Consider the following 72089-nt stretch of genomic DNA (forward strand, 5'->3'; position numbering starts at 1 on the left):
ACTTTAAAAATGGTCGACATCAGAAAAAATCTTTAAAGAAAATATTCACATAAATCAGAAACAAGTGAAACATAATAAAGTCCATACATTAAAAAAATATATAGAGCATGGGTTCGGGTCACATCGCAGCTTCCCACTTACTTACAGCTGTGTAATTCTGGGCAACTCACAAAATGTCTCCTCAGACTCCTCATCTATAAACGGGGATGGTAACAGTTCCCTACCTCAGAGCGTTGCTGTAGTCCATAAACACAGTAAGTGCCTTGGTAAATGTTTGAGGCTCTCTGGTTATTGTGAATTAAAATACCTCAATGGCTTCTGGCCATGTGATTTATAATAGTTTGATGTTTAACCAAATGGTAAAACTATTCCATTTATTATTCCCATATCTTTTTAACCCTTACACCCTGCTTTGTTGTTTATGTTTTCTCCCAACACAGAGTGCTAGTTCCAGGAGAGCAAAGGCTTTATTTTGTTCACTGCTGAAAGCAATAGCACCCAGAAAAGTACTGTACATATGAAGCCCTCAGTAAACACTAGCTGAATGAATGGTGCAAAATGTCACAAGGAAAAGTACATCAAAACTTTCATTATAATAAAAAAGTATAGGTAAATCTTTCTCTAATGGCTTCCAGTCAAGTAACTGAAACCACCATAAGCTATAATAAAAACATAAGTAATTTATTAAAATTTGAAGGCAAAAACATAATTTTAAATGATTTAGACCTATGTTAGGCGTGATAGAGTATGGATGCTTTCTTGAAATTCACAATCAGATCCAGGAGTATCACTTTCAGAATGTTCTAGCAGATTGAGTTTACTTTTAGTTATCTTTTGGGCCTCTCACTGTCGTGGCCTCTCCCGTTGCGGAGCACAGGCTCCGGACGCGCAGGCTCAGCGGCCATGGCTCACGGGCCCAGCCGCTCCGCGGCATGTGGGATCTTCCCAGACCGGGGGCATGAACCCGTGTCCCCTGCATCGGCAGGCGGACTCTCAACCACTGCGCCACCAGGGAAGCCCTACTTTTAGTCGTCTTTGATGAAACAGTCACTATTCTACTCTCTTTAACAGAAATGTATTTTTTTGAAGACTCACTTTTAATTGGTTTATTAACCAAAGAATTATTTTGCCCAATTCCTTTGCTTTTACGCTTTACAGGTGAGTCAGAGCAGGAATGCAGGTCCTTCCCAGGTTGTTTCCTAGCAGAGAATTTTTTGGTATATTCATCTGCTTTGCTCATTTTCTCTGAAGAAGACCTATTTCTAGATAATTCCTCTTCTTTTCTTTGACTTCCAGTTCCAGAAATGATGTCTGCTGAGGGGAGAACATGTTCTAGCAATGAACTCTTCAAAAGACTCCTGCTGCTGCTCTGTGACTGGGACCCCCAGGTTGTCTTTGGAAGTTTCTAAGGCCTCCTGAGTAGACACTGGGACATGGAAGGAGTCGAGAGGCAAAGGAATCCTAGCATCACCTGTAATTTTCTGAAACTGGACGGAAAGACAAGACAAAAATTCAGTGATGAACAAAGCCAACCATTAAAAAGTAGAGTTCAAAACTTCAGTGTTACTCTGTGACCTTATTATTAACACAGTCAATATTCAGAAGATTTCAGAGCCAGTTTTTTTCTAATTATATCTTGCCAAGTGATTCTCAGCTTAACATAGCTATATCCAAGGCTATGTCTGCTACATTTTCAGACTTTGGTGACTGGGGTAGTTATTACCCATTTCCTTTCCCTCACTAAAAATAAAACCCTATTCTGTAAGATAATTAATTTCTTTCCTATCCTCCAGGCACATGCAAACAGTATATAGTTTGTGACCAAACCGTGTTCTCAAGCTGTCAGTTCCCAGACCAGTCTGAGATTGGTTGATGGGGGCTCCAAGTAAGGCTAGAGGAAAAGCTGACAGGTTTTCCCCTCCCATTCCCATAACCAGTGATTCACTGTAATATGTTACCTATTAGCTATGTCTGGATTACTTATTTAAAAATTATATCAGTATGTGTACCTTCATTAGTGTTCCTTCATTGTAAGCTGACTGCATACAAATAGAAACCTAGATAAAATATGAATAGACATTTATACAATTTAAAATCTGGAATATTTTCTCTAATGTTTTCTTTCTTCATTAAGGATAGTTTGCTTTAACTCATAAATTTTCTAAAGAACTTCCAGCCTCCTTATTTACAATAATACAGTATCATGAAATGGGCACACATTTACTAATCTCAGATTTGGAAAGGATTCCAGAATCTTATAGGTTCTGAGCATGTGAACTATTAGAGACTGATTATTATTGTTTTCTCCCTGACTTGGTCATTTCCTTTTTGCTAATCACTCTTAGAATCATTAAGTGCTGCTCTGTCCACTTACTTGGATATTTTTCATTTGTCCTGGGGCACCCTGTTTTGATTCTGACTTTTCTTCTTCAAGTGCCTTCTTTTCTTCTTTACGTGGACTACTAACAGTAGAATTCATCTGGGGACGACCTAGTAAATGAAAACCTGACTGATCTATACCAGCCATTGTGGCCAGCTGCCCAAGCCTGGACCAGAGGAGGAAAGGAGAAAAGACAAAGGTTATTATAATCACATAAGAGCAGTTTAGATTTCCCCAGACCTACAATCATGAAATACTTCTAAAATCTTAAAAGCCAACATCCTACAGCAGACTACAAGCCTCTCTCTCCCCCAAATTCTCAGCCCTTTCCAGATTCATCCTCTAGGACACATCCCATCTCCTTACCTATTACCGCTCCATTTTAAACACTGTCTGACTAGCAGCTTCAACATCTACCACGCACCTCGTCCACTACCTCTCACACCTCTATTCCCACTCTTCTTTACCACATTTCCTCCAGTTTCCAAGAATGTGTTTGTTCCTTCCTTCCCAACACCAATTCATTCACTGACAAAACACCACTCCATCAACTATCAATCTCCACTTCCCTCTTCCAGCAAAATTGCTCCCAGTTGAGAACCACTGACCTATATCTCCCCTGCAGATTAATAATAATTTTTATGTCTAAGGCAAAAATAACTTTAATTCAGACTTATCAAACAAGCAAAATAAGTGAAAGATAGGAAAATTCTTATGCATTCCCAAATATTTTCAATGAAAACTGCCTTCAATTTAGTCTTTACAAAAAACTACACCTACTAATTACTCTATCTACAGGTTACTCTTTTATAATGAGCTCCCCACTCTACCAAAGCAGGCTTCCCTATTTGCATTTCTTAAAAAATTTAAGTCCTCATTTTAAAAAGTCAACTATATTACCTATAATTACACTAAATATGGCCACGGAAGTGATGAAAATTGCTCCAGTTCCTCAGCAAACTACAATTACAGTTGCAAAGAGAAGAACGCCATGAAGAGAAATGAACTAACCCAGCATCTTTAAGGAGATCCAAGAAAGCATGGAACTTCTGAATAGAATTCTCAATGCTGCCCAAAACACCTGCATCATCCAGGATCATGCTTGTCAATGAGTGGGCATGAAGGGCTTCAGACAAAGAGAAATTCATATTTCTTAAGTGGGCATTTTCATGTTCCAGCTATAAAAGAAGACTAAAAATGTCTGACATGATTTTTTCTCATTGTCATCAAAAGTAGTCTTGCCTATTTTCAAGGAACAAAACTAAAACACTCAAAATGTAATTAATTTGTAATTAACCTAACTCTCTACCAGTAAAGACAGAGACCATATCACATAGTAACCAAAACCCACAGGCACCCAACAAAGTTTCCTATATAACACTTAGGTGGTATATAAATAAACCAAAGTTACCGTTTTATTAATGATCTTTCACAAAAGATCACATTTCTAACTAGTTCAATTCATAATGGAGCCTTATTCCACATTAGAAAATTACCTGCTTTAAGTTTCTCTTAAATTAGAAAATGAAATATAGAATCTGATTTGAATAAAACATATTACAACTCTGCTGAATGTTAAGAATTAACTTTAGTGAGCAAAATATCTAATGCTTACGTTTAAAAGTCCTAAATCATACCCAACCCAATTTATTAAATGTACAATCACCAATATTTTCTTTGGCTTCTTGAAAATATTCCCCCCATGCACTCTTCCCCTTCCGCTCATCATCTATGCACTTAAAACCCCCTGTAAGCTCAACTCTAGTATTTCTCAGAAAGGCCATTAATGTTCATGATGCCCCTTTTGCCTTACATGAGCAGGTGCTCAACATTTATTGAATGAGTGTCCGCCAATCCAACGGATGCACTTTCAAAAATTCCTCCCTACACTCATCCTGTGATAAATTATATTTAGATAGAACTTTTTAGATTATGCCCTGCTTTCATGCACATTACCTAATGTAATTCTCATAGTATATATTTTTATCTTTCATTGCATTCTTAGAAGTTTTCCAATATCTTAAATTTATTTAAATGATTCACTTTCCTAATTCATTGCCAGGAGAGTCTCATCGTGTCTTTTATGTTACTGTATATACAGTATATGCACAAAAGTGCCTTCTTTTTTTTTTTTTAAAAGTGCCTTCTTGAATCAAAGAATCATGAAAAGGAAATAAGCTAATGTCATATAAAAGCGCGCACGCGCAAACACGCACACACACACACACACACACACATACACAAAACCAGATTTTCACATTTTTAAAAACATGCTTTCTGGAATATAGATCATATGATCACTAAATACCAGTAAATGCAAAAGTCTACATGATACAACAAATTTGCAACATATTATAGTTTTAAATCTTACAAATTATGTGTATATGGCTTAAAATCAAATCAAAATAAAACCAAAACACTCTCTAAAGCAGAAGAAGAAACTTGTTTACCTCACTGACTCATTTATCAGCCTTCAGTCTTATTACTCTTCCCTCCTTTAACTGCTTTAGGCACTCCTGCAGGTTTTCCTAAACAGAGTCAATATTATAACTAATTCATAGTATAATATCCCAAAGCCTTTCCAGCTATTGGTCTCATCAGGATTTAGGGGCAGAGCCAGAAGTGAACTCAGATTTTAGTCTGCTACTGGTAATATCATACCATGCTAGTGAAATGAATTATCAAAATCTATCAAGTTAGCATAGGTAAGATTTATTTAAATTCCACTCTTTCGAACATAAATTTGTGGTAGCCCACCATAAAAGGCATATGCATATAAATAACATAGTAAGTCAGAAATAAGAAGTTAAGACCCAGAAAGAAAAATTCTATTTTTATTTGTGGGTCTCCTTATAGTAGGAAGTCCTATTAATGAACATGCTTAACATACCTGAATTGCCTAATTGCAGATTCAAAAGCGTGTTCTTAAGTAGTACTCACTTCTAAAGCAATTCACAGTCAAGCACTGTTCCTGGAGTTCCCTGGGTATGAAATAATCTAATCATCAAAACCCTAAAAGGGGGCTTCCCTGCTGGCACAGTGGTTAAGAATCCGCCTGCCAGTGCAGGGGACACGGGTTCGAGCCCTAGTCCAGGAAGAACCCACATGCCGCGGAGCAACTAAGCCCATGCACCACGACTACTGAGCCTATGCTCTAGAACCCACATGCCACAACTACTGAAGCCTGTGCGCCTAGAGCCTGTGCCCCGCAATAAGAGAAGCCACCACACTGCAACGAAGAGTAGCCCCCCGCTCGACGCAACTGGAGAAAGCCTGCAAGCAGCAACGAAGACCCAACACAGCCAAAAATAAATAAATAAATGTATAAAAAAAAACCCTATGAGGAAAGAATGATCACTAACTCCATGGTTTTTGTTTGTTTTTTTGCGTTACGTAGGCCTCTCACTGTTGTGGCCTCTCCCATTGTGGAGCACAGGCTCCGAACAAGCAGGCTCAGCGGCCATGGCTCTCGGGCCTAGACGCTCTGCGGCATGTGGGATCCTCCCGGACTGGGGCACGAACCCGTGTCCCCTGCATCGGCAGGTGGACTCTCAACCACTGCAACACCAGGGAAGCGCTATTTTACAGATGAGGGAAACAGAGGCAGAGAAGTAGAATAAGTAGAGCAGTACAGCCAAGGTCACACCACTAAGTAGCAGAGCCACACTGTGGACTCAGGAAGCTGGGTGTCATTCCTGTTCACGGAGGTGGTAGTTCCCATTCACCAAGGTCACTGAAATAAAATGAACGCTGATAAACTCTCTTAGGAGTTTTAGGAACTAAGACACTTCGGTCCTTGAAGTGGGGACACTGCTTGCAATAGGCAGAATTCTAACAGAGGCCCCAAGATTCCTACTTACTGAAGTACACAAACCTTCCACTTATCCAATCAAACTCTAAATCTAGGTGCTGTAGTGAAGGGATTTTGCAGATGGAATTAAGGTTCAAAATCAGTTGATTTTTTAAGATAGGGAGATTATTCTAGGTGGATGTGACCTACTCAGGTACCCCATGAAAAGGACCTGAACTCTTCCTGAATTGAAGTACAAAAGGGACAAGAGGGAGACTCTCCATTGCTGGCTCTGAAGAAGTCCAATGCTGCGGCAGGGAAGGCAAGCGAGAGGCCTCTAGGACCTGAGACTGTCCCCCGACTGACAGCCAGCAAGGAAATGGGGACCTCTGTCCTGCAACTGCAGAATCTGAATTATGCCAACAAGCCGAAGAAGCTTGGAGGCATTCTTTCCCAGAGCCTCGGGATGCTAACACAGCCAGACTGAAATCTTGATTTCAGCTCTGTGACCCACACAAACTATGGTGAACATCCAACGTTTAGGACTCAATGTCTTACACTTAAATTTCACGTGCTTTAACACTCTCGGGAGAGAACCCACATGTTCCCGTGTGTATCTGAGCAGGAAACCCAGTCACGCTGTGCCTGGACTTCTGACCTACAGAACTGTGAGGTAGTCAAATAGGTACTGTTTTCAGTCAGTAAGAGTGTAGTAAAAGAATTAATATTCTACTCAACCTCCAGGCTCATGAACAAAATGAACGATTTTCATTGTTTTAAGCCACTGTTTCAGGGTGGTTTCCTATGCAGCGATAAACAATCAGAATACCTACACTTATGGAAACAGTAAGGTATATTTATACATTTTAGCTGCTTTGAACAATCACTTAAAGAATGAGGAACTCTATTATATGCCATCATTGGCAGAGGAGCTGGTAACACTTTCTGGAGAGTAGCTCTTGGTACCTAACAACAATCCTACATCAGGGGTTTACCCTAAGGAAATCAAAGATGTGGGCAAAGATTTATCTACCAACATGATGTCATAAGATTGTTTATAACCAAACCCTAGAAGAAAGCTAAGAGCCTCCAAATTGGGATTGGTTTAAACAAAAACAGATCACCGAATGAAGGAATGCGCTATGAAGCCACTAAGAAAATAATGACAACAGGTCTCAACCAGAGTTAATGAATGGGCTTCAGGAGTTCTACATTCAAAATATATCTGTGCGTTTTTCCTGGGAGATGGTGCATAAGCTTAATCAAATTCTCTGGTGTAGAAGACTATTTAGTGATAAGACAAAATATTTTTCATACTTTTTTCAGACAAAAGAGCAGATCAGGTGTGTGTACATGCAGAGGTGGCTTTTATTTCCTTCAGTGAGTTGTTCATTGTTTTCAAGAATTTACTCAATGAACATATATTTTTATATTCAGATCATGTTTAAAAAACTGACAGTCTAAGAACTTCAAATTCTTTAATGTTTCATTACTAAAGCCAGCCAAATTTTCAATGGGGAAAAAGGGGGAAAAATTGCAAACTTCCTCTACTTTCAATATAATGCTTTAATAAATCTTCTAAAACCGATTTCGAAGAATTTCTAAACAAATAAGCAAATAAACAAAAAAAATCTCACCACAGTCAGAGGAAAGTAGAGTGAAACTTCCTGACTGGTTCTAAATAGCACATCAAAGTGCAATTACATGAAATAGTTTCTTCCTCTAGTGGAGGGAATTAGAACACAGTGTTAAATTTTTGTGGAAAAGTGTACCCTCCTCCCACAAAGTATTAATAATTCATGTCCCTTACATGGAAATATGGAACCAAAAAAGTTAGAAAGTAAAATTGCTTGATATTCTATTACTTAAGTAAGACTAATGATAAGGCTTTGGAATAATTTTCCTTCCTGTCATCTGCTCTCCCTTCCTCCCTTCTGTACACTGGCTAGGGTGATTTTTCTGGGACAAAGCTCCCATCATATTGGATATCAAATTTCATGTTCACCCTTTCTCCATTTAACATTGAAATCAATCATTTCTCATATAATCAGGGGATTCATAACCTTGTTTTTTTTGTGTGGGCTACAAAATATTCCACTGACTGGGTTTACTGGTTAACCACTTTACACATTTAAATTCTTTCCAACTTTTCAATATTATAAGACAAAATAACCGTTTTTATGCTTTTTTCCATATTGAGAATAACGTTCTTGCAATAAATCCATAAAAATGAGTTTGAGGTCAAAGCAAATGAACATTTTTAAGGCTCTGAGGTACCTATCTCCAAACTTCTTTCCAAAAGATTTCTGAGATTTTATACTGCCAACAGCGATGTATCACTTGGTATATAACCTCTACTACAACTGTTGGCTTATTTCCTCACGTAGAGTGCAAGTTATTTGAAGATAGGGGGTGTATTTTATTTTATTTTATTTTATTTTTTTAAACATCTTTATTGGGGTATAATTGCTTTACAATGGTGTGTTAGTTTCTGCTTTATAACAAAGTGAATCAGCTATACATATACATATGTTCCCATATGTCTTCCCTCTTGCGTCTCCCTCCCTCCCACTCTCCCCATCCCAACCTTCCAGGCTGTCACAAAGCACCGAGCTAATATCCCTGTGCCTTGCGGCTGCTTCCCCCCAGCTATCTACCTTACTACGTTTGTTAGTGTGTATATGTCCATGACTCTCTCTCGCCCTGTCAAAACTCACCCCTCCCCCTCCCCATACCCTCAAGTCCGTTCTCCAGTAGGTCTGCGTCTTTATTCCTATCTTACCCCTAGGTTCTTCATGACATTTTTTTCCCTTAAATTCCATATATATGTGTTAGCATACGGTATTTGTCTTTTTCTTTCTGACTTACTTCACTCTGTATGACAGACTCTAGGTCTATCCATCTCATTACAAATAGCTCAATTTCATTTCTTTTTAAGGCTGAGTAATATTCCATTGTGTATATGTGCCACATCTTCTTTATCCATTCATCCGATGATGGGCGCTTAGGTTGTTTCCATGTCCTGGCTATTGTAAATAGAGCTGCAATGAACATTTTGGTACATGACTCTTTTTGAATTTTGGTTTTCTCAGGGTATATGCCAAGTAGTGGGATTGCTGGGTCATATGGTAATTCTATCTGTAGTTTTTTAAGGAACCTCCATACTGTTCTCCACAGTGGCTGAACCAATTCACATTCCCACCAGCAGTGCAAGAGTGTCCCCTTTTCTCCACACCCTCTCCAGCATTTATTGTTTCTAGATTTTTTGATGATGGCCATTCTGACTGGTGTGAGATGATATCTCATTGTAGTTTTGATTTGCATTTCTCTAATGATTAATGATGTTGAGCATTCTTTCATGTGTTTGTTGGCATTCTGTATATCTTCTTTGGAGAAATGTCTATTTAGGTCTTCTGCCCATTTTTGGATGGGGTTGTTTGTTTTTTTGTTATTGAGCTGCATGAGCTGCTTGTAAATTTTGGAGATTAATCCTTTGTCAGTTGCTTCATTTGCAAATGTTTTCTCCCATTCTGAGGGTTGTCTTTTGGTCTTGGTTATGGTTTCCTTTGCTGTGCAAAAGCTTTGAAGTTTCATTAGGTCCCATTTGTTTATTTTTGTTTTTATTTCCATTACTCTAGGAGGTGGGTCAGAAAGGATCTTGCTGGGATTTATGTCATAGAGTGTTCTTCCTATGTTTTCTTCTAAGAGTTTGATAGTTTCTGGCCTTACATTTAGGTCTTTAATCCATTTTGAGCTTATTTTTGTGTATGGTGTTAGGGAGTGATCTAATCTCATACTTTTACATGTACCTGTCCAGTTTTCCCAGCACCATTTATTGAAGAGGCTGTCCTTTCTCCACTGTACATTCCTGCCTCCTTTATCAAAGATAAGGTGTCCATATGTGCGTGGGTTTATCTCTGGGCTTTCTATCCTGTTCCACTGACCTATCTTTCTGTTTTTGTGCCAGTACCATACTGTCTTGATTACTGTTGCTTTGTAATATAGTCTGAAGTCAGGGAGCCTTATTCCTCCAGCTCCTTTTTTCGTTCTCAAGATTGCTTTGGCTATTCGGGGTCTTTTGTGTTTCCATACAAATTGCGAAATTTTTTGTTCTAGTTCTGTGAAAAATGCCAGTGGTAGTTTGATAGGGATTGCATTGAATCTGTAGATTGCTTTGGGTAGTAGAGTCATTTTCACAATGTTGATTCTTCCCATCCAAGAACATGGTATATCTCTCCATCTATTTGTATCATCTTTAATTTCTTTCATCAGTGTCTTATAATTTTCTGCATACAGGTCTTTCGTATCCTTAGGTAGGTTTATTCCTAGATATTTTATTCTTTTTGTTGCAATGGTAAATGGGAGTGTTTTCTTGATTTCACTTTCAGATTTTTCATCATTAGTATATAGGAATGCCAGAGATTTCTGTGCATTAATTTTGTATCCTGCTACTTTACCAAATTCATTGATTAGCTCTAGTAGTTTTCTGGTAGCATCTTTAGGATTCTCTATGTATAGTATCATGTCATCTGCAAACAGTGACAGCTTTACTTCTTCTTTTCCGATTTGGATTCCTTTTATTTCCTTTTCTTCTCCGATTGCTGTGGCTAAAACTTCCAAAACTATGTTGAATAAGAGTGGTGAGAGTGGGCAACCTTGTCTTGTTCCTGATCTTAGTGGAAATGCTTTCAGTTTTTCACCATTGAGGATGATGTTTGCTGTGGGCTTGTCATATATGGCTTTTATTATGTTTAGGAAAGTTCCCTCTATGCCTACTTTCTGGAGGGTTTTTATCATAAATGGGTGTTGAATTTTGTCAAAAGCTTTCTCTGCATCTATTGAGATGATCATATGGTTTTTCTCCTTCAATTTGTTAATATGGTTTATCACATTGATAGATTTGCGTATATTGAAGAATCCTTGCATTCCTGGAATAAACCCCACTTGATCATGGTGTATGATCCTTTTAATGTGCTGTTGGATTCTGTTTGCTAGTATTTTGTTGAGGATTTTTGCATCTATGTTCATCAGTCATATTGGCCTGTAGTTTTCTTTCTTTGTGGCATCCTTGTCTGGTTTTGGTATCAAGGTGATGATGGCTTCGTAGAAGGAATTTGGGAGTGTTCCTCCCTCTGCTATATTTTGGAAGAGTTTGAGAAGGATAGGTGTTAGCTCTTCTCTAAACGTTTGATAGAATTCACCTGTGAAGCCATCTGGTCCTGGGCTTTTGTTTGTTGGAAGGTTTTTAATCACAGTTTCAATTTCAGTGCTTGTGATTGGTCTGTTCATATTTTCTACTTCTTCCTGATTCAGTCTTGGCAGGTTGTGCATTTCTAAGAATTTGTCCATTTCTTCCCGATTGTCCATTTTATTGGCATAGAGTTGCTTGTAGTAATCTCTCATGATTTTTTTTATTTCTGCAGTGTCAGTTGTTACTTCTCCTTTTTCATTTCTAATTCTATTGATTTGAGTCTTCTCCCTTTTTTTCTTGATGAGTCTGGCTAGTGGTTTATCTATTTTGTTTATCTTCTCAAAGAACCAGCTTTTAGTTTTATTGATCTTTGCTATTGTTTCCTTCATTTCCTTTTCATTTATTTCTGATCTGATTTTTATGATTTCTTTCCTTCTGCTAGCTTTGGGGTTTTTTTGTTCTTCTTTCTCTAATTGCTTGAGGTGCAAGGTTAGGTTGTTTATTCGAGATGTTTCCTGCTTCTTAAGGTGGGCTTGTATTGCTATAAACTTCCCCCTTAGAACTGCTTTTGCTGCATCCCATAGGTTTTGGGTCGTTGTGTCTCCATTGTCATTTGTTTCTAGGTATTTTTTTATTTCCTCTTTGATTTCTTCAGTGATCACTTCATTATTAAGTAGTGTATTGTTTAGCCTCCATGTGTTTGTATTTTTTAAAGATCTTTTCCTGTAATTGATATCTAGTCTCATGGCGTTGTGGTCGGAAAAGATACTTGATACAATTTCAGTTTTCTTAAATTTACCAAGGCTTGATTTGTGACCCAAGATATGATCTATCCGGGAGAATGTTCCATGAGCACTTGAGAAAAATGTGTATTCTGTTGTTTTTGGATGGAGTGTCCTATAAATATCAATTAAGTCCATCTTGTTTAATGTATCATTTAAAGCTTGTGTTTCCTTATTTATTTTCATTTTGGATGATCTGTCCATGGGTGAAAGTGGGGTGTTAAAGTCCCCTACTATGAATGTGTTACTGTTGATCTCCCCTTTTATGGTTGTTAGTATTTGCCTTATGTATTGAGGTGCTCCTATGTTGGGTGCATAAATATTTACAATTGTTATATCTTCTTCTTGGATCGATCCCTTGATCATTATGTAGTGTTCTTCTTTGTCCCTTTTAATAGTCCTTATTTTAAAGTCTATTTTGTCTGATATGAGAATTGCTACTCCAGCTTTCTTTTGGTTTCCATTTGCATGGAATATCTTTTTCCATCCCCTTACTTTCAGTCTGTATGTGTCTCTAGTTCTGAAGTGGGTCTCTTGTAGACAGCATATATAAGGGTCTTGTTTTTGTATCCATTCAGCCAATCTGTGTCTTTTGGTGGGAGCATTTAGTCCATTTACATTTAAGGTAATTATCGATATGTATGTTCCTATTTCCATTTTATATATTGTTTTGGGTTCGCTACTATAGGTCATTTCCTTCTCTTGTGTTTCGTGTCTAGAGAAGTTCCTTTAGCATTTGTTGTAAAGCTGGTTTGGTGGTGCTGAACTCTCTCAGCTTTTGCTTGTCTGTAAAGGTTTTAATTTCTCCATCAAATGTGAATGAGATCCTTGCTGGGTAGAGTAGTCTTGGTTGCAGGCTATTCTCCTTCATCACTTTCAGTATGTCCTGCCACTCCCTTCTGGCTTGTAGGGTTTCTGCTGAGAGATCAGCTGTTAACCTTATGGGGATTCCCTTGTGTGTTATTTGTTGTTTTTCCCTTGCTGCTTTTAATATGCTTTCTTTGTATTTAATTTTTGACAGTTTGATTAATATGTGTCTTGGCGTGTTTCTCCTTGTATTTATCCTGTATGGGACCCTCTGTGCTTCCTGGACTTGATTAACTATTTCCTTTCCCATACTAGGGAAGTTTTCAACTATAATCTCTTCAAATATTTTCTCAGTCCCTTTCTTTCTTTCTTCTTCTTCTGGAACCCCTATAATTCGAATGTTGGTGCGTTTCATGTTGTCCCAGATGTCTCTGAGACTGTCCTCAGTTCTTTTCATTCTTTTTTCTTTATTCTGCTCTGCAGTAGTTATTTCCACTACTTTATCTTCCAGGTCACTTATCCGTTCTTCTGCCTCAGTTATTCTGCTATTGATCCTATCTAGAGTGATTTTAATTTCATTTATTGCATTGTTCATCGTTGCTTGTTTCATATTTAGTTCTTGTAGGTCCTTGTTAACTGTTTCTTGCATTTTGTCCATTCTACTTCCAAGATTTCGGATCATCCTTACTATCATTATTCTGAATTCTTTTTCAGGTAGATTGCCTATTTCCTCTTCATTTGTTAGGTCTGGTGGGTTTTTATCTTGCTCCTTCATCTGCTGTGTGTTTTTCTGTCTTCTCATTTTGCTTATCTTACTGTGTTTGGGGTCTCCTTTTTGCAGGCTGCACTTTCGTAGTTCCCGTTGTTTTTGATGTCTGTCTCCAGTGGCTAAGGCTGTTTCAGTGGGTTGTGTAGGCTTCCTGGTGGAGGGGACTAGTGCCTGTGTTGTGCTGGATGAGGCTGGATCTTGTCTCTCTAGTGGGCAGGTTCACGTCTGGTGGTGTGTTTTGGGGTGTCTGTGGCCTTATTATGATTTTAGGCAGCCTCTCTGCTAATGGGTGGGGTTGTGTTCCTGTTTTGCTAGTTGTTTGGCATAGGTTGTCCAGCACTGTGGCTTGCTGGTCGTTGAGTGAAGCTGGGTGCTGGTGTTAAGATGGAGGTCTCTGGGAGATTTCCACCGTTTAATATTATGTGGAGCTGGGAGGTCTCTTGTTGACCAGTGTCCTGAAGTTGGCTCTCCTACCTCAGAGGCAGAGCCCTGACTCCTGGCTGGAGCACCAAGAGCCTTTCATCCACACAGCTCAGAATAAAAGGGAGAAAAAGTAGGGAGAATTAGTAGAAGTATGAGTAAAGAAAGAAGGAAAGGAGGAAAGGAAGGAAGGAAGAAAGAAGCAAAGAAGGAAAGAAAGGAGGGAGGGAGGGAGGGAGGGAGGAAGGAAGGAAGGAAGGAGGGAAAGAAGGAAAAAAGACAGAAAGAAAGATGATACAGTAAAAATAAAATAAAGTATAATATAGTTATTGAATTAAAAAATATTTAGAAAAAAAAAAAAGGGACGGATAGAACCTTAGGACAAATGTTGGAAGCAAAGCTATACAGAGAAAATCTTACACAGAAGCATAAACATACACCTTCACAAAAAGAGGTAAAGGGGGAAAAATCATAAATCCTGCTCCCTGAGACCACCTCCTCAATTTGGGGTGATTCGTTGTCTAAAGGAGGGAAGGAAGGAAGGAAAGAAAGAAAGAACGAAGGTAAAGTATAATAAAGTTATTACAATTAAACTTAATTATTAAGAAAAAGAATTTAAAAAAAAAAGTCATAGACGGATAGAGCCCTAGGACAAATGGTGGAAGCAAGAGTATACAGACAGGATCTCACACAGAAGCATACACGTACACATTCACAAAAAGAGGAAAAGGGAAAAAAATCATAGATCTCGCTCCTAAATTCCACCTCTTCAATTTGGGATCATTCCTTGTCTATTCAGGTATTCCACAGATGCAGGGTATATCAAGTTGATTGTGGAGCTTTAATCCGCTGCTTCTGTGGCTGCTGGGAGAGATTTCCCTTTCTCTTCTTTGTTCTCACAGCTCACAGGAGCTCAGCTTTGGATTTGGCCCTGCCTCTGCGTGTAGGTCGCTGGAGGGCGTCTGTTTTTTCGCTCAGACAGGACGGGGTTAAAGGAGCCGCTGATTCGGGGCCTCCGGCTCACTCAGGCCGGGGGTTGGGGGATGGGGGTAGGAGGGGCACTACGTGCGGGGCGGGCCTGCGGCTGCAGAGGCAGCGTGACGTTGTGGCAGAGGCCGGCGTGATGTTGCACCAGCGTGAGACCCGCCGTGCGTACTCCCAGGGAAGTTGTCCCTGGATCCCGGGAACCTGGCAGTGGCGGGCTGCACAGGCTCCGCGGAAGAGGGGTGTGGAGAGTGACCTGTGCTCGCACACAGGCCCCTTGGTGGCGGCAGCAGCAGCCTTAGCGTCTCCCGCCCGTCTCTGGGGTCCGCGGTTTTAGCCGCAGCTCGCGCCCGTCTCGGGGGCTCGCGCCCTCAGCCGCGGCTCGCGCCCGTCTCTGGGGTTCGCGCTTTTAGCCGCGGCTCGCGCCCGTCTCTGGAGTTCCTTTAAGCAGCGCTCTTAAACCCCTCTCCTCGCGCACCAGGAAACAAAGAGGGAAGAAAAAGTCTCTTGCCTCTTCGGCCGGTGCAGGCTTTTCCCCGAACTCCCTCCCGGCTAGTCGTGGTGCACTAACCCCTTCAGGCTATGTTCAAGCCGCCAACCCCAGTTCTCTCCCTGAGCTCCGTCCAAAACCAAAACCCGAGCCTCAGCTCGCAGCCCCGCCCGCCCCGGCGGGTGAGCAGACAAGCCACTCGGGCTGGTGAGTGCCGGTCAGCACCGATCGTCTGTGCAGGAATCTTCCTGCTTTGCCCTCCGCACCCGTCGCTGTGCACTACTCCGCGGTCCCGAAGCTCCCCCCTCTGCCTCCCGCAGTCTCCGCCCGCGGAGGGGCTTCCTAGTGTGTGGAAACTTTTCCTCCTTCACAGCTCCCTCCCACTGGTGCAGGTGCCGTCCTTATTCTTTTGTCTCTGTTTTTTCTTTTGCCCTACCCAGTTACGTGGGGAGTTTCTTGCCTTTTGGGAGGTCTGAGGTCTTCTGCCAGCCTTCAGTAGGAGTTCTGTAGGAGTTGTTCCACGTGTGGATGTATTTCTGGTGTATCCGTGGGGAGGAAGGCGATCTCCGCGTCTTACTCTTCCGCCATCTTCAAGGTCCCCCCGGGTGTATTTTATTAAGTGTTTATCCCCAGCACCTGTGCCTAGCACAACATGGGCGGTCAATAAATAATTGCTTAATAAGGAAAATCCCTGCCAATACAAGATGTACGTGTGTGAAAGACAGACTGTGTGTTTTTCTCTAACTGGATAGATGAAAACTTGTCATCTTCTTTAATGTGCAATTTTTTTTCCTATAATTAGCAATTTAATTTCTCTTTTAGATTATATTGTAAAAATTCAGATTCTCTGAGGCAAATGGACCTGGCACTACCCATTAGCTATATAACCTTGGACAAGTTCTATAACTCTAGGTCTCAACTTCCTCATCTATAAAATGGAGATAAGCTCCCATATCACAGAGCTCTCGTGAAGATTACATGAGTTAAAACACATATAAAATTAGAAGAGTGCTTGGTACACAGCATATGTTCAATTAATGCTGAATGAATAACATGTGAATGCAAACAGTAGTGAAGGGCTTAAAATGAAATAGTCTCATCCCACTCCCACATTCGGCACTCATGAAGTGACCGATTCTTTACTCAGGTTTTTAATTGTAAAATACGATATGCGTACTGAGAAGTGCACAGAGCAAAACTGTCAATGTGACAAATAAAAAGAGAATACTTACATAACCAGTACTCAAATCTGAAAGTATTGATACTTGTCAGCATCTCAAAAACCCCCCCATATCCTTTTCCCATCACAATCTCCTTCCCTCTTCCCAGTTAAACACCATCCTCATTTCTTGACAATCCTTTCCTTTAACCTGCATGCATCCCTAACAAAAGAGTTTAGTTTTGTCAACATCTAACTTTATGTAGAGGATCATAGTATATGAAGTCCTTTTTATCGTATTTCTTTCACTCAACATTGGTTTAAAAAATTCATCCACATTGCAGCCTGTAGCTCTAGTTAGTTCAATTTTATTGCTTGATAGTTTTCCCACTGTACGAATACACATAATTTATTTAATTTTTGACTCCTAATGGACATTTAGTTTGTTTTCAGTTTGTGCTAATGCAAATCATGGACAGGAATCCTGCTGTACCAGTTATTCTGGTGCATTTACACAGGGCGGGGGTGAGGGCTGCTGGCTCACAGGCTATTTATATACCTTCAGTTGATGGAGAGTGCTAAATGCTTTCCAAACTAGTTGTGTCGATTTACACTCCAGTATAAGCAGGGTAGAAGATTCCCATAGTACTCCAGGTCTACAATACCTGATACTACCACACTTTATTTATGTATCTGTCAAACTGATTGGCATGTAGTTTCACTGGTTTTCACTCACTTTTATTACTTAATGAAGTCCTACACTTTTCTGTGTTTACTGGCTGTTTGGATTTCCTTTTTTATGAGGTTTACGTCAACTATTGTCATTTTTTATTATTATTATTTATTTATTTTTGGCTGAGTTGGGTCTTCGTTGCTGCGTGCAGGCTTTCTCTAGTTGTGGTGAGCGGGGGCTACTCTTCATTGCAGTGGCTTCTCTTGTCGTGGAGCACAGGATCTAGGCGGGTGGGCTTCAGTAGTTGCAGCACGTGGGCTCAGTAGTTGCAGCTCACAGGCTCTAGAGCACAGGCTCCGTAGTTGTGGTGCACAGGCTTCGTTGCTCCACGGCATGTGGGATCTTCCTGGATCAGGGCTCGAGCACGTGTCCCCTGCCTTGGCAGGCAGATTATTAACAACTGTGACACCAGGGAGGTCCAACTATTGTTATTTTGAATTCTTCTCCAAGTAATACTCTTACATGACCATTTTCTGACTAAATTGGAGGCATTATCTGTTCATTTTCTATTTTACTAAGTAAGGGTTTAGTTCCTTTACACTCTTCCTATGTCCACACTGCTCAGTAAAGTTATGTCATCATTAGTTCTTCCATTGCTCATGATCTCTTTGACTTGTAGTGATATACTTAAAAACCTACATTGTTGCTCAACTATAAACTCTCTCAACGTCACGCTTTGTAAAATGAGGACATTCATACCATCTTCCCTTTTTTCTACCTCCTGTCTCCCTTCCAGACCTAGCTTTTACATTGTCAAAGTTGAAATTTATATTCTGTTCTATGTGCAGTTAAGTCTTCTGTTATTTGAGAGTCAGTAGGGAGTAAGGTTTAAGACAACAGGCAGAGAGCCTAAACTCAAAGCTTCGATCCAACCCTAAATTAGGTACAGCCTGGGCAAGTTCCTTCCCTGTCTTAGCTTCCTTTTCACAAAAGTGGGAATGATATTAGCACCAACCTCATAAGGCTATTCAGAGGATTAAATGAGTTAATATATGCAAAAACACTTAAAGCCTAATATATACTAAGTACATACTAGTACATTTCAGTACATACCAAGTTAATGCAAATACATACTAAGTATACTTTAGGTTAGTTTTTTGTTACTACATGCAAGTTGACAATAAAAGCTGCAAACCAAGACAGTATTGCCTTTATTACAATGAAATTAATATTGCCCACTGCAGATGTACTCTGTGTATAGACTACATACACCTCGTTCCATACTGTGTCAGTGTCACTGCCCTTGTGCAGGCTGACCACATACCCCAAGCCGCCTTGGGATGTTCCAGTTTATACCTGTTGTCCTGTTGTTACAGCATTAGAGCGCCTCCTTACACTACTGAAGTGTAAGGAGTTTGGACAAGTTCTGGTTTGGACAACAAATTAGATAGGTGGTCATTACCGCCGTGTGTCGCCAAAAAGGGGGACATCTATAGTGTCAAGTTTAAGTGGATTCTTCTCTTCCTCACCAATAGTAGGTTAAAAATCAACCATAGCTTAGTTTGCTTCAGGTTTATATCAGTATAGCCTTTTTTCCTCTGGAGTTCAAGTTCCTTCTCTTCCTCTCCCTCTTCCCTTCCAACAGTGCCTAATACCTAGTAAGTACGATATGCCTCAAGGTGTTTCTAAGCTCTGAATCACACAATCAATAGAAGCCTCTTCAATCTAGACTAGCTGCTCTCTGCACTGAATCCCCTATTACCTTCCTTCTTGGTTTATTGCCTCATTTTGCTGGATTATTTCTATAAAAAGCTTAAGGTGTAGCACAGGAAGTCAATTTTTCAAATTTCTTTCTGTACAAAATATCTTCTTCAGCCTCCACTTATGACTGATAGTTTGGCTGGATACAAGCCCCTAGGGTGAAAACTATGTGCCTGAAAAACTTTGGAGGTATCTTTCTAATGCCTTCCAGGATCCATGGTGCTGATGACAGTATGATAAAAGTCAGATTTTAACTTTTTTTTTTTAGGTGACCAGTATTTTTCTCTCTGGAATGGATGTATCCTGTCAGTATTTTATTCTATGTTAATTTATTTTTTCAGTATTTTAAAGTTTCATAATGAAGGGTGCCTAGGTATAAGTCTTTTCTTGTTCATCTTGCTCAAAACTTGAGTAACTATTTTCAATCAGAGGCCTGATGTCTACTTTCAGCTGTGGGGAATTTTGTTGCCCTTTGACAGCTTCCCTCCATTTTTTTTCTGGGTCTGGAGTTTCTAATAGTTACATGTTGCATCTCCCAGATGCAGCCTCTCTAACATATTGCTATCACATTTTCCATTGTGTCTTTCTTTTTTATATAATGAGAATTTTTTTAAATTCCTACTGAAGTTATTTCAGCAACCATATTTTCATTTCCAAGAGACCTCTCTTGCTTTTTGACCATTCTCTTTTTAATTAACACCCTAGTCTTATTTTATAGTTGCTAGCCCTTTTTAAATCTCCCTCAGAATACTAATTAGGGTTTTTTCTTAAATTATTTTGTTTCCTAAATTGTCCCCGGTCCTACCAGGATATGTTTTCACACTTTGTCCCCCTCTCTCATGTTGTAAGCTTTACTCAACTATCAGGCAAATGACAGTTATTTTCTATTTAAGAATGAGTGCAGGGGCTTCCCTGGTGGCGCAGTGGTTGAGAGTCTGCCTGCCAATGCAGGGGACACGGGTTCGAGCCCTGGTCTGGGAAGACCCCACATGCCGTGGAGCAACTAGGCCCGTGTGCCAGAACTACTGAGCCTGCGCGTCTGGAGCCTGTGCTCCACAACAAGAGAGCCCGCGACAGTGAGAAGCCTGCGCACCGCGATGAAGAGTGGCCCCCGCCCACCACAACTAGAGAAAGCCCTCGCACAGTAAACGAAGACCCAACACAGCCAAAAATAAATAAATAAATAAAAACAGAAAAAGAATTCATTGCTAAAAAAAAAAAAAAAAAAAAAAAGAATGAGTGCAGAAAGCTCCCTGAAGTCAATGATTGATTGGTTTCTTATGCAGGAAGAAGCGGGGAGTAACTGTAATAGGATCCCCCGCAAACACAATTTTCTAGGGTGTGAAAACTCACACTAGCTGCCCTAGTTCTCGCCAGTTTCACTGTTTTCAAAATGAAAGCATCTCATTTCAGGAGTGTGAGGGCGGGGCTGGGAGTCCACTCCTCCAAACACAACCCTTCAATGAGCTCCCCTATTTCAGTCACACTTTTAACTAACTCCACCCTCTCTCCTACATGCGCATCTGAGCATTGGGCTACTTCTGCAGTTGGGGTCAGAATCCTCCTCAGTTGCAGGTGGTCCCTGTGCATATTCTAGTTGATGCTTTTCCTCTGTTCTACTGCCTCAGTTTCACACTCTTCCACTTGTCTTCCGTCTTTCAAAACTGTGTTGAAATCTCTTGATTGTTGTGGGCTTATATACTTATACACTTTGATACCATCCTTGTAGTGTCTTGTCAAATCGGAGAAGAGGTGAAAGGGTTCTCAGTGCATTTTGAATCTACTATTCTGTGGTCCCAGTGTGTAAACTTCTTGGTCTTCCCCAGTGTCTATCATTACTATTAGAAATACAATCTCCTGGTCTACTCATGAAGGAAATGAATACAACACACCTAAAATGACAAGGAATGCGGATCAGATGCTCTAGGGTCTTGTCGTACTCTGTCATTTACTAATAAGCCACTTACGTGCTACAAATTGTAGGTGCTCATTTATAAAATGAAAGAGGGTAACTCTACATGAACTATAGATTTCTCCTACTCTAACATTTCATAATTTTCTAAGTTTTTTTCTTAAAATTTCTCTATATTATCATTAATTTTAATTAAAAAAATAAAAATCTAACTTTCTCTTTTGAAAATCAAAGAGTTAATTCCCATAGTCCTACAATAATGGGATAATTAGTTCTGAAACCGGTCATGTTTCATACAAAAAGAAAATCATATTAAATGATTTTTAAAAATTAAACATGGACTTTGTAGCACAAAGACAAGGTCCCCCCCAAATGGTGTTCCTTTATTTACTAGAAATGTTCAGCTCTTCATTAAAGTTGAAATAAAATAAATACATTATTTTTGAGGTGCAAAAATTTCTTATGAAAATCAATTTTTCTTTTCTGTCCATACAAACAAAAGTATGGAATGACATTAGAGGTCAGGTTTATTTGGTAATAGAATGTAGCTTCTTGATATTTTTTATTTTAGGAAAGGAGAATATCAACATCAAAACTTTTTTCAACTTTATTTTTATTTAAAATGAGGCCATATTTTCCTCTTGTAAAAAGAGAGTTCAACTAGAACTGTCAATTTTCTCATCTGTAAAACAAGAGCACTGAATCAGCTGACTACATTCATTCAGAACTCAATTTCTTTATCGTATGATCACTAAGGTTCTCCCTAAATCTAATATACGAAGGTTCTAAGGAAAGGAAAATATATTACTAACGACATGTTTTGATTTTTATTTCTTAGAGTTCAAATGTCCACCATTCACCCTGGTCTAAGCTTAACCAGTCAAGGGGATACAATGCAGATGGGAGGAGAAAACAGAACCCTCACACAAGCTGTGCCATGTTGCAATCAGGCTTCCGTTTGAAAAATAATCTTCTCTATAGCTTTAAAGTGATACCTTTGTCCCGGCAATGCTTCTTGTTTCAAACTGATTTTCTCTGGCTCTTCCTGAACACTTTCTGAGGAATCATTGACCTCTTCGATTTCTGAGGAGGAAGGACTCTCTAATGTCACAGTCACAGGAAATTCTGATGGACCTGAGTGTCCCAAGAAGAAGATAGGAAACCACAGAGTTGTTAAACTACAGTGCAAAGAAAGAAGACAAGATTGTATAAAAGACAACACAAGCCAGATACCAAATATGCAAATATTAGAGGACATTTAACAAAAGTGATCTGAGGTATCATTATTTATAAACGTCTCTCCCTGCTCCTTAGTCTAAAACAGGCAATGACTAATTAAAAGTACAGTAACATATTTTTGCTATGTTACTGTACAGACCTCTGTTGTACATGGTTAGGATTAGTAATGGGAATTGCCCATATTATTTTATTAAGTTTCTTTCACAGAAGCCAAGGGAAGATCCAAGGTAACCATTTTTTCTCAGATCAACTTTAGACTGCAAATGAAAAATTTATTTTTCACTATCAGACAAAAACAGTCTGGAAGAAAATGTAGTTTTTTGGAGGAAAATACATCAGTAAAGGGACTGATAAAGAATCAGAAGAATAATCAGAAAGTCAACATATCTAAGCTGTGTATAACAGATGTTAGAATTTAAAAAAGTAAATCACTTACACATACATAACTAAAACTGACCCATCAAAAATTTCATCTTCTCATCACCCTTAAGCCAAAACTAGGGTAACAGTAATACAATTCTCCTGTCAAGCTTCACTGCCACTGCAATATTGTTCAATTGGACATTTCCAAACATTTAAAACCTGATCTGGCCACAACCCCATAAAAGTCTACAGATCATAAAGAAGTGTGCTGGGATTATGTAACTACACAGAAGACAAGTAACTAGGACATCATTTCGACAACAAGCTGCAAATCTGCAGCATAGGAAAATCCCAACAGGAGAACGAGGTGCACACCCTTCTCTCTGGGCATGCAAGGGCAGGACTGACACCCAAGATGCTCTTCTCTCAACCTCAGCAGAGGTGCCTCTCACAGAGCAACTATGCAGTCTCCCAGAACCACTGGGAAGGAGAATCTGATACGGACAGTATTAGCTTGCCATGAGGCCAGAAGCGAGGAAATGTGTGTGGCCTTGGTGAGAGAGCAGAGGTTTGGGAGATGTTGCTTTATATTGGCTTTCAGATCAGGAATTTGTACATATAGCCCACAAACAACTTTTCTTGAAAACATATGAACATTCTTGAGTATGACAGCTCCATGTGAGGGGTCAGAAATGGCAGTCAAGTTTGTTTCACTGGCTAACAGCTGATTTGCGGACTGGAGAACAGGCTTCCTTGTTTACAGACAACCACAAGGCTGCCAGTTGTGTGCCAAATCCACACAACTACACAGTTGCATTGGGAAAGCGACCAAACATGTTTTACATGGATTTATTTCAGAGAGGGAAATGCTTCTTGTAAGGCTCTGTCAGTTTAAAAAGCAAGAAGAATGACCATTCACCTTTGCCAATTCAAGCCCTATATATCATAAATATGATAGCTACACACCAGCAACTGATTACATACATCACGAGCTCTGATGAATGGAAAGCCCCTAAAAAGATATCAACAAAACGAAGTTAGATCTTGATGTAAATACATCACCAGTTAAACCCAGTTAATGCACTATTTACTATTGTGTACAATATCCATACAGAATTGTGTATAAAAATAAATAAGCTCAAAAGAAGGACCTGGAAGGCTCTGCTACGGAGAAAACTGAACAGAATTCAGCTAACTAGCTTGGTAATAACTCTCTGAACTGCTGAGAGGCCCCTTCAGTTCCTATGTTCAGGATGGTTGAGATTTCAGTCTCACTTCTGTAAATGGTGATATTAATCGTTCTCTAATTTACCACTCTGTGTGACGAGGATGGACCTGAGATTAACTGTCTCAGGAAGAAGACAGAAAACCACAGAGTTGTTAAACTCAAGTGCAAAGACTGGGGATTCAACACTATTCTTTTATGCAACAGCAATTCACATTACCATTTGGTCAGATTCTTTCAAAACAGAAGCTGCACTCACATGTATTAAAAGACAAAAATTAACTGCCATCTGTATCAGTATGTTAATGTGCTTCAATCACATGTTTTCATGAAAGTTTAAACATAAAATCACCTTTAAGCTCTAGGCCATGTGATCTGCTCCCTGCCATGTCAGATTATACCCTGTGAAGTTTACTGTTAAGAGTGACAGAGTTCTTTATACCTTGACAAATAACTAAAAGGAAAATAAAAACACACACACACAATAAGATGAAGAGCCTATACATTTGTCAATCTTGATTTATTTGCTTTTCTTCAGTCAATTGGAGGTTTATAGCCACATTCTTAAAATCATTAACTGCAATCTTCCCAAACAGGTAATTGATGAACTGATGCATTCTAAAACTTGTCAGTAACAAAGTGTTATTCCAGTTTACAGCAACAGTTTAATTCTATTTAGGTACTAAAATTGAATACACTGAATACTGCAAACTTTATTCCCAACCACTCAGTAAAGTACTACATACTTTTGAGACAAAGGGAAAAAAAAGAAAAACCTAAAAAGCATAAGACTCTTCCGATTTTCATTTCCAATGATACATGCCAATCTTGATGATCAATCAGCGACTTAAATGTCAACTATAAACCCAGTATTTTATTAGCTGTTATGCAGTATACTAGAGCAATAGAAGAGAGAGGACCTCAAACCCTCTGTTCCCTCAACAGGGGCTTCTTGACCCCTCCAGACCACTACTGGACACAGGGAACACACACTGTTTCAGGACCCCAATCAAGAGTCACCTGCTTTGTGATTACTTCCATGACACACCCTCACCAACACCACTGAATTTGCTGCTCCTACAGGACATTACATATATTTCCTATTTTAACACATACCACAGTGCATTATAATTATGATTGCAGATACATGTTCTAACAATTTAAAGATCATGATGACTTTTTTGCTCTTTACATCTTGCTATTTCCCTTCCCGTAATATTTCTTGAAGAGAAACCATAAAAATATAAACAAACACAAAAAACAGAAAATATACAAAACATGTGGTTTGTGGCTTAACACAAACTTAAGTAATATTAATTCTGACAATACCCAGCATGACATGTATCCATGGTACATGTATCCATACCAATATCCATGGTACAAATGAGAATGGACCAAGGTTTGAGCAGGTACAGGAGACAACCCAGGCATGAACAACACCAAGAAAAGGTAGACAAGAAGTAACATGGTGTGTAGGAAATCACGAGACCAGTCTGATGGGAAGAGACTTAAACAAGACTGAAACTCACTTTCTAAACCTCCATCTCCAATTGGACAATTTGCAAGACACAGGTGCCCCAAAGTGGCCGATTTATTCAATCCCTTTAACGGGGAGGAACAGTCTAAAATTTTACCCCTTTAGTTTGCCCCAAAAGCAACTATCAAATGTTGGCAGGACACAATGAAGGCTTACCTTTGTTAACATAGTTACGTCTCTCTCTCTCACAACTAGCCCACTTAGCTCCAGGTTCCTTAGCGCACCCGACGCACTTACACAGCGTCTAAGAGCTTTACACAACTGGAAGGTCACATCTTTATTTCTTATTGCAGGAACACAACTTCTGGAAACTTTATTTCTGTCAGAACCTACAGAAAAATTATTGTAAAATGAGTGATTTAAACCATACATTTATCACCGTTAAAAAGCATCTAAAAAGAAAAAAAAGCATCTGCTCTGTGCTAAGGATTAGAAACGACTCCTGCCCTTAAAGCCTCATTAAGGAGGGACATGTATAAACTCAAAATTTCAATCACATGAGATAAAGAACCATAACCTTTATGCACAGATGTTCCTACGGAGGCAAAAAGTTATGTCTAAGTGACGGTTTCATGATAACCCTGAAGTACAATCGAGAAAAGTACAATCGAGGCTATGCAGAGTTGGAGGAGGAGGTGCATTAACTGCAAAGGGAGCACCTGTGCAAAGACACTCAAGCCTGACTCCTGCTGGGCACTGTAAATACTGCAGGTGGGGATGACTAAAGGCCAGGGGTCCAAGTGTGAGAAGGGACAGAAAATAGAGATGTTGGTCGAATCAAGCCTGGGAGAGAGCATGGCTTGTATCCCACAGGTGATGAGGCCCGGGACTACCACTGGCTGAGTAAGGGTGCCTCCGCTGATTAGCAAAAGGCACCCCGCTGCTGAAGGACCAGTTCGATAAAGGGAGTGATCACAAAAATCTCCCCTTCCTCAGGGCCAAAGAGCCCCAGGAGGCTTGGTAGAGCACAGTTCAGACTACATGCATCTGGGCAGAGTACACGCTGGGCAGCTAGTATGCACTAACTCTGTGTGGGCAAGCCATTAGCAGCATTATTTTAGGCGTATCTTTTCATGTTAGAAGATCACTCAACCACAGTAGGCAGATGAATTTAGAGGAACTGAGTCCAGGGGCTGCGAAACCACCCAGGAGCTTCTGCCATAGTCTGGGCAAAATGCAATGTGGATGGAGAAGCAAATTTAGGAGCAGGCCAAAATCTACAAGCTAGCCCCCCTGGATGCAAGACATGAAGAAAGTTCAGTGAAGGAACTCTGAAGAGAATGGGCTCTGCAATAAATTTTTCTTACAATCAATGTAAAATATTAGGCAAAATTAAGTACAGTGGCCTTTAAGGTCCCTTCCAGCTCTAATTTCTTTTGATTTCTAACTTATTACTCTGGTTAAGTAAAGTCCCTTCAGAGGTACGAAACAGTTCCTACACCTGAATGGGATGCAAAGAAAAATCTGATTTCTCTTCACCAGGGGATGAGTTGAACTGTCCTTGCAGAAGAGATAACACATGGTGTGAACCCCAGATCCTAGAAAAGGGCCAGGCTCACGATAAGTATTCAGCTTTTAGAAAACAAATGAACAATCATTTCCTCTCTTAGATCTTAACATCCTTTCTCTGCTGGCTACTTTCTTTCAGCTTATAAACATCCTCAATATACCCACTTAAAAAGCCCTCAGACCTATGATTCTTTGGCTCTTCTTGTGGGTAACCTAAGTATCTCCAATGCCTGCAAATACCTGTCCTCCCAAAAAGCCCAGATCTGTACCTTGGGCCCAGACCCATCTACCAGGCCCCTCTAAAGCACTGAAGATGAAGTAAGATCCTCTCCCCAACCCCAATCCCTTCCTACTGTGCTCTGTATCTCACAAAAAGATGCAGCTGTAAACTGTCACCCACACTTGCTGCCCTTCCTTTTCTAACTGGTCACCAGGCCCCACCCATTCTCTCTCGGATCTGCAAAATCCAGTTCAAGCTTTTATAACTTAAGTGGGACCCTTAGATTACAATTCACCCTGCACCCAATCAAGTGCCTTCCACATGGAGGTCTGAGTGAGTCTCTAAGCCAGAAGTCCATCTCACTGTTCTTTAGGGTTTCCCACAGCCTTCAGGGTAAACATCTAAACTTTTGACAGGACAAACAAGGCCCCTTTCTGTTGGGCCCCACTAGGTTTCCAGTTATCAACTCTCATTTCTTTCCCAAACCCTGAGTTCCAGTCCTGTATCTTAGTTTTGCCATATTTTCTTATATTTCTCCAACTCTGACACACACTGCTCCCTCCTGCCACCCCAGGAGCTTCTACATATCCTTAGAAAGGATGGCACCTCCTCCAAGAAGCCTACCCTGAACTTTCCCTTCCAAGATTCTGTGCTCTGCAAAGGGGAAAGGTAGTGGGGAGGGATACATTAGGAGTTTGGGATTAACATATACACATGACTCTATATAAAATAAATAATCAACAAGGACCTACTGCATAGCACAAGGAACTCTACTCCATATCCTGTAACAACCTGTATGGGAAAAGAATCTGAAAAAGAATGGATATATGTATAACGGAATCACTTTGCTGTACACCTGAAACTAACACAATATTGTAAATCAACTATGCTCCAATATAAAATAAAAATTAAATTATAAAAACAAGATTCTGTGCTCTGTAGCACCAGAACCCACTTCTTCCAGAGCACGGACTACTGTGCTTATGTTTACTTGCCACCCAGTAGAAGGGGAGATTACCTAGGGCAGAAGCACCCTCTCCAGCAGCCCTTGGTTCTGACCACTCATTCAAGTGCCAGGATACTTTACACACATAACCTGCGTAATTAATTCTAAGAACCCACAGAAAGGGTGGTTTTTAATGTCATTTTATAAGTGTAGGGATTGTAGTGCAAAAGAAACCTGCCCAGGCCACAGAGAACATAAACTCTGGAATTCAAACCCTAAGCTGCCTTCACACCAGTGCTCTTTCCACTATATGATAGGACTATTGAAAAAAAATTTTTTTTTCCCTGAGCCCTGTTTTAATGAAAAGGAAATGAAGCTAGTATATATCAATTTCCTAATTGCTTTGGCGTGTACCAGGCAAAGTCATTCAACAGACCAGGTAATATCTGTGGAACAATGAACGATGCTTCAAACTGTGCTAAGTGTTCTACATTGTAGAGTCTACAAGCATTAACAGAGTGTGACCTTGTAACCGCCACAGAGAGTGAGTCCTGTTAAGCCCATGCTACAGATGAGAACAGAGACCTAGAAGCCTTAAGGCACTCGGCCGGGGTCACTGAGCTGGCAGGAGTCATAGGCCGCACGCCCCGTCTAGTGCATGCACACCTGGGCACTGGGCACCGGTTCTAGTGCCCACCCTCCACCTTGTACCATCTAAAACTCCGCTTCGCAGCGCCGACACGAGAGCCCCTGGAAGCGGAAAGTACAAACCCGTCTCGCCAAGCCATGGCTCGAAGAAGCTCTGGATACAGATCGGGGGCAGAGGGTGCTCAGGGGCGGTGCCCCGTCCACCCCGCGCAGGCGGTGGCCGTTTAAGTCCGGCAGGTCCTCCCGCAGGGAGGCGCCCACGGCAGGCAGAGGCACCGAATCCTGCAATGCACACAGGTCCTCACAGCGCCAGAAGAAAGTCAGCCGCGCTGTCGCAGTGCACCTTCACTCAGTGATGATGAGCCGAGCGAGGCCTCGGGGATGCTGGCTGCACACATGATGCCCACACACGCCTGGAAGCCCCAGCTGGCCTCCCGGCCCCTCGGGCAGCCATCACAGTCCAGGGAGTGGTAATCAGGATCAAAGTGGTAAAGGTCCTACATTCTTCTTCTTGCATTATTTCAAAACCGGCATCGCTGGCGTCAGGCAGTCTGGTAACTGGGTCCCGCGGACCGGTAATTGGGTTCATTTGCCTCTGCCTTATCTGCCTGCCATCTGCTTCCTGAAATGCAAACAGCTACACAGGGTGATTTGCTACAAGACAGTGCAGGGAGCTTAAGCACCAGATGCAGGATGTAATTTACATTGACAGCTAGGGAGTGATAGGAACAGGATGTAATTTAGCTTTGTGAAACATACATCTAGTTACAGACACTGCAGATTAGTAACAGTTTAAATAAAACTAGGATCGATTAACCCTTTCAGGCCAGTTTATGTGTCTTCTCTAGCCTGTTCACTGTCCCCTTTACTTTCCTTATTTTCAGGAGAGGAAAAACTTCATTTCTATTTTTGCTGCAACACTATTATGCTTAGTGAAATAAGTCAAACAGAGAAAGACAAATACGGTATGTTATCACTCGCATGTGGAATCTAAAAAATAAACAATAAATGTAACAGAAAGGAAATGAACGCACAGATGTAGACATCAAAGCAGTGGTTACCAGTGGGTAGAGGGAAGGGGGGAGGGGCAAGATAGGGGGAGGGGAGGGGATGAAGAGGCACAAACTACTATGCATAAAATAAGCTATAAGGATAGGCAATGTTTTATAATAACTTTAAATGGAGTATAATCTATAAAAATATGGAATCATTGGCTTCTAATATATTATTACAATGTAATACTGTAAATCAACTATACTTCAATTTAAAAAATGATCACCACAGTACGTCTAGTTAACATCCATTACCATACATGGTAGAAATCTTTTTTTCTTATGAGGACTTTTAAGATCTACTCTCTTAGCAAATTTTAAATATGCAATACGGTATTATTAACTATAGTCACATCCCCAGGACTTATTTATCACTGGCAGTTTGTACATATTGACCACCTTTACCCATTTCAACCACCCTCCACGCCCTGCCTCTATGAGCTTTTTAAAAAATTCCATATAAAGTGAGATCATACAGGATTTTTCTTTCTCTGTCTGACATATTTTACCTAGCATAACACCCTGACGGTCCATTCATGTTGTCACAAATGGCAGGATTTGCTTCTTTCTCATGGCTGAATTATATATATACATAAAAATAATTTGGCATATATATATGCCAAATGTCCTTTATCCATTTATCCATCGATGAACACAGGGTTTTCCAAGTGTTGGCTACTGTAAATAATGCTGCAATGAATATGGGGGTACAGATTTCATTTTGAATTAATAGTTTCTGTTTCCTTCATACAAATACCAACTAGTGGAATTGCTGGATCGTATGATAGTTCTATTTTTAAATTTTTGAGGACCTCCATACTGTTTTCCATACTGGATGCAACAATTTACATTCCTACCAACAGTGTCCAAGGCTTCCCTTTCCTCCACACCCTTGCCAACACTTGTTAGTTCCCGTCTGTTTTTTTTTAACATCTTTATTGGAATATAATTGCTTTACAATGGTGTGTTAGTTTCTGCTTTATAACAAAGTGACTCAGTTATACATGTTCCCATATCTCTTCCCTCTTGAGTCTCCCACCCTCCCTATCCCACCCCTCTAGGTGGTCACAAAGCACCGAGCTGATCTCCCTGTGCTATGCGGCTGCACGAACTTGCGTGTCATCCTTGCGCAGGGGCCATGCTAATCTCTGTATCGTTCCAATTTTAGTATATGTGCTGCCGAAGCGAGCACGTTCCCGTCTTTTTGATATTAGCCATTCCAACATGAATGAGGTGACATCTCTTTGTGGTTTGATTTCTCTGATGATTAGTGATTTTAGGTACCTTTTTAACTATCTCTGTATCTTCTTTGTAAAAATGTCTATTCAGATCCTCTGCCCATTTTTTTTGTTGGATATTTTTTCTATTTTTTGTATGAGTTCTTCATATAATTTGAATACTAACCCCTTATAGGATATATGATTGGTAAAAATTTTCTCCCATTTGGTAGGCTGCGTTTTCATTTTGTTGTTGGTTTCCTTTGTTGTGCTTTTTAGTTGGATGTAGCCCCACTTGTTTACTTTTGTTTTTGTTGCCTTTACTTGGATCAACATCTTTGCATAAATTCTGGAAACAACTCTTTCATAGTTTCCATGGATCATTTTTAGGGGAGAGGGTGAGTTGAGATGAACTACTAGTGAAAGGAGGGTCAATGGGTCGAACTATAGCCTCTGTTACTGTAGGTGGCCTCAAGGCCACAACTGATAGTCATTGTCTCCCTCCTGTGCTATCCATTCTCAATTCCCCTCATCCTTGGATAATATCTCTGCTAAAATGGATGGCTTACTTCGTGGGGTGACCCTCACGCTCGTCCCCGAGTGAGTGTTCTGAGCCCTGGTCATCATTTCTTTCTCAAACCATGGCTGCTGTACTTGATCATTTACTGTGTACTTGACCATTTACTGTCAAAATTGGGAAAGGCAGTAACAAGGAATGCCCCACAGACTTGTTTTTAATCAATCATTTTCCAATTAAAAAAAATTTTTCCCCCAGACATTTTTATCATCCCAAAAGGAAACTCTGGACCCATTGAGAAGATACTACTTCGCTCTCTCTACCAGGCCCTGGAGACCACCAATCTGCTTTCTTTCTCTATGGATTTACTTATTCTGGATATTTCAGATGGAATCATACAGTGTATGACCCAAATTTGTGTCTGGCATCTTCAACTTAGCATGACGTTTGTGAGAGTCATCCACACTGTAATATGTATTAGTATTGCATTCCTTAAAAAAATGTTTTTGGCCGTGTAACTGATATTTAATGGCTCCATTCCTTTTTATGACTGAATTACTATTCCACTGTATGTATATACCACAATTTGTTTATTCATTCATCCAATGATGGACATTTGGGTTATTTCCATGATTTTTCTATTGTGAATACTGCTGCTATAAACATGTGTACATAGATTTGAGTGCTTGTTTTCAATGATTTAGGAGTGGAATTGCTGAGTCATATAGTAATTCTATATTTATCCCCAAAAACACACCCCAAGAAACTTCCTGAAAGTCTGTCCTTGTCTCAGAAGCAGCTTTTCAGGAAACATGACGTCCAACACTATGGACAGGGTCCCATGAGAGCTTATTTGTGATGCCTGGGGGTCTGGAGTTGGAAAGGGCTTCCCTTAGGAAGTGGCAGCTAAACTGGGGGCAAATTCAATGATTTTTCCTTCCTTCCTTCCTTCTTCCCTTCCTTTCTTCCCTCCTTCTTTCCTTCAGAGGGATGACACAGATGTTTTACACAGTATATCCTTTTAAAACTTTTGCATTTGAACCCTGAACTTATTCATAACACGAATGAATATTTTAAGCAGGGTATTAGGGCTCAAATTATTAATATCATAGAACCATTACAGTGACAACCTGGATTGGAAACAATTTATTAGGAAAAAATATGGAAGCTTTTTTAATAAAAATTTTGATAAATAAAAAAGTTGACAAATCAGTGTATAGAGAGAATATTGGTTATTTGGGAAACTGTATCATAAAATGGATGGGCTCCACAAATTCTTCGAAGTACTTGAAGAAAAGAGTGCTAAGTCAGTTTGGGCTGCTGTCACAAAGTACCATAAACGGGGCGGGGTGGGGGCTTGTAAACAACAAAAATGTATTTCTCAGTCCTGGAGGCTGGAAGTCTGAGATCTAGGTGCCGGGATCATCGCCTTCTGGTGAGGACTCTCTTCCGGGTTGCAGACTGTCCACTTCTCATTGTGTCCTCACAGGGCAGAGAGCAGACAGAAAAAGCCAGCTCTCTCATGACTCTCACAAGGATAAGAATCTCATCATGAGGGCTCCATCCCGATGAGCTCATCAAATCCCAAAAGACCACCTTCTAATACCATCACATTGGAGGTAGGGTGTCAACATGTGAATGCTGGGGAGACCCAAATATTCAGTCTATAACAAGTACTAATGGAGAAATGAGAGCTTCTCTTGAGGATGTTAAGGGCTGTTACAAAGCTCAACGGTACATGTGTTTCCAGAGAGAACCACAATATAGAATAAGTTCTATAAGGCATTCACAGAATAGATTCATCTTTCTTCCCGAAAACAGTCTTTGGTAACCAGGGACCCATTCCTGGAAATTCACTCTTGCTCAAGGAAATCCATCCTCTCATTTAAAAAAAAAATCGTACGAAGCTACATGAATGACGCAAAGGATTTTTCCCAGCTCTAAGATTCTGTGTGTAAAACCTGTTAGTCTAAATTTATTTCCAAAAGATAGACCCTCCGCGGGGTCTGCTCCTGCAGGGAAGGTGGGACCCCCGCTTGTGTCCCGGCCCCCAGGTGTGGCTTCCTCAACTTTGGGGTGAAGCCCCCAGCCCCCTTGGGCTCTGCAGCGGGGCAGTGGGCTCGGGGGAAGGAGCATGGTCTCCGGGGGTTTCTCAGCAGGAGATGCCGGGCAGGGCTGCCACGCGGGAACCCAGCGGCCCTGGGTGGGGCGCAGACTCCCCAGGCCTGGGTGTCCCTGCTGCGCACGGCTGCTGAGAACAGGGTCCACGATGAAGCTCTGCCTGGCAAACGGGGACTGTGGGCGGCTCCATCCTCCCCTTCCGTCGGCACAGCCCCATTGCAGCCCTCCCTTCCAACAGGCAAAGCCTGTGACCTGCGGCCAGACAGCTCCACACCCTCACGCCCTGGTGCTCGCCCCATGCCGGGAACAGGCACAAGCCCTGGGCCGGCCTCTCCGGACGGCTCGAGCGGGACGGCTTCTCCGGCGTGCCCGTCACCCACCCCGAGCCCAGGGGCCAGCAGGGAGGTCTCGGGCCCGGGCAGAGCGGAGGCACGGGCTTCGCGGCTGGGCCGGCCCTCCTCGCCGCCTCCTGCCTCTGCACCCCGGCCGGCCCGGGGTGGGCTTCCCGTGGCCCCGTCTCCTTCCCACCCCCATCGCGCCTCTTGCCCCCCCCACCCTCCCCCCACCCCCCCCCCACCCCCCCGGCCGCAGGCTCCACCCGGAGCAGCACCGAGTCGTGAGGGTGCGGGAGGGCGCCCGCCTCGGGGCTTCCCCGACACCTACCCCCTGAGGAGGGTCTGACCTGAACCGCGCACGAAGCGGCCCTGGCGGGAAGGAGACCGGGGGGAGGGGGTCGGTGGGGAGCTTGACTCGCAGTTACTTCCGAGGGGAAGCTGAGCCCCCAGGGCTGGGGGCTGACCGGCCTCAGCACTCCCACGAGGGGGTGGTCAGGAAGGAGGGACCCTGTCCCTGGGGCCCAGGGCGCTCCCGGGTCAGGCAGAGTCACCAAGTGTGTCAGGTGCCCTGGGCAGCTGAGGCACATTTTGCCCAAAGGTAAGTTCCAGCGCATCGCAGAGAGCAGACGAAATACACACACAGTGTTGCTAAGGGTTGAAACGAACCTCCCGTTTCTCAGGATGTTCCGTTTGGCTGTTAATGAAATATATTTCCAAGGAATGCAGGCATGTGGCTAAAAAGGCCAGCAGTGCCTGGGGGTGTCACAACGAGACCCTTCCATCTCACCCCCCTGGGCCATCCTGTGCTCTTGGAGCAGAGCTCTCAGCCAGAAGTGAAACACAGTAGTTTCCATATCCGGAATTCTAAGATTTTCTAAAGGCCCCCTTCTCTGAGTGGTGCTTGACCTGCTGGTGTTTGGGGTGGGAGGGTGAGCTGGGTGGAGGGTCTGGGCGCCATTCCGAGGGAAGGGCTTTGGAGGCCTGTGTGAGCCTGAGACCAGGGGCCCAGTGCCCATGGCCGAGGGGAGGCTAGCGCTAACTCCAGCCATGCCGAGCCAGACATCGGTCCTCCTTCCTGACAACCCAGCAAAGCCTGTTGCTCACATTCCTGGCTGTGCTGCTTACACTTGCCCTCTGAGAAGGCCAGTCTGGCAGAGCTCTGTTCCTGCCCTCTGGGCTGCTGGGAACTGAGTACCTAGCCTCGGTGCTGGAGGGGAGGAGCCATAGATGGTGGAGGCCCAGTCCCCGCCCAGGGTGCTGCCCCTCTGCTGAGCTGAAACTTCTAAGCAACGTCTTAATAAAACCAAAAGGGACGTGATATTGTTCTACCACCTGTGCCCGACCAATGTTAGCCCTTTGTCATATGGGGCAGTGCTGTCTAATGGTAAAGCTTCCACTATCAGATCCCCAATCCCTTCTCCTACCCCCTCCCATGGGGGTTCAGTGGGTACATCTGTATTTCATAGAACCTGAAACTCTGATTTTACAAAGGAGCTGGAGATCTGGGGAAAGAACTGGTCTGATCTCAGTTAAGAATGCAACTTCATACCTGGACGATACTAGAGCACTTTAGCACCTCCTGTGTTTGAAAATGAGATCTTCACAAAGACCTCATGGGCAGGAGACAGGCAGGAGAGGGGACAGACTGAAGCTCTGTGACTGACTGATCAAGTAGCAGAGGTCCAGATGACTTCCAGGCCTACTGCTGATTTACTATCACCAGAGCCACGTAACACACCTTCCACATAGAGAACCAGCAGAAAAATGAGTTTGAAGAGCATTTTAGCTAAATCCAAGGTCATTTTGATCATTAGTGAAAGTCATTCTCTTCCTACACACTGCCCCACACCCTAAGCCCCCTTCCTAGAACCAAATGGGTTCTGAGATTAAAGTGCAAGTGACAAACCTGGGGGTGACCAGACTTTATCATCTCTTTCTTCTTCCACATGTGTTCCTGGTCTTACTCTTCCCGGTTCTTCTGCAGGGAGCGGTCCAGCAACCCTGTCAAGTAAAATCACACACCCTAAGGATGACTTTCACAGACTCCTCCCGTGGAGGCAGTTTTCAAAAGGTCTTCCTTCCTACCTGCACCCACCCCCCCAAAAAAAAAAATCAATCTTCATCTCAGGAGCCCTAAAAGGCACATCTTACCTCGAGATTTAATATTTAATACAACCTTTAGATCTAGTTCTGATAACTGCCATTTGCCCCCAATTTACTCTTTGCAAGAGAATTCTACCTGAATCACAAGGTTAATAACCTGACTGCAAACCCAGCATCCTTAAGCTATCTATGGTCACCCTGGCAACTCACCATAAAGTTCTTCTTTTTAAAAGATTTCAGAAAAGTAATTTCAGTCATCAAGATTACATATTGCACAGAACAAAAAGCTTTATTATTCTTACCATTCTCTGGACGTAACTCTACGTGTCTTTTCCTCCTATGTGGAGAGAAGGGAAAAAGAAAAACAATATTTCAAAAGAAGATCAAAACCAAAAGCAAAGGGCTTCCCTGGTGGCGCAGTGGTTGAGAGTCCACATGCCGATGCAGGGGACGCGGGTTTGTGCCCCGGTCTGGGAAGATCCCACATGCCGCGGAGTGGCTAGGCCCGTGGGCCATGGCTGCTGAGCCTGCACGTCCAGAGCCTGTGCTCCGCAACGGGAGAGGCCACCACAGTGAGAGGCCCGCGTACCGCAAAAAAAAAAGCGTGAGTCAAAGTATTAAATAAATACATTTGATGTGGTTAAAGACAGGGGTTGGGGGTTAATCTCGGTTTGGGGGCGATCTGGGCAACCTTCAGTCTGGTGTTGATGTCCCACCACCCTCAAAACAAAGAGAGGCCCAGGAGCTGGCCCGGCACACGTCTGTGCACTACAGGTCATCTAGTGATGCTACGTAAAGTCAAAGATCCACCTCATGTCAGGGAATTGTTAACACTAGAAAAAAACCAAAGGAGTAATTTGGGATTCATATCAGGAAGTGATGATGACAACCTAGACTGGACACCAACTCTTCTCTGATGAATACCTTAGTACACTACTTCCCTAAGTTCACAACACTTGCCATCTCCAGGATATCTGTATTTATGTATTTAAGAGGGATAAAAATATTATCGTGATGTGAAACTGATCTATGTCGTGTCTGAGGTGGAGGTTACAAGAATGCATGCGTGCATACACGTGACCACACATGCACAGTGAATAAAGTCTGTAGATTATGCTGATGTCCATTTTCTGGTTTTGCTATTACGGTTATGTGCGACGTCACCATTGGAGAAAGTTGGGTAAACTACACAGGACCCCTCAGTACTATATTATATGAAATTAATCTGTATGTGTATATATAAAATTCTGCCTCCAGACTGCCTTTAGACTTGAGCTACAACATCAACTCTTCCCTGGGTCTGCCTCTCTTGGCCTGTCCTGCATATTTCAGACTGGCCAGCCTGAAGTCGTGTGACTCAGTTGCTTAAATTAATCTCACATACACAGACATCACTGGATCTGTTTCTCTGGAGAACCCTACGATAGATTTTATACTAATATACTACTGTAATATATACATACATATAATCTGAAACAATACAGAAGAAACCGATACATGCTCACCTCTCGCAGGAAGAACAGGACGGAGAGGGGGGACCACCACCCTTACGTACCAAACAGCCTTTTGTGCTGCTGCCAGCCCGGCCGCCCCAGGTCCAAGCAGATATAATGGCGTGTGGCCCAGGCAGTGGCTACACAGCTAAGGATTTTAAGGCACAATGCAGCAAGATGCCAGGGCCACGGTCACACACGTGGAACATTCTAAAGCCAAGAGCGGTCGCAGGATTCTGCGCATGGGCCCCCGAGGGCACTCTGGAGGCCACCGCAGACCCTCAGGTCCCACGTGAGGAGACAGCCCACTAGAACACAGCAGGCGGCCCTCCTCCCAGATCTCGCCCGGGTCAGCCTCCCGGGCACCCAGCCTCCTCTGCACAGCACCGGGCAGGCTCACAGAGGGAAGAGCGGCCCAAACCCAAAGGTCACACCAAACCCCACAGGAGAAGAGTACACCAAGGTGATGAGGGGAGAGGGGAGGGGTCCCTTGGGAAGCTGGCCACTCAGGATTTCCAGCCTCTTCCACAGGAAGCCAGCTCACGAAGCACCAAGACCTGTCTTGGGTCACACTCAGAGGACTTGACCCCTGACCCCACAGCCCCACTTCCCAAGCCTCCTCGATGCTGACGATGCTGACGCGGATCAGCATGGAGGAATGGGGGACTGCACGGCTGGGGGGCTGCTGGGAACTCAGGACTGGCCCACCCCGAGGCCCCGCGCCAGCAGGCGCCACACTCACTGGATGGTCTCAATGATTTCGTGAGCGGCATCGTGGGGTTTAAACGTCCTGAAAGACAACAGGACACGGTTCAGAGCCGTCCCTCCCCGCTCCGGTGATGGGGGCAACCAGGGGAGGCGGGTGCTGCAGCCCCCGGGACTCCCCGACGCGCTGGACCTACCAGAGAGCTCCACCTACAGCACTGGGGCCCTGTCCTGCCACGTGGGACACGCTGGCTCCGGGAGTGCCTGTTCCTGCAGCGCCCTGCCGCCCAGTGGGCTGCGGGGACAGGACCAGGACGGACTCGAAGCCTCCGACCCTCCTGCCCCAGGACTTCCCCTGGGCGCTCCTGCAGCCTGGAAGCCACAGGTCTGCCTCTGAGTCCCTGAACCGCCGCAGGCCTCGGTCTCCATCTGTAAAATGGGGAAACACCACTCGTGCAACCACCGGGAGCGGGCGAGCAGCGTTCCTTCCTCCCGCCCACGGCGGCGCTCTCTAGGCCTCACTGCACCCGCGGGCTGGCCTCGCCGCTTTGCCTGAGGAGCACGTCGGGGGTCGCTCTGGCCTTTCGCCGGGTTCTTGGCAGCCAGCTAACCCAAGACCCCGCAGAAACCAAGTGAGGACGACGCATCGTGTGGACGGTCTGTAACTCTAGACTGCACCTCCGCCCCGCCGGTGAAGGTTCCTATCGCGGTGAGGAGGGGCCTCAAAGAGGATGCACAGCGAGAGGAGGGCCCCCGAAGAGCACGGGCTGAAGCTGGAGGTGAGATGGTCAGGCCCAGAGCTGCCAGCCCTGCCCCGGGACAGCGACTGCCCCTCTCAGACCAGGCCACCATTTCCACGCTTCACAGTGGAGGACGGCAACGCAGGCAGAACCCCTACGGGCCAGGGCACGGGTCCCAGGACAGGGGCTCCCACAGTGCAGCGGTCCTAACAGGTCAAACAACTCCAGAAACACCCTTTGTGTCCTAAGCCTCATCTTTGCAACAGCAGCCCTACTGAGCTATAATTCACACAGAATGGGCCCCCGCTTCAAGTATACACTTCAGTGCATTTTAATACATTCAGAGCTGGGCAACCATCCCCTCTATCTAGTTCCAGAACATCCCATCACCCCATTAGCAGACGCGCCCCAATCCCCTCCCCAGCCCCTGACAACACTAATCCACTCTCTGTTTCTGTGGATTTGCCCGTTATGGACGTTTATAAACAGAATTACGGTATATGTGACCTTCTGCCCAGAATCTTATTTTTTAAGGCAAAGAAAAAAAACAATCTTCTATCATTCTTAATAATATCCTCCAACTTACCAAGGACAGAGCAGTAAATATCCATTGAACTCATATTACTTAGACAAGGCCGGGAGCAGGAGATGGAGCACGTGCCATCCGTTCGGTCCAGCACAGGACAGCCCTGCAGACCAGTGGTTCCCGAAACGGGGGAACCGACCCGCAGCTTCAGCGCCACTGCTGACCCAGAAACCCTGGGGAAGAACCACTGATGGGAACAATCGGCCCCGAGGCCTCCTGGCAAACGGCAGAAAACAGTGAGGACAGCTGGGTTTGGAAAACAGTCTGGCAGCTCCTCAAAGGTTAAACAGTTAGCAAATGACCCAGCAATTCCTCTCCTGGGTGTCTGCCCAAGAGAAATGAGAATATTCGTCCGCACAAAACCCCGAACACTGGTCTTCCCTGGTGGGGCAGTGGCTATGAATCTGCCTACCAATGCAGGGGACACAGGTTCGAGCCCTGGTCCGGGAAGATGCCACGGAGCAATGAAGCCCATGCGCCACAACTACAGAGCCCACGTGCTGCAACTACTGAAGCCCGCGTGCCTAGAGCCTGTGCTCCGCAACAAGAGAAGCCACTGCAACGAGAAGCCCGCACACTGCAACAAAGACTAGAGCCCACTCACCACAACTAGAGAAAGCCCGCACATAGCAATGAAGACCCAAGGCAGCCAGAAAAAAAAAACACACACCCAAAACCCGAACATTAGTGTTCACAGAGGCGTGATTCACAACCGTCAAAAGGTGGAAACCACCCAAATGTCCATCAACAGATGAACGGATAAACAAATGTATCCCTCCACACACTGAAATATTATCCATCCACGAAAAAGAGTGAAGCACTGACACTCGCCACAACGTGGATGGACCCTGAGAACATGATGCTCAGTGAGAGAAGCCAGACGGAGGACTCACAGTGTGTGTGATTCCACCGATGGGAAACGTCCAGAACAGGCAAGTGCACAGAGAGTGGGTTCCTGGTTGTCAGAGGCTGGGGAGGGGGATGGGAGGGATGCTAATGGGGATGGGGTTTCCTCTTGGGGTGATGGAACGTTCTAAAATTGGTAGTAGTGACGACTGCACTCAATGAATACACTACAAAGCAGGTAATGGCACGCTTTAGGTGGATGAGGTGAAGAGTCTGGGAATTACACCTCAAAACAGCTATCAACAACAGCAACAGGGACTTCCCTGGCAGTCCAGTGGTTAGGACTCTGTGCTTTCACTGCCGAGGGTCCAGGTTCAGTCCCTGGTTGGGGAACTAAGATCCCACGAGCTGCACGGCGTGGCGAAAAACAAACAAAAAACCACAACACAATCTATAGGAGGAAATGTGAGGCAGTGTTAAAAGCACCTCCACCTCAGTAGGAAAATACCGAGCATCTAAGACACTCATGTGGCCGACGGACTCTGTTCCTGGTCCACAACATTCAGTGATTCCAGAGAGACAGCCCTAGCAGCCCTGAATTCCCTGGGCACTGAAAGCAGAGAAGACGCCACACTTCCCGCAGGGTCTGCTCAGAGACAAACGCACACAGCACAGTGTACAAGGCGCTGAGGTAGCCACAGGATGAGGAGGAGGGTCTAGAACTTTCCAGCAATGCTCTCCCGCGTCACACTCCTCCTGAGGGGAGCCGGCCCCCGTGCACTGAGGAGGCCCAGCAGCCCTGCGGGGCCCACGTGCAGAGGAGCCACGGGTGGGGCCTCCTGGAAGCCAGGCATCCCGCCCGGTCCGGCCTTCGGATGGGGCAGCCACGGCTGAAGCCCCTACTGCAGCCTCCTGAGGGACCCTCGGCCGGAATCCCCTGGCCCGCCTGCTCTGAATCCCGGCCCTCAGAAACCACGGGAAGTCATCAGTGTGCGTCGTCTCAAGCTGCTAAATTCATGTCTGCGTTTAGGCCGATACCTTACACCCTGTGAGCACGGCCCATAAGAACAAGTCTTAGAGCCACGGGAGGACGTGACAGTACCCAGAAGAGTCTCATTCCGGTCACCACTGTGGAGTTACAAAACAGCATGCGCGCTCTGAAAGGACCCCGTGAGCACACACGTATGCCTGAGCATGCGCTGCGTGGCAGCCCCGTGCCGGCTCGAACTGCGCTCCCTCCCTCGGCCCCCTCAGGAGGCTGGACATGCCCCAGAGATGCTCCTCCTGCAGGGGCGGCAGGGACCTTCATGGCACGTGGGCCGCAGCCCTGGCCGAGCCACCGCATCTCAGGCCGCATCACACAGACCTGGGAAGACAGGGGCCTGGAATGTGGTCTCATCCGTGATGAGATGAACTCAAGCTTTCCCAAGCTTTAAAACCAGAACGAAAGGAAGGAAACAGTTTACGATGTGCCTCCTACAGTCTCAGGATGCTGCTTTAGGAACTGGCCAGCTTCCAGCGACCATCCTGAGTCGTATGATTTAAGATGCCCTGATCACCATCGATGATTCAGAAGCTCTCACAGCTTCTCGGCTGTGGCCTCTTCTTCTGCTTCACAGGTCTTCAGAACAGAGCGATGCCAGAAGCTGACCCAGAAACGTCCGACTGAGAACAGCCCTGAGGAAGCCCGCGCTTAGGAGCACCCACACCTCTTCCCCCGGGGGAGCCTTGGAACTCCGGGGTTTGAGGCCAGCCCTGGTCTTGCTGCACAGGACGCCCGGCCTCCCCTTCCCAGCCACAGACCCGGCCCGCTGCTGGCTGCTTGCTGAGTCACTGACTAACCCAGGCTCTTCTGACAGCCTCAGAGCCTCCGCAGGAAGCCACACAGAGGCTTAGCGGAATGCTGCTCACCCCGGTGGCCTCACTCCGGGGTCCTGGGAAAACAGCTGCAATAAGCACAACCATTTCCGCCTGAAAAAGCACGCTGTGCGCAAGCCGGGGGCTGTCATCAGGCCTGAGCCACCACCAAGCCCTTCCCGTCTGCTCCCCTCCCCTGCCCAGCTCAGGTGAGGGCGGGAACCGCCCACAGGGCTGGGGAGCCTGGCTGTCCCACTCGGCAGGCCCCTGCCTCCTCCTTGACCGTGAGGACAGGTGTGGGAACAGGAACTCCACCCAGACACCCGCAGGTCTGGCTCTGCCCCTGCTCGTCCCCGCAGGCCCTGCGCCCGGTGTGAGGAGCCTGGACAGGAGGCCTCCTGGGTGCTCGCTGCCAGGGCACAGCCCGCCCCTGAGCACGCAGGCTGGTTCATGGTGACAGGGGCACGACATCTGGAGACATCGTCCCTGGAGGACCCGGCGAGAGGCAGGGGGCAGAGACTAGGGAGGAGACAAGACGTGGACTCCGTCCTCCTCTTCCCACTTGCAGCAGGAAGACGCCGGGACCCAGGGGGCCTCCGAGGCAGGGGCATCACACCGGGACGAGCATCAGAATCCCTAGTCAGAGTGCAGTTCTGGGGCCCACCCGCAAAGTTTCAGAATCAGCAGGTCTAGACCCCAGGAACCCGCATTCCTAACCAGTTCCGGCTGGTGGGGAGGCTGCTGGCCCAGGGCCCCGCTCAGAGAACCACCAGCCTGAAGCAAGCAAGGACTCTTGCTCTATCACTGTCTGCTGAGGGCACGAGTGTCCAGCAGGTGCCGAGGGGTAGCACCCTGGGACTCTGCCCGTGGTCCCCACTCCCCAGCAGGCTGCAGGGGGCACTGCCTGCGGGCTGGGGGTCACTGCCTTCTTCCCCGAGGCTCTGCACACCTCCAGAGCCCTGGGGTGGGGGCCAAGGCAAGTGGGACAGAGCGGCCAGGGTGGGATGCATGCACTGCTTCCCAAAGTGGAGAAGCACAGCGGGAGGAATCAAAGGCAGGGGAGATGGAACATGGTGGGTGGTCCGCTGGCTGTCTCTCTGCCTCTCCCAGTGGCCGGGCTTTGAGAGCAGAGATCTGTCTGGAGGAGTGGAAAATCCACAGAAGTCTCTCCATCTGGGAGGCAAGCCAAGCAGGTGAGCAGAGGGTCCCGAGGCCCAGCGAAGGCGCTCAGCCTCACCTCTCAGCCTGCGGCCCCGCTGGGGAGCATCTCTCAGCCTGCAGCCCCGCTGGGGAGCAGCCACTCGCCGGGGAGAGGGAGAGGGAGCAGGGGGTGAAGGGGGAGGGGAAGGGCCAGCGCCTGCGGTGGGCCTGAGTACTCAAGAAGTGAACAGGTTTTCACTTGAAAATGAGTGCATTTCACACAGGGGTGGGGGTGGCAGAGAGACTGGCTGTGGAGCATCACACAGGTCTCGTCCACAGTCAGCCGGATGTCCGCAGGCCCCCAGCAAGGGGGTGTTGCCTGGTCCCAAGACTGTACCTGAGGACAAGGCAGGCCAAGGATGGGAACCACCTGGTAAAGTGATGCAAAGGAGAGAGCCAGGAAGGAGGCTCTCCTCCCACTGCGCACCGGCCCGCTCCCCACAGGGCCAGGCTGACAAACCAGGCTGGTCTCAGGACTGAGCCACGTCGCAAAACCCTGCCCGTGAGACTGGCACTGCAAGAGCAGTCAACTTGGGAAAACAGGAAGGGGCTGCCGGGACCCCATGAGGCCAAAGTCCAGCTGGAGAAGGAAGAGAGAAGAGGGAGCGGGCCCGTGGCTCCCGGGCCACAGACACGGTACAGGACACGGTGGACCCGTGGCCCTGACCAGGGCGGGTGGGACCCGCTGTGCACACAGGGGCCCCGAAGATCAGGGTCCAAGGAAGGAGCCACCACGAGGGAGAGAGGTCTAGAGCCTCACTGTGCCCACAGCGGCCCCTGGCCACCCGGACGAGGGGCAATGGTGCGCGCTGGTGCCACTCCAGTGAGCACAAGATGCAAGCGGATTTCTAAGACAGAGTGCGCGCGCACGCACAAAGTAAAACTGCCCTTTGGTAATGCTTTAAATGGCACGTTGAAAACGTCGTGTCTGGGCTATACTCGGTTACGTACAATGCTATGAAAACATACCTCACCTCCTCCTTCTGACTCGTCACCTGGCTACCACAAGGGCACGCGTGTGGCTCGTGTGCCCCCTCACCTACCGCCCCACCTGCGGGAGCATTTCCAGACCTGACCCTGACCCTGAGCCTGAGCTCCACGCCTGGGTCTGCAGCTCACGGAAGACAGTCTGCACAGAGCCAGGACCGGCTGGGACGTCCTGCTGTCTGGGCAGCCGTCCTTCTGCAGGACGGGCGTGGGTGTGTCCACAGGAGGACGGGGCACCACGGGGGCTCCAGGGGTGACAAGACCATTTCAGTTGCTTCAATCCAAGCTAGCCCACCTGTAAGAGGCCGCCCAGCCACCCAAGGAGCCGCTGCAAGTGCTGAGTGCCTGACGCTGGGCGTGTGCGTGAAGGGGCCGTCATGGAGTGACCCCGGTGGGATGGGGGAACGCGACGACCAAAAGTTCACCACCAGAACTTTTCTCGCCCTCACCAAAGAAAATGCTTTACTGCCACAGAGCAGTCCGGCCTGAGGCCGAGGCCGTGACGGCAAGGGAGGGAAAGCCCAGGGATGGAGGAAGCCCTTCCAAGGGGGCACGGCTGGAGAGGGACTCGCCCGCGCTCCCCGAGCAACAAGCGGCAGCACGGCCTCCACCCAGCAGTCTCAAAGGCCAAGGCGAGCCGCACTCCCAGCCTTCCAACTGTCTCCCACTCCAGCAAGGGATCCTGTTAGCACCGTACCAGTGTAACTGGCGTCACCCCACCCCAGGACCAAGCCAAACAAACACCTCTCCAGGGGCCTCAAGACCCCACAACCTGGGCCACGCACATGGGAGCATCACTCAGCTATGCAAAGGGGTGAAGCCCTGACACTCACAACAACGTGGACGGACCCTGAGAACACGATGCTCAGTGAGAGAAGCCAGACACAGAAGAACACACAGTGTGTGATTCCATTGATGGGAAACGTCCAGAACAGGCAGATCCACAGACACAGTGTGTCAGGGGCTGGGGCATGGGACTGCCGGCCCTTTGCACTGATGGAATGTTCTGGAATTAGAGGTGAAGGCTGCACAGCTCTGTGAATATAGTAAAAGCCATTAAATTGTACACGTCATATGGGTGAGTTCTGTGGTGTGAGAATGCTATCTCGACAAAGCTGTTATTTAAAAAGACACAAAACCCACAAGACCCAGCACGGCTCCTCCTCCCCTTCTCCCGCCCCTTCATCTGGTGTCTGTCCCAGACCAGGTGTGGGCCCAGCGTGTCCTGCGGCCCCAGCACCTGCTCCCTGGTGGGAGCGTCACTCAGCCTGCAGGGTGAGCACAGAGCAGACGCCAGGGAGCCACCTGCACACCAGGGGAAACGTGAGCCACCACCACCACGGGACGTGCAAATCCTTCCCTAGAGCTCCCCGCCCCAAGCCCCATGACTCCCGCCTTCCCTGTGGGCACCACCCCGTGGTGGTCCCTTCCCCCCTCCCCCCCCCGACCCCCGGGGCACACAGCCTGCAGAGACCCCTTCCCCACCCAGGAAAAGATGCGTCAGGTTTTTAAAGGACCAGCGTTCTCAGAGGTACCTCTCTCACACACCGGCTGCCCATGCACCTGTTGTGAGTCTGATGCGCTTTCCCGATATCGGCCGCGCACCCCATGACTGAGGGGATTCAAACGGAAGCCCCTCAGAGATGAGGAGGCATCGTCATCCAAGGTCAATACTCAGTGAAGTACACAGCCTCCGAACTCCCAACTGCAGCTCACGGGAACCTGTGACTCGGCAGCCCTGCCAGGCACCCTGGACAGGAAGAGGGCCCGGTCTGAAACAGGGGTGCCTAGGAACAGAGCCCCGGGCTAGGCACCGCGACAGTGGCTGTGGGTGGAGAGAGAGAGTCTGGGAAGGAACAAGAAAGGCGGGCGGTGAGGCAGGCAGTACAGAGCCATGCGTGAGCTGCGGAGGACCGTGGACAGGCACCCGGCACGTCCTCTGTTAACACCCTTGGGACCGCTCGACGCCACGAGCATGGCAGGAGACCCGGCTGGTGGGAACGGCAGGGACAGCTTGAGGGGACAGAGAAGATGCCAAAGAGGCCTCCAGGCAGCACCCTGAGTGGGAGGAAGGAAACAGGACTGTCATCCCACAGCCAGGGAGAGAAGGCGCACGCACTGGGGAAGAGTGCCAGGACCACGAGAGGAGGATATGGCAGAAAGAAAGAGGGAGGAGAGGGGCTTCCTGGGAGACGTGTGCCAGGCCCGGGACCCAGGGATGCGCAGACACAGCCAATCCCACCCTACAGCTCCCCGAATCCAAAAAGGACACCAAACACTCTGTATCTTGGTTGTATCAATGCCAATGAAATCATTACATCGGTGCGTAGCTTTGTAAGATGCCACCATTGGGAGAAACTGAGTAAAGAGAACGTGGGATGTGTCCGACCAATTTCTGATGGCTGTGCAAGAATCTACGATAATCTCAAAATAAAAAGTTTAATTTAATTAAGGAAAAAAGGACGCAGCTCCTAAAGGTAGGCTGGGGGCAGGTCCCCTGCAGCTCCCAGCAGCCTCCTGCCTAGTGAATATCCAAAGGGCTGGCTGTCTGCCTCTGTCTCCTCCCACCAGTAACAGAGCATACAGGCGGCATTTGGATGTTAGGGACCAAAGTATGAAAGCTAACAGCCACGTGCATACGGAATACCAGGCTTTTCCCGGTGATCCCTTCCTCTTTAAAGAGGCTACTTCACCCATGGAAAGTCCTCAAAGGGTTAACCTGCCTTCCACCTGAGCTCAGATTAGGCAGGACTCACACCAGCAGAGGTCAGATCAGAAAATGTTTTCTGAGTCAGGGGGAGGGATGGCTCACTCAGCCGCCCACTTCAGCTACTACCCACTGTGGAGTGAAGGGAGTGACTGCTCAGCGGGTATTCATCAGAGACTCGTGGGGTCTCAGGAGGAAGCCAGAAGCAGGCGGGGACACTCACGCTGGGGCCGCTCCACGCCCACAGCCTCAGTGAGTCACGGAGGGGAAGGACCACTGCACGCCCTCGCTGGCTCCTGCCCTGCCATCAGGCAGCCGAAGATACCACCTGCTTCCTCCTGAGCTGAGACCCGGTTTTCCCACCAAAAGAAGGACCATCCTGCTTTAGAAATGCCACCATGAGCTATAAGTAGATATCTGGGAACTCTCAGTCACAGAAAGAACAAAACTCGTCCTGCACCCCGCCCTCCTATTTGTCAATTGGGCAAAAGCCCATCTTGGAGGCTGGACATTTCCACGTACAGGCAGTTGTGGCTGTTTGCACTTCCTCCTGCGGGTGCCCCCTCCTCAGAGAAGCCACTCATACCTCCCCCAGGGCAAATCTGGCAGCCCCACTCTCTGGGACCTCAGCTGATCCCATACACAGGGCACTACACCTCAGCTAAACTTCTGTGTTTATAGATCACCTACCGTCCTTAGTTCATAAGTTTTGAGAATAAGAATACTGTCACCCACAGAATGGGAGAAAATATTTGCAAACGAATCAACGGACAAAGGATTAATCTCCAAAATATATAAACAGATCACGCAACTCAATACAAAAGAAACAAACAACCCAATCCAAAAATGGGCAGAAGACCTAAATAACCATTTCTCTAAAGAATACATACAGATGGCCAAGAAGCACGTGAAAATCTGCTCAACATCACCAGTTATTAGAGAAATGCAAATCAAAACTACAATGAGTTATCACCTCACACCACTAAGAATGGGCATCATCAGAAAATCTACAAACAACAAATGCTGGTGAGGACGTGGAGAAAAGGTAACTCTCTTGCACTGCTGGTGGGAATGTAAATTGATACAGCCACTATGGAGAACAGTATGGAGGTTCCTTAAAAAACCAAAAATAGAATTACCATATGATCCAACAATCCCACTACTGGGCATATACCCAGAGAAAACCATAATTCAAAAAGACACACGCACCCCAATGTTCACTGCGGCACTATTTACAATAGCCAGGTCATGGAAGCAACCTAAATGCTCATTGACACGTGAATAGATAAAGAAGTCGTGGTACATATACACAATGGAATATTACTCAGCCATAAAAAGGAACGAAATTGAGTCAATTGTTGAGACGTGGACGGATCTAGAGACTGTCATACAGAGTGAAGTAAGTCAGAAGAGTAAAACAAGTATCGTACGTTAACGCATGTATGTGGAACCTAGAAAAATGATACAGATGAACCGGTTTGCAGGGCAGAAGTTGAGACACAGATGTAGAGAACAAACGTATGGACACCAAGTGGGGAAAGCCATGGGGGGGCCGGGGGGGGGATGGTGGTGTGCTGAACTGGGCGAGTCGGATTGACATGTATACACTGATGTGTATAAAACTGATGACTAATAAGAACGTGCTGTATAAAAAAATAAATTAAATGAAATTCAAAAATCAAAAAAAAAAAAGAATACTGTCTACTGTCCTCCGCGCCCCCTGGAACACTCACTCTAAATATCCACGAGATGCTTGCAGAATGAATGAATCAATGAACAAACAAGCTCACTCATTTCAAACATGCGGTCACATGAGTAATCTGACCTTCTAAAAAGTTAAGCTTCTGGAGAGAGCCCATTTTCTTAACGTATTCAGCATCGAGTCATCACAAAATATGAACTCTTATAAAGTACTGCCCCCTCACTTCCCAAGAGAAAGCAAAATTCCTCAGCAGGGAAATGGGAGGGTAGCAGACATTACCCGCAAAGCTTTGGGAAGGCTGCGGCTCACTGAGCACTTCACTAGGGCCCCTGACCGCCTGCCTGGTAGTAGGACAGACACACCAGGAACAGCTGCTGACCGGAAGAAAGAGCGCTCGGCCAGGCAGGCAGCACACCCCGCACCCTGCCAAGCGAGGTCCAGCCAGCAAGGGAAAGATGCTCTCTCCACTCCAGAACCGCCCACCACTAGAAAGCCAGGTCCTGCCAGGGCCTGGACACACGAGGCCTTCCTTACAAGGGTTACAAATCTATGGCCTTGCTCTGCCTCGAATAAAAGACAGAGACGGGGACAATGTGACCATCTCCAGATAAACTTTCAACTTCGTTTCAAGTGCCTGGGTGCTGGGTCACAATGCATTTCTACACTCTTCCAACACTCAAAAATACCAATTTCTAAGATGCAGAACGGTTGTTAAACATACACTTAGCACAGATCCCAGTCCCACTCCTGAGTATTTTCTCAAGTGAGGTACAAACCCAAGTTCACATGGAAACCTGCCCTGGGATGTTTACAGCAGCTTTATTCCTGATCCCCTCAAAACTGGAAACAGCCCACAAGTCCTGCCACCCGCAGGTGAATGGACAAAAGGAACATGAATACAACACAGCCAGAAAAAGGAGTGGCTTCTCATACCCGCAATAACGGGGATGACGGACTTCCCTGGTCGTCCAGTGGCTAAGACTCCGCGCTCCCAAAGCGGGGGGCCCGGGGTCCATCCCTGCTCAGGGAACTAGATCCCGCACACTTCAACGAAAACATACTTCAGGTGCCAATGAAGATCTCATGTGCCGCAACTAAGACCCGGCACAGCCAAGTAAATAACTAGCTAAATCAATGTTTAAAACAACAACAACAAAAAACAAACCCGGGATGAATCTCGCATAGGTTTTGCTGAGCTAAAGCAGCCAGAATCAAAAAGCTACATGCTGTTGTTCCCTTTATCTGGCTTTCTGGAAAAGCCCAAACCTTAGGGACAGACAGATTAGCGGCCAAGAAGCTAGAGGCGCGCTGGCACCAAAGGGCAGCAAATGGCAAGACAGGATTGCTCTGCCGCCTGATGGCGATCATCTGTCAAAACTCCTACAACTGTGCACTACAAGTGAACTATGCTTCACGGCTACTAAGGATAAACAAATGATTACATTTTGAAAACTGCGCCGGCCAGCCAACCCGTCCATGACAAGTGCAGTAAGAGGGGCGGGGAGGCGAGGCAAGTGGATCAGCTGGACTTCTGAAGGTTCTCCCCACTTTCAGTTTCCCTCCCCTGGGATGTCTCCCCGCCCTGCCCACTCTCAGGCCACCCACCAGGGCCACCCAGAGTTACCCAACCAGAAACGCCAGAGCCCAGGCTCAGCCGCGCCTACAGGCATAGTTAGGGCAAAAATAGAAAGCGCCAGTGCGCGGTGGCGGGCTGGAAACCCTCGGACCTCAGATAACTGCGGAGAACTGGGGCCCGGGAGTCAACATCAGCTCCCAGGCGGTCCCAGCGTCCCGACCCCGACCCCGGCCGTGACACACTTTCCACAAACTGACACACACGGAGCCCGCGCGAGGGCCGGGTCGCCTGGAGGACGGTCCCCCGCAAACCGAGCGCACGAAAGGGGGCCGCAAAGGCGCCGGCCCAAGGCGCCCGCTGCGCTTTCCCTCCGGAAGGTGGGCTGCGGGGCTCAAGCGTAAACCCTGAGACAAGGAACACGCGCACCACGCCGCCACGGGGGACGAGAGGCCGGGCGCCCACCTAGCCGGACACCCTGCATTTCTGGAATCACAGGACGCCTGCGTAAATTTCCGTCTGGCCTGACATTTTCCAAAGGCCACTCAAGATCAGGGGACAGAACGCCTCCTCTCCAAGTGTCCTGCCAGCCCACCCACTCAAGATCAGAGGGACAAAATGCCTAACTAAAACAAAACAAAACAGAAACACAAAAAAACTGGAGAGAGGGAGGAAAGGGTGCCCTGAAAAAAAAAAATTTTTTTTAAAACTAAGCACGTTGACAGCGCTAAGAATAAACTACCAGGAAAAAGAAACCCTACATGTCACATCCTAAAGTACAGAAGGGCAAGCCCGCCGACATTCCAGGCCCGGGGGGACCGGGGTCCCCAGTCCTGCAGAGCCAACCGCAGACCGGCTCGGGCGCCCCTCGGAAGCGCGGGGTCCCCGCGGCCGAGTCTGTGCCCCCCGGCCGGCGCCGGCTCCCCTCTGCCCACCCTGCGCGCGGGGGCTGGAAACTGCCGCGGAGAACCACGGCGGGGCGGGAAGGGGGGCTCCAAAGAGGGTCTGGCGACTCGAGTCGCTCCGTTTCTCAGTGGGCTCAGCGCGCGCCGTGGGGGAAGAGGAGCGGGGGTATGGGAGGAGGGGACGGGCGGCACTTACGTAGACCGGCAGCGGCCACGGGTAGACAGCGGGCTCGGTCCCCAAGAGCGACTCCAGCCTCAGCTCCAGCTTCTCCCCCAAGTCTTCGCGCCGCGGCCCCCGCACCGCGCTAGTCTGGCGGTTGGGGGAGGGGCGCGGCGCCGCCGCCGGGGGCGGGGCAGACGGGAGGCTGAGGGGAGGGGGCCTGGCCTGGGCCTCAGCTGCCGCCGCCGCGCTCCCATCCGGCCCCCGGCTCCCTCTTTGCGGTCACAGGCCCGGGGCCTACGGCGCTGCTGCGAACTCGGGCCCGCGTGAGGCGACCACAATGAGCCGGGGGCCGGGCTGAAACACTCCCGGCACGCGTGATCCGCCCCGTGGACTCGCACGCTCTCACGCACGCACGCTCCCACGCACGCACGCACGTCTTCGGCTGCCCCTGGCCACCCCCACCGGCCCGAAGTGGGGACCTGGGAAAACCCCTCAGGGACAGTCGTGACGGGTTCGACTCCCGACCTTGACGTAGCGTGACACACCCCCTCCCCCCCCAATAAAGGAAAAGGAGCATAGGAGGCAATCTCATACATTATTGATAAACACATACAAAGCCACTATTGGTACAAAACTATTTCTCCATATAGCAACTTTGAATTTTAATAATAAATACATATATGTATCAAACATTAATAGAATAAAATTATCCAATATGAGTACATTTGCTCTTGTTTTGCAATGAGTTCCAGGATTCTATTTTAGATTACTACTTCATATCTGAGAGAGTTGGGTGTGTGTTTGTGTGTTTGGTTTTGTGGAAGCTGCATTGTGCTAAATTTTACATTTCTTTCTTGAATTAACTGGCTTTTGTTATCCCTTGGGAATACTGAAGACAGCAACAGCAGATTACTACCTACCAGTGGAAAAGTATAAATAGCAATTTTAGCCGCTAGTGATTCTGAAATTGCCCTTCACTTTGTCCTTATAAAAATGCTCCAAGAATTACGTTTTGCAAATCCACAGATTTACTATCCATATTCAAGTCGTTTATGTAGACAAAGAATGTAGCCAGCCTTATCGGTAACACAGGATGTTATAGCCATCAGGCCATCAGCCACTGAAGCCACACCCAAAGCCTCACCCTGAGGGGATTCAGGATGGAGAAAACAGGATACTGGCCCTAGATAATTAAAGTGCAAATCAAGGGACTGATTTCCAGGAGACCAGATTCTTGCATCTCACCATATATAGAAAAGTGCTACATTTATTAACTTAAGATGTCTAGTTTCTTTAATTAACAGTAATCTTTTGATGTTCCAACTACCTGGTTTTTTTTTTTTTTGCAAGAACCTCTAAATACCCTGTGCCCTCCCTTAGCTCTTCAGAACAGTCCCTCAGAGCTATCTGAGAGGCTGTCTCCTGACTTAAGTCCTCAGTATGTCCTCCACATAAAACATAATTCTCAACTTCTAGGTTGTGCATTGTTTTTCAGTCAACATTTAATTGTATGGCTCATGTAGGTACTATGCCTAAATGTAATGGGATGAGCTGTAAATTATTAAAACTAGATAAATTCTGTCAGCTCTACCACTAGCTGAGATCCAGGCTTTCACCTCTGGATACCTCTGGCAGATATGGGGTCTGTGTTGGTCTTAAAATTATTGTTAGAATAGTGGGGACTCATTCATTCTTTCAACAAATTTTATTGCTTATATTCATGTGTCAGTTACAGTGCTGGGTCTTGAAATACAGAAGTCAACACACGAAAATACAAGGATAAAACACATTTTCTACCATATTAACTTTTTTCATTCATCAATTCATCCCTAAGTCATTCAACACACATCTTCTTATTGAATACTGATGAGGGGTCAAATGCTATGCTAAACACTCAGTATATAATTGCAAACGAGAAGGATAGGCCCTGATTTTGATGTCACTACTATCTTTTGTCCTGCCATATGATGGGACGGCTTCATTATTCCCTTTACCCTAAGTTTTTATCACAAATTGCTAATGAAAATAAAGCTGTTAGTGGAGTTTCAACATGCATAGGTAAATGAGAACACAGAACTCCCCTTTCGCATGCCCCATTCTCCTCCTTCTAACTCCCTATGTGAACTCACTTTGTGCCAAGGCCAAGAAGCTGTGCCCCAATAAGAACCAAGCTGATTTCCTCACACTGACTGGGGCTATTGATCACTTAGAAGACTTGATGCTTAATTTTGATAAGCAACTAGAAGACCATGGAGACAGCCTATAAAAATGATTTGTCTTGGGAGGAAATACTAAAGAGGGTTAATGTGCTGTTCCACATGTCTGACCTCCTGGGATTAAACCACAGGCACCAAGGTCACCAAGTGTACTTGGCAACAATGAGCTAAAAATTAAAAAAAAGCATCATACTGTTATTGTATTCATTTTCCCCCAAGGCACTCTCTGATAAACACCACAACCTCTAAGAGAATTGAGAACAGCTTCCTTGTGGGGTAGGTTGTATAATATATATGCATCTTTTTCCAAGCAGTTAAATCATATCCAGCTATCGGCACACCTTACTTAAGGTGATCGTAATGTATGAGATTAAATGTTCCTACCTGATTGGAAACCTTCTTGTCCTCGATTCATTGGCTGTACTGGATTTTTTTTTCCTCGGGTCAGACCTTCAGACTTCTACCAGAAATCGTTCCTTTGGGGAAACCAGGCCTTCCCAGAAACTCAGGAAACTGCAATGGAGACAGCAAGAGAGAAGGAAATTATTTGGACATATAGACCTCAATTGTTTGGTTTTAAGTAAACGTCCAAGCAAACATCTTCTAAATGGTATAATAACTTTAGGGAAATTCACGGTTTATAAGTTTGTGTACTCATAAACTGAACATATTATGATAAGAGTACAAAAAGGGCAAGTTTCGAAGTCTTTTTCTTTACAATTTACTTCCTTTCTTCAGTCTTCGACAAGATCTTCAGGAAATTAACTTTACTAAAGTTAATTATTCATAAAATAAACATAGGAACCTGCATAAGACTATTTCACAGAGACCTGTAATGTACAATATCCATTGCATACATGCACCATGAGCTTGTCTTTTCTAGCACTGGCATACACAAAACTCTGTGTGTGTGTGTGTGTGTGTGTGTGTGTGTGTGTGTGTGTGTGTGCGCGCGCACATGTGTGTCTTTTTCTGTGATGGAGCCATAGGGAGAAAATAAATCTATTGGCTGCAATTCAGTGATGTGCAAAGATTTAAAGGTAAAGGAGAAGGTTACATCAAGTGAAACAATAAAGTCATGAGGTTGTGGTTCCATAATAATAACAATAGCAGTCTTCTGTAACCAAGGGAGCAGGCTCCTCAAATTATAGTCACACCTGTTAGACCATCTGCCCATACATTTCACACTATCATTAATGGAAAACAAATGGCACTGTCTCTCCTTCCCTTTATCCATTGACCATCCTCATATAAACTCTTTTTCTCTTCAAGGTCATGCTCTTTCCTATCTGTTTAAAAATATTAGGATTTAGGAGGAGTGATACGTAATGTGCCGTGCCTTGGTACTTGTACCAGTGACGGCTCTGTAAGGAGAACTGGGTTGTTAGGAGGCTATCAATTGAGTTCCCCTAGAAGCAGAACTTGAGGCAATAATTTGAATGCAAACTGCTCATCTGGGAGGTGCTTCCAGAAAACTCAGAAGTGGAGTGGGAATTGAGAATGGAGGCATGGAAGGAAGCCAACAGAGGTGCATTACCGAATAAAAATTACTCCTGCAGGGAACTGCTGCCAGTAGTTCAGGGGAGTTCTGTGAAACTCTACAGAACATGTCTCAGAGTTATCCCAAGAATCGGTGAGAAACTTGAAGTACTTATCTTCCAGTCCCCTCTGTCCTTGGTTGAAAGCTACACCCAGATACATTAACTCCTGTACACTTCTGGCCTGCCCTAAGGTGGATAATTGCAGGTGGCAGCATGATTCTATCAGCATATACTGGAATGATGAGTGCTGGGGAGATATGAGTGGAGTATCGAAACCATCTAATACAGTCGGGGCAGGAGACATTAATTATTGGCTTGAAAGTCCAAATGGATAACCTTAAATTTCCGGGTTTATGGTTTTACTTTGAGGTATTTAAGCATGATGTATGAGTAAAAATTTCCTCTGTTAAATCAAGTTTAAGGTTCTAACTCCCTAATCTTCTGGAAAACTGTGGTATCTTTTAACAGATTTTTGAAAAGTAACATGATTAAGATTACAAATTGACCATTCATTCATTCATTCATTCAACAAACATTTATTGAACACCTAAAGTATGTCATGGGTTAAACTAGGCACCAGTGTTACTGTTACTAAAATCATTATAGTGCCACCTAGAATTCAATGTATTGTGACACTCAAATAAGAAAAGCCATAGTTACCGTAAAAGATATTACAGAGTGCTATCGGAAGACACGGTAAGACCTTAATTCATGCTGTGGATGTAGTATATGGGCGATATCAGTAGGGGTTCCTGTAGAAGGCAATTGAAATGGATATGTAACATGAAGGAAGGGTGAAGTTTTGAGGAAAAGAGAAGATAAATTCACGGTTGCCAGAAAATGAATGGTTAAGGATCAGTCCAGAAAGGAGTTCCATTCATAATCAGTATAAGAAATGCTCACTGGGGCTTCCCTCGTGGCACAGTGGTTGAGAGTCCGCCTGCCGATGCAGGGGACACGGGTTCGTGTCCCGGTCCGGGAAGATACCACATGCCGCGGAGCGGCTAGGCCCCGTGAGCCATGGACACTGAGCCTGCGCATCCGGAGCCTGTGCTCCGCAACGGGAGAGGCCACAACAGTGAGAGGCCCGCGTACTGCAAAAAAAAAAAAAAGAGAGAAATGCTCACTGGAATGTAGGAAAAGAAGACAATGGAGAGGGTGGTAGAAGCCAGATCATGCATGGTCCATGTATGTATCGTAAGTGCTATGGTCTAGTCTTTGTGTTCCCCTCCAAATTCATACGTTGAAATCTTAATTTCCGTAGCTGATAATATTAGTAGGTGGGGCCTTTGGGAAATCATTATGGTATTAGTGCTCTTATAAAAGAGACCCCACAGAGCTCCCTAAGCTCTTCTGCCATGTGAGGATACAATGAGAAGTCTGTGATTCAGAAGAGGGCCCTCATCTGACCATACTGGCACCCTATTCTTGAACTTGCAGCCTCCGGAACCGTGAGAAAAAAAATTCCTGTTGTTTATGAGCCACCCAACCTGCAGTATAACCTTACAGCAACCCGAAAGGACAAAGAGAGTTTGGATGTGAGATTTTACTCCAAGAAAGATGGGAATCCATTGAAGGATTTTACCTGGTAACTTAGAAGAGAGAAAAGTTTCATAACACAATCAGGTATTTTTATAAGAAAAATTTGTTTCTTTTTCAGAAAGATCACTCTGGAAATACTGTGACTAGATTTTTGGAGAAGTGTGATGGCAGGCCCGGATATAGAAAGATGAGTTAGTAGTCCATTAATATAAGTCAAACAAGAAAGTGGATATAAAAAGTGTGAATTTGTGGCTGAGAGTTCTTTTCTTTTACTACTTGAAAAATGTTATGTCAATGCTTCTGACTCCATAGTTTTAGACAAGAAATATGCTGTCATTGGAATTCGTTTCTCAATAAGTGATGCATTGTTTCTGCCTGTCCACTTTCAAGATTTCTTTTGTCTCTACTTTTCAGAACTTTAATTATGACGTGTCTTGACAAGGATACCTTTGTGTTTGTCCTCTTTGGGTTTGCTCAGATTCTTGAATTTGTGCTTATGTCTTCTAAAAAATTGGCAACTTTTCAGTCATTATTTCTTTGAATACTTTGTCAGTCCTACTTGCTCTCTTTTTTCATTCTGGAACTTTGATGATATGAATGTTAGTGCTTGTGTTACTGTTTACAGGTTCTTGAGATCCTGTTCTTTCTCCCATCTCTAGCCCTCAGCCTATTTTTCTCTGTACATTTGGTACATTGTATTGATCTCTTCTAAGTTCATGATTCTACACTTTGTAATCTCCACTCTACTCTTGAGTAAAGTTTTTTGATTGTTGTATTTTTCAGTTCTACTGTTCTCATTTGTTTTATTCTTATAACTTCTAGTTCTTTGTTTACATTTTCTATTTTTCCCATTTCTGTCAAGGAACACATAATTGCTAACTGAAGCATTTATGTGACAGCTTATTTAAAATCCCTGTCTGATCATTTCAATAGATGTTTTATCTCAGTGCTGGTGTAGGTTTATTGTCTTTTCTCATTTATTCTGTGATTTCCTGGTTCTTGGTGCCATGAGTATTTTTCAATTGGATTCTAAACATTGTGAGTTATTATATGACTCTGTATCCCATTTAATTTTATTCTTACTTTTTAGAAGGAAGTCATCCTATTGGAGGTGTAGTATGAGGACTGGGGGGTTACGTACAGATTTCCATTGGGCCCTACTGTCAATACCCCAGCAAAAGTGGGCACTTACATTCTCTCACTGCAGACAGATCAAGTAGAAGTTCAGCTATCCTATTGGCCCTTCTGACACCTTCCCCCCAAAAGTGGGAACATTAATATCATTGTGTTGCCTTTTAGTAGGAGTGCAAGTTCATCTCTCCAGTAGATTTCTTGACACCAGGGGAGGGGAGAAGTGAAGTGTTTGCTGTCCTTCCTCCCACTTCATTCCTTCTTGTTGATGCCGGGTATGGGTGGAGGGTCAGCTACCTGCTGGCCCCAATGACACCAGGGTAAGAGGAAGAGAACTGCCAACTAGCCCTGCTTGTGCCATCTCATTCTGTCTTACTGCCTCAGGACGGTTATGGGGATTCAGCACCCCATTGGGTCTCACTGACACCATGTGTTGGGGGTTAGTGGGGTGCCTACTCCCTCCAACCTGTAACATCCTCTTCTTATTGATGTCAGGGAGAGACAGAGACTGGGTCCCACCACTGGACCCCACGACTGTGTGAGGGCAGCCCAGTGTTAACTAACCTGCCAGGCACCACCTTTGAAAGTCTCTTTGCTAATGCAAAGGGGTGGAGGCTCAGCTCACCACTGCACCACACTGAAACAGCCCTGGTGGCGAATCAGAGCGCTGCCTCTTCTGGAGGGCAGGAGTTGGGTGGTGTGGAAGATCAAATCCTAGCTTGGCCCAACTGAAACCACAGGACATAGGGGATGGGTGCAATATTCCACCGGCACTTGGCTCGAGTAGTGTGTCTATTATTGCCCAAATGGTTTTCTGTCTTTGGCAACCCCTTTCCTCATACCTTGGCTAGAGGGAACGGGGGTTTTGTGTTTTCTTTTTTGAAGCTTTTTTGTCTGTTGTTCTGTTGGTGGTTATTGATTGGGGGTTCCTGTAATACCCTCTCCAGGACGTATGGGAAGCAACAGGAAACACAGGGGACTCATCACCATGTTATTCCTCAAGCCCCAAAGTCCCTAGTTAAGTCTGCCTTCTCATTTCCACCTCTCAGTGTCTTCCTATGTTTGTCTGTTGTTATGTTCAGGGTTTTAGTTTTAAGTGGAAGAACCTGGGAGAAATTGGCTACTTCATCTTCTTGGAAGCAGAGGTCTGGAGGCCTATGGATGTTACAAAGTACTGCTGACTGTAAATTAAAATTTGATGATATACACCTTGCCCTTTAAGAATTATTCTGCTAGATAATGTGGCTTCCCAAAGTAGCTACAATTTGATTTTCATACTTCTAAAAGTCAAGTGTTTTGCCGGAGTTGAAATTCAAAGATAAGCAAGAGATGAGGCTAAGATGATCTATGTGGTAACAGATTAAAGTTGGAAACATCAATATACATTCATGTTTAGCTTAATATTGCTTCATATTACCTTAATACACATGGTTATGTAGAGAGATACTTATAGATATGTGCATATACATGGGTAATGTACACACATGTTATCTCTTTGCTCTGTCAGCTGAGAAGATCTAGAAGCAATGACATCCGGGCAGCAACTAGCACACCCCACACCCAGATCCTGCCGTCTAATACTGTTCTCCACTAAAAAGACCTAGTTATCCTTGAAGAAATAGCTGATTCTAGGACTGGGGCAGTAAATATACAAGATTTATATACAAGACCATCTTATAGTGTCAGAAAGTAAGGAAGTTCCAAAAAAATATATAGGATGGGGATACCTCAGAGTGGCACACGAGCCACTGAACGAAAAGAGTTCACAAGGGTCAGGACTAGAGCAATTTGAGGAACAAAGTAACTAACGCAGAATTAGATTATAACCCAAAGTATAAAATAAAAATCCATGAGTTCTTCTGATATAAATAAATAATTGGATACATAAATAAATGCGGGAGAATAGATAAATCTCCAGTGCAAAAGAATTCCAAATAGTTTATGTAGTACTCCATCTTAAGCATAACTCTCTATTCCTTAGTAGTGGGCTGAGCAAATTGACTTCCTTCCAAAAAGTACAATATGGAAAAGGGAAAACAGTAATTTTACATTGGAGAAACCTGAAAAACACTACCTCAGCCTGGTGATCAAGGTCGACCTCAGCATTCATAATGCATATTGATACTTTGTACACTTGATGTGATCTGACAAAATAACCCTTCTACTCTTGTGGTCTTCCTCCCCAAAACACATAATCCCAATATTATCATGAAAAATGCATCAAACAAATTCTAGTAGTGGGCATCCTACACAAACCTAACTACTCAAAATTGCCAAGGTCATGCAAGGAAAATCTGAGGAGCTATCAAACCCAAGAGGAGCCTAAGGAAACATGGCAACTAAATGTAATGTGATGTTTTGGATGAAATCCTGGAATAGAAAAAGGACATTAGGTAAAAACTAAGGAACTGAGGGCTTCCCTGGTGGCGCAGTGGTTGCGGGTCCGCCTGCCGATGCAGGGGACACGGGTTCGTGCCCCGGTCCGGGAGCATCCCACGTGCCGCGGAGCGGCTGCGCCCGTGAGCCATGGCCGCTGAGCCTGCGTGTCCGGAGCCTGTGCTGCGCAACGGGAGAGGCCACAGCAGTGGGAGGCCCGCGTACCCCAAAAAAAAAAAAAAAAAAAAAAAAACTAAGGAACTGGACTAATGTACGGACTATAGTAAACATTGATGTATCAATATTTGTTCATTGATTGTAACAATGTAGCATACTAATATAAGTTGATCATCACAGAGGGAAATGGGTATAGTGTATATGGAAACACTTCTCAATTTTTCTGTAAAATTAAAACACTTCTAAAAAATAAAGTCTATAAAAACGTTGTGTTTTCTTGTTTTATGATTATGTGCCTCTATTTCCTAATAAATATGTAAATTTGCTTTGCCTTCCTTGATACTGGTATTAAAGAAAATACTAAGTAACTCTGAAAGAATTTGTAACTCCAATTTAACAAGCAATAATTCTTGGTGTTAACTTTTTAGGAGAACCCACTGAATAAATCAAAGCAAATTGTCTTTAAAGGCTGAATTGCTTTTCAGTGTTTAATCTTTTATATGATTAATGCATACCACAAGCATGGTTCTGTTTCAAAGGGCAGAAAACATTGGTTGTAGGCAATGTCTAAAATACAGTGAAATATTAATGTATGATGCTGTAACAACTTTAATGTATTTTATGTTTTCAAAATGATGAATTGTTATTTCAGTCAATAAAGTATTCACTTTTATACATTTCCTACCCACCTTTTCCCAGAACACCCACAAGGAAATGATACTATCATCTGATATTAGGTTCATCAATTTAAATTGGAGTTTTTGGTAGCTGTGGTTGCCAAGGGTACTGGAATGTGCGATACTTTTCAAATCCTCTCCATGGCAAAATCTGATCTTCACAAGGTAAATCACAGTAGGTGCCTAAAGCCAAATGACATAGAGCTTTGTAGCTAGATTACCAAGCATTTTACTTAGAGGCACAATAGAATGTAGAAAAGGCTATTTCTCCTTCTGTCTTCTTCTGCTCAAAGGTCACTCACCATCTCAGAAGTTTTCCATAAATTTAGACTATATAATGTCACTTAATGTGAATGTAGCTCAACATTCTGTTTTAGTACAGCTAATCTCACATTATCTTATTGGTCCTAAATATGTAAATCATCAGCAAATTTTTGTACTTAACTTTTTTTTTTGATGTGGACCACTTTTTAAAGTCTTTATTGAATTTGTTACAATACTGCTTCTGTTTTATGTTTTGGTTTTTTGGCTGCGAGGCATGTGGGACCACAGCTCCCAACTAGGGATTGAACCCACACCCCCTGCATTGGAAGGCGAAGTCTTAACCACTTCGCCAGGGACCGCCAGGGAAGTCCCTGTACTTAACTTTTCAAAATAATTAAAATAAGCTATTCAACACATTTTTCCTTAAAAAAAAAAGAAAGCAATTCTTCTTAGCCTGGCCCTGAGCACATACATGACTTTGCCATTTTTTCCATGGATTATTTTCTTATCTGTTGTACTGTGTCACATTTGTTCTACCTTCTCAAAAAGAAGCATTTAAAAATTCATCTACGTGTTCATGCATTCACACATTTATTAAATAAATCTACTGAACACCTACATACGGCACAAAAAAAGAGGCAGAAAACTAATCTGGGTTGCACAGAAAGTAATGAACTCAGTTAAAATTTTTGGTGAAAACAGGTGTTACTCAATCTACTGGAAATTACATTTCATTATGGGGACTCACACACTCAAGGAAAACCAAGACCTAAATAATAATAAGGTAATAAAATTACTAGCCATTTACTGAGTGCCTGCTTTTACCTGACTCTGAAACTCTAAAATCATTACGGATGTTTTGAGGATTGTCTGATATAATTGTAATTCCTATTTTACAGATGAAAATAACAAGGTTCAGAGACATTAGGTTACTTGCCTAAAGTGAAGTGGCCCAGAAACTACAGAACTGGAAATTGAACCTTAGATTTCATAATGCCAAAATCTGTGCTTTTAATCACAACGTGTGTGTGTGTGTGTGTGTGTGTGTGTGTGTGTGTGAGTGAGAGGGAGAGAGACAGAGAGTGAGAGAGAGAGAGAGAAAAAGAGAGAATGTGTTTAATAAAGAACTTCTGAGAAATGGCAAGAAAACTGCCAGGTATCCATAAAACAATAATTTAGGAGCTTCTTACTATACTAGTAATTGTTAATCATATGGCTGAACTAAGGATCTCTCACTTTTGAACTAAGGAATCAAAAGCTTCCAGAAGTTGAGTCTAAATTTTACACTTACATAAGATACTTCATACAGAATGCTAAAGTATACTAACTAAAGAGCTCTGAAAATACTGGAAGCATTCATACTAGTATGATTTCATAATGTGGATAATAGAGGATTTAAGAAATTGGCAGATGCAACTGCAGACTCATTTGTTATCATTTCTGTGAAGGGCAAGATAAATCAATACAATGAGAAAAATGAAAAAAGAATGGCTAGCAATTTTAGGTAGTTTGCTTCATCTCCATACTAGGAAAGACTAGGCAAAAAAAAAAATTCTCGAAAATTTTTTTTGAAAGCACCTACAAGTGTATACGGTCTTTTTATACCAAATAACTTGTAATTATTAACTGTCAAATAAGTCTAATCTTCTCTGATGATAAAATTGTTGACTTTATTTGAAACTATGAAACGAAAAATGAGGTAATAATCAGAAATTCTTAAGAAAAGGAGTAGACAAAACAAAATTATAAGAGGTATGTTAAAAAATATTTTGAAACAAACATAAAATCCCCATTACTGGTACAGAGCTTTTAAAACTTTATTTTGGTTTTAAGTTTTAATAAATATTGATATGTTTACATTTTACTGATATGTAAAATGTAACATATCAATTACTGATATGTTTACATAATTACTGTCACAATTTTAGGTCAGCTTTCTTCATTCATTCTTTATTAAGCATTATTTTATTTTGCTCCATCATCTTGTAAGTATAATATAGTAACTGTGTCATTTTCTACTAAGTGGATATAATTTCCTAAACGGTTTTCCTATTGTTAACAATTAAAGGTGTTTCCAATGTTTTGTTATTACAAATGACATGACAATGAGCATATTTATATAATAATTTTCTGGATTATAAATTATTTATCGGCATAAGCTTCCAGAATTAGAATTAATGTGTAAAAAGCTATTAACCTTTTTATCTTGCGAGACATTGCCAAATTACTTGTCAAAAGATGGAACCAAAATATATTGCAAAAATCTTTGCCAACAGAAAACATTATATACAATTTTTAATTTTGCTAAATTAATAAGTTGGAAACCTATGTTCCATTTCTTTGAATTCTTTGATAACAGAGTGCTGCTGGAGGCTGCGAGGGCAGCCATGTCCATGAAGGCTCCCCAGAGTTGGAGAGGGGAAGTGGAAAAAGGTAAAAAAAATACTAATTGTATTTTCCCTCGATTGTTATCTCTCATCCTTTCTGCCTCTGTGTAACTTATATCCAGGTAGCTGGAGAAAAATCATGTGGCAGGGAAAATTGGTATTCCAATAAATTAATAATCACCAACTTCAAATGGATTTTCAAGACTGGAAATATTGCTCTGACTTACAGTAAGTTCTTTCTAATTCTCCTTAAGGAGTATTTTCTTAGAAGCTTTACCTACCCCCCTCAAATTTTCCTCCATCCTCTCTACTTCCTTCACTCTGAGCTGGTGAGGCGCTTCATAACTCATTAGGAACACAGAAGTCAGTAAATAGTCCACTGCCAAATCCGTTAATTCATTAGCATTTGCATTGATCTTTATATTCCCTTTCACTACAGGAGTTTAAGTTAAAAGGCCATGTGCACTACAGATAGCATTTCATTTTCTCTCATCTTCTCAAGTACTTCACAGCACTGCATTTTCTACAACCCATCTACTCCTTATGAATGATTCTTGCCAAAATTCAACCTCATTCTAGACTACTAACTCCAACTTAAAATGTTAAAAACCATACGTGTAGCATGAAAGCCTCCCTCCTCCTCTAATCCCTGCATATCTTCTTTAGCCAATTCATGTCTGAACTTTTCAAAATTGTTATCCTCATATATTGTTTCCATTTCCTCACGTCCCATTTACTCTATAATTTGCATCCATCTGACTTCTCTCACCGTAATCTCTCTGCCCACTGTCCTGAAATTTTACTTATGAAGGTCACCAGCGATCTCCATGTCAGTATAGCCAATGAATAGTTTTTGTCCTATTTCTAGGCTCTTTCCTTCTTTAAAAAAGAAAAAGAAAAACAAAAACCATTTTTTTTCCTCTATGCTTTCACACTCTCATCATCTTCTGTCCTGCTATATTTTACTGGCTTTCTGTGTTTAATCTGATTTCTAATATTCTATGAGTTTCCTTTATCTTCAGTGGAATAAATGACTATATGAAGGATTATTCTCAACAGTTAGTTCTCATAATAACAGTACTAGTAGCAGCAGTCAATACTTCTATAATGCTTATCACGTGCCAGACACTATTCTAAGACACTGTTTAAATACATATATATAGACACACACAACACACACACACACACACACACACACACACACACACATATAGTTTTCCTCCTCATAGGCGTATGAAATAAGCCTATTATTATACCCATGTTACAAATGAGAAAACTGAGGCAATGAGAGGCCAAGGTCACATGATCAGAACTTGGTGAAGCCCCACCTGGGTTGATGATGGAAACTTTAGAGTAGACAAGTTAAATAATGTCTCACAGATTGGCTTACGAGTGAGCAACATTTAATTAATGACTTGTAAAAGTATCAGAAAAAAAAGGGAACATTTTAGTTAACAGATTATTGGCAAAGATATACAAATAATTAGAATGCCAATTTCCCTGGGTATTCCCTGTGTACTTCAGGGGTAAAAATACTATTCGTAAAGTGATTTCAAAATGTGCAAATATTACCTGTGGGATATAACCTACGGGTGAAGAGCACTAACTCTAAAATTAATTTGCCTGGATCTTTTTTCCCCAGCTCCACCACTTATTAGTGGTGGGAGTTCAGTACTTCTTTGTGTTCCATGTCCTCTTTGAAAATCAAGGGCTTAATAACCTCACCCATTTTACAGGGCTGTGGCGTGGAGTTAATACATGTAGAGTGGTTAGGAATCCACGCCACTCTTAAGTCTTTGAAAATCAATCTTACTATTGTTGTTACTACTATTATTAATTTGTTAGCTGTCCTTGAAAAAGTTTGTCAGCAGTACTCACTTGCTTTTCTTTTTGTTTTATATTCTCTACATCCCACTTAGGCGTTCTACCAAACCTTAAGAGGCTCTTTTCAGATATTTTACACCTCTTTACTTGTTTGTCACAGCAAAAGTAAAAGGAGTGTGGCTCCCCTTGATCAAACAAACCAGAACTTTGGTTTTCTCCCATTCATACACATTGGTGAACAGATGTGAAAAAACGACTCCATGGGGCTTTCAGTCTGGAGCCAAACATCCAGGCTCTGTGTAACTCGACACTATTATGCACACATGTTGGTCCCTTAGGACCCAAAAGAATCTCAACTAAGCCCATCATTATTTCAAGAATATGACGAATACTTTTTGTGAAGTAGTTGAATGTAACAGAAATACAAGAAAAGGCAGGGGTGTTTCGTATCACAACTTTTTGAGAAATGCTCAGAGCTCTAAGATGTAGCTGACAATTCCCCCCATCATCTAATGCTTTCAAAGTGACCATAAATTTCACCATAAAGACATTTTCTCCGCAATGGCAATAACGCGGTGACTATACTGCTCAATTCCTCACAGTGTCAGCATTAAATACATTAAAAGGGTAAGTTAAAATATCTGTCTGATTGCTTCTGACATAACCCCGAGACCTCTTTTATTTCTGTACTCTATCAATTATAAATGTGGAACATTAAGACAAATTGTTTCTAAACACTAACAAGGAATGTAGCAACAAGTGGCAGACAATCAAGGGGAATTTTGCCATAGCGTGGTGCTTATTTTGTTACAAGCAGGAGTGCAAACACAAAGGATGTAATTTAGAGGAAACTCTGTCCTGTCTATTCTCTAGGAACTAGAATGAGGAGACTGAGAGAAGATGATTCTGGGTAAATCAAACCGTTTTCTCCTAATTGCAGCTAATAGGGAGCAAACTCCCATGGAAGGCTGTGATCTGCTTGAAGAAAGCTACGAGGTTGCCCTGGTTAGGGTCTTTCATATACAGTGATTCAAGCTCAGACTTGATCATCTGTCAGGGATGCTACAGTAGGGGAGTTTTGCTGTAGCTCTGAGACTCAGCAAGATCACTTCCAACTCTAAAACCTACAATTTTAATTTAATCACCAACAACAGCCATTATTAAGAGCAACCTTAAAAAACTCCAAATCTGTTCATCTACTCACATATTCTTTACACAGTCAACAGACCTCGAGTGATTACTACATGCCAGACACAGTTCTAAGACACAGAATAAGGGATAAGAAAGGTAACAACCTCTGTCACTGTGGGGCTTGAGTTCTTTGGGAAGAAGCTCATCTAAATACAAAGAGACACCAAAGATAATATTTGTTTTCATGATTATTCTGTGAAAGAAGTAAGGTAATCTGATAAACTGGGACTAAGTTAGGCCAGTAGGACAATCAAGGAAAAAATATCTTTAAGAGATGAGTGCCAAAGAATAGAAAGGAATCATTTATGGACAATTTTTCTGGAAATAATATTTCCAAAACATGGGAAAAACAAATACAAAGGCCCTGAGGCAAGATGAAGCTTAACTACAATCAAGGAACAAAAAGAAGCTAAAAGGTTAGCTTCTTGCACCCTCTTGCACTGCTGGTGGGAATGTAAATTGATACAGCCACTATGGAGAACAGTATGGAGGTTCCTTAAAAAAACCAAAAATAGAATTACCATATGATCCAGCAATCCCACTACTGGGCATATACCCAGAGAAAACCATAATTCAAAAGGACACACGCACTCCAATGTTCACTGCAGCACTATTTACAATAGCCAGGTCATGGAAGCAACCTAAATGCCCATCGACAGAGGAATAGAAAAAGAAGTGGTGGTACGTATACACAATGGAATATTAGCCATAAAAAGGAACAAAATTGAGTCATTTATTGAGACGTGGATGGATCTAGAGACTGTCATACAGAGTGAAGTAAGTCAGAAAGAGAAAAACAAATATCGTACGTTAACACATGTATGTGGAACTTAGAAAAATGGTACAGATGAACCGGTTTGCAGGGCAGAAGTTGAGACACAGATGTAGAGAACAAACGTATGGACACCAAGTGGGGAAAGCCACGGGGGTGGGGTGGGGTGGGGATGGTGGTGTGCCGAACTGGGCAAGTCGGATTGACACGTATACACTGATGTGTATAAAACTGATGACTAATAAGAACGTGCTGTATAAAAAAATAAATTAAATTCAAAAATCAAAAAAAAAAGAATACTGTCTACTGTCCACCGCGGCCCCTGAAACACTCACTCTAAATATCCAGGAGGTGCTTGCAGAATGAATGAATCAATGAACAAACAAGCTCACTCATTTCAAACGTGCGGTCACATGAGTAATCTGACCTTCTAAGAAGTTAAGCTTCTGAAAGGAGCCCATTTTCTTAACGTATTCAGCATCGAGTCATCACAAAATATGAACTCTTATAAAGTACTGCCCCCTCACTTCCCAAGAGAAAGCAAAATTCCTCAGCAGGGAAATGGGAGGGTAGCAGACATTACCCGCAAAGCTTTGGGAAGGCTGCGGCTCACTGAGCACTTCACTAGGGCCCCTGACCGCCTGCCTGGTAGTAGGACAGACACACCAGGAACGGCTGCTGACCGGAAGAAAGAGCGTTCGGCCAGGCAGGCAACACACCCCGCACCCTGCCAAGCGAGGTCTGGCCAGCAAGGGAAAGACGCTCTCTCCACTTCAGCACCGCCCACCACTAGAAAGTCAGGTCCTGCCAGGGCCTGGACACACGAGGCCTTCCTTACAAGGGTTACAAATCTGTGGCCTTGCTCTGCCTCGAATAAAAGACAGAGACGGGGACAACGTGACCATCTCCAGATGAACTTTCAACTTCGTTTCAAGTGCCTGGGTGCTGGGTCACAGTGCATTTCTAAACTCTTCCAATACTCAAAAATACCAATTTCTAAGATGCAGAACGGTTGCTAAACATACACTTAGCACAGATCCCAGTCCCACTCCTGAGTATTTTCTCAAGTGAGGTACAAACCCAAGTTCACACGGAAACCTGCCCTGGGATGTTTACAGCAGCTTTATTCCTGATCCCCTCAAAACTGGAAACATCCCACAAGTTCTGCCACCCTCAGGCAAATGGACAAACGGAACATGGAATACAACACAGCCAGAAAAAGGAGTGGCTTCTCATACCCGCAATAACGGGGATGACGGACTTCCCTGGTGGTCCAGTGGCTAAGACTCCGCGCTCCCAATGCAGGGGGCCCGGGGTCCATCCCTGCTCAGGGAACTAGATCCCGCACGCTGCAACGAAAACATACTGCACGCGCCAATGAAGATCCCATGTGCCGCAACTAAGACCCGGCACAGCCAAGTAAATAACTAGCTAAATCAATGTTTAAAACAAAAACAACAAAAAACAAACCCGGGATGAATCTCGCATAGGTTTTGCTGAGCCAAAGCAGCCAGAATCAAAAAGCTACATGCTGTTGTTCCGTTTATCTGGCTTTCTGGAAAAGCCAGAACCTTAGGGACAGACAGATTAGCGGCCAAGAAGCTAGAGGCGCGCTGGCGCCAAAGGGCAGCAAATTGGATGACAGGACTGCTCTGTCGCCTGATGGCAATCATCTGTCAAAACTCCTACAACTGTGCACTACAAGTGAACTATGCTTCACGGCTACTAAGGATAAACAAATGATTACATTTTGAAAAATGCGCCGGCCGGCCAACCCGTGCATGACAAGTTCAGTAAGAGGGGCGGGGAGGCGAGGCAAGTGGATCAGCTGGACTTCTGAAGGTTCTCCCCACTTTCAGTTTCCCTCCCCTGGGATGTCTCCCCGCCCTGCCTACTGCTCAGGCCGCCCACCGGGGCCACCCGGAGTTACCCAACCCGAAAAGCCAGAGCCCAGGCTCAGCCGCGCCTCCGGGCACAGGAAGGGCAAAAAATAGAAAGCGCCAGTGCGCGGTGGCGGGCTGGAAACCCTCGGACCTCAGGTAACTGCGGAGAACCGGGGCCCGGAGTCAACATCGGCTCCCAGGCGGTCCCAGCGTCCCGACCCCGGCCGTGACACACTTTCCACAAACTGACACACACGGAGCCCGCGCGAGGGCCGGGTCGCCTGGAGGACGGTCCCCCTCAAGCCGAGCGCACGAAAGGGCGCTCCAAAGGCGCCGGCCCAAGGCGCCCGCTGCGCTTTCCCTCCGGAAGGTGGGCTGCGGGGCCCAAGCGTAAACTCTGAGACAAGGAACACGCGCACCACGCCGCCACGGGGGACGAGAGGCCGAGCGCCCACCTAGCCGGACACCCTGCATTTCTGGAATCACCGGACGCCTGCGTAAATTTCCGTCTGGCCTGTCATTTTCCAAAGGCCACTCAAGATCAAGGGACAGAACGCCTCCTCTCCAAGTGTCCTGCCAGCCCACCCACTCAAGATCAGAGGGACAAAATGCCTAACTAAAACAAAACAAAACAGAAACACAAAAAAACTGGACTGCGGGAGGAAAGGGTGCCCTGAAAAAAAAAAAAACTAAGCACGTTGACAGCACTAAGAATAAACTACCAGGAAAAAGAAACCCTGCATGTCACGTCCTAAAGTACAGAAGGGCAAGCCCGCCGGCAGTCCAGGCCCGGGGGGACCGGGGTCCCCAGTCCTGCAGAGCCAACCGCAGACCGGCTCGGAAGCGCGGGGTCCCCGCGGCCGAGGCTGCGCCCCCGACCGGCGCCGGCTCCCCTCTGCCCACTCTGCGCGCGGGGGCTGGAAACTGCCGCGGAGAACCAAGGCGGGGCGGGAAGGGGGGCTCCAAAGAGGGTCTGGGGACTCGAGTCGCTCCGTTTCTCGGTGGGCTCAGCGCGCGCCGTGGGGGAAGAGGGGCGGGGGTCCGGGAGGAGGGGACGGGCTGCACTTACGTAGACCGGCAGCGGCCACGGGTAGACGGCGGGCTCTGTCTCCAAGAGCGACTCCACCCTCAGCTCCAGCTTCTCCCCCTTGTCTTCGCGCGCTGCCACCGCACCGCGCTAATCTGGCGGTTGGGGGAGGGGCGCGGGGCCGCCGGCGGGGGCGTGGCAGACGGGCAGGCGGGAGGCTGAGGGGAGGGGGCCTGGCCTGGGCCTCAGCTGCCGCCACGGCGCTCCCGCCCGGCCGTCGGCTCCCTCTTTGTGGTCCCAGGCCCAGGGCCTCCAGCGCTGCCGCCAACTCGGGCCGGCGTGAGGCGAGCACAACGAGCCGGGGGCGTGGCTGGAACACTCGCGGCGCGCGCGGCCCACCCCGCGGACTCGCACGCTCGCACGCCCGTACGCACGTCTTCGGCTGCCCCTGGCCACCCCCACCGGCCCGAAGTGGGGACCCGGGGAGACCATTACTCTGGCTTGAGGTGCTTAAAGGGAAACTCTACATTCTTGTCCAAAGCAAGGAAAGTTCTTTTCAAGAGCAAAAATGTTGGAGTTGGAATGACTTGGGCTGGACTCCTACCTTTACGTTTTGGGTAATTGTTGCAGTTTCCCTGAACCCTAGTCCCTCATCTGACTGTGGAAATAAACATAACATAAATGAATAGCTCATTAAATAACTGATGTCTTTTCTCTCCCATCCTTGCTTTAATCAAGAATTGGTTCACTCAACACTGATTCTCCTTTGATTTGCTCTAACACAGAGACAAGAAAGCTAAGTATTCAATTTTCCGAGCTGCAATCCAGCTAGCGGTGGAGATATGACACAGTTCTGACCAATGGTATGTAAATTTAGTCTGATGGGAAGGGCTTCCTTTAGGTAGAAGACCTATGGTCCTCCTACCTTCTTCTTGATTGGGAAGCAGGCATGATGGCTGAAGGTGCAACACATCTCCTGCCATCATGAGGATGAGAGTCATGTCATAAGGATGGTGGAACCAGAGGATAGAAAAAGCCTGGTCCCCAACAATACCGTAGAATGGATATTAAATGATACCGGACAGGCAGAAAGGTTCATTCAGGAAAAAACTTTTATTATCCTTCATTAGAGATTAGTTTTCTTCCTATTACCATAACACAGAACCCATTTCATATAAACAAATCATCTGGTTTTGCTATGCTAAGAGAGAATGTGCCTCCTCATTGCCTAGAGTTCATTTCAGAATGACTGAATGCTGGAAATATCGTGTGGCTCAACCTTAAATATCTGACAGAAGCAGGACTCAGACCCCAGTCTTTCTGATTCCGGGGCCCATGTTATTTATCACTGCACTCACATGTTGCCCTGCTCCGGGTACTCAGCAAACTCTTAAAGAAAAGTTGCTGATTGATGATGAATTAAATAATTTCTCTCTATTTTTACATTAAAGAGTCTCTTCTTTCAGC

At 44.9% G+C, this 72089-nt stretch overlaps 1 protein-coding gene and 1 pseudogene across 1 annotated transcript; both read right to left on the bottom strand.

Moving 5' to 3' along the window:
- Nucleotides 1–1129: 1129 nt before the first annotated feature.
- LOC116760879 (centrosomal protein of 78 kDa-like) lies at nucleotides 1130–52034 on the bottom strand. Its single transcript, XM_032646384.1, has 9 exons — nucleotides 51648–52034; nucleotides 36453–36487; nucleotides 35954–36048; nucleotides 28929–29427; nucleotides 25639–25811; nucleotides 22114–22252; nucleotides 3392–3558; nucleotides 2375–2546; nucleotides 1130–1487 (listed from the first exon to the last, which is right to left on the bottom strand). The coding sequence occupies exons 7-9, from the start codon at nucleotides 3526–3528 to the stop codon at nucleotides 1263–1265; spliced, it is 534 nt and encodes a 177-aa protein (XP_032502275.1). The 5' UTR covers nucleotides 3529–3558; nucleotides 22114–22252; nucleotides 25639–25811; nucleotides 28929–29427; nucleotides 35954–36048; nucleotides 36453–36487; nucleotides 51648–52034; the 3' UTR covers nucleotides 1130–1262.
- Nucleotides 30963–31049, bottom strand: LOC116761380 (annotated as a pseudogene).
- Nucleotides 52035–72089: the final 20055 nt, after the last annotated feature.

The sequence above is a fragment of the Phocoena sinus genome, chromosome 10 (assembly GCF_008692025.1).
Source record: "Phocoena sinus isolate mPhoSin1 chromosome 10, mPhoSin1.pri, whole genome shotgun sequence".
NCBI classification, from domain to species: Eukaryota; Metazoa; Chordata; class Mammalia; order Artiodactyla; family Phocoenidae; genus Phocoena; species Phocoena sinus.

Coding starts and splice junctions, on each gene's coding strand:
- LOC116760879 (XM_032646384.1), bottom strand. CDS start 3,528: ATGAATTTCTCTTTGTCTGAAGCCCTTCATGCCCACTCATTGACAAGC. Junction 2,547..3,391: donor GATCTCCTTAAAGATGCTGG/GTTAGTTCATTT, acceptor CCTCTGGTCCAG/GCTTGGGCAGCTGGCCACAA. Junction 1,488..2,374: donor GACAAATGAAAAATATCCAA/GTAAGTGGACAG, acceptor CTTTCCGTCCAG/TTTCAGAAAATTACAGGTGA.